General features: G+C 38.6%; 6 protein-coding genes and 2 long non-coding RNA genes across 8 annotated transcripts in view; 5 read left to right on the forward strand and 3 right to left on the reverse strand.

Annotated features, from left to right (window-relative positions):
* Positions 1 to 1,672, forward strand: part of LOC108116267 (sodium-independent sulfate anion transporter) — a 3,888-nt gene extending 2,216 nt beyond the window's left edge. The window contains exon 5 of the mRNA XM_017228057.2: positions 1 to 1,672. This exon is cut by the window's left edge and continues 131 nt beyond it. Within this exon, the coding sequence (XP_017083546.1) occupies positions 1 to 573 (573 nt within the window). The 3' untranslated portion in view covers positions 574 to 1,672.
* Positions 1,673 to 8,785: 7,113 nt separating this feature from the next.
* Positions 8,786 to 9,760, reverse strand: LOC108116306 (tetratricopeptide repeat protein 12). Its single transcript, XM_017228095.2, has 4 exons — positions 9,624 to 9,760; positions 9,334 to 9,564; positions 9,157 to 9,279; positions 8,786 to 9,102 (listed from the first exon to the last, which is right to left on the reverse strand). Exons 1-4 carry the CDS (start codon positions 9,713 to 9,715, stop codon positions 8,880 to 8,882), a joined length of 669 nt encoding a protein of 222 aa, XP_017083584.1. The 5' UTR covers positions 9,716 to 9,760; the 3' UTR covers positions 8,786 to 8,879.
* Positions 9,761 to 23,790: 14,030 nt separating this feature from the next.
* On the reverse strand, positions 23,791 to 26,696 carry LOC108116520. Its single transcript, XR_005993849.1, has 3 exons — positions 24,585 to 26,696; positions 24,478 to 24,523; positions 23,791 to 24,414 (listed from the first exon to the last, which is right to left on the reverse strand). It is a non-coding gene; the product is annotated as an uncharacterized LOC108116520 (long non-coding RNA).
* Positions 26,697 to 27,475: 779 nt separating this feature from the next.
* On the forward strand, positions 27,476 to 28,502 carry LOC108116289 (tetratricopeptide repeat protein 12). Its single transcript, XM_017228077.2, has 3 exons — positions 27,476 to 27,780; positions 27,837 to 28,181; positions 28,238 to 28,502. The coding sequence occupies exons 1-3, from the start codon at positions 27,590 to 27,592 to the stop codon at positions 28,452 to 28,454; spliced, it is 753 nt and encodes a 250-aa protein (XP_017083566.2). The 5' UTR covers positions 27,476 to 27,589; the 3' UTR covers positions 28,455 to 28,502.
* A 1,291-nt stretch (positions 28,503 to 29,793) lies between these two features.
* On the forward strand, positions 29,794 to 31,903 carry LOC108116297. Its single transcript, XR_001772828.2, has 5 exons — positions 29,794 to 30,061; positions 30,442 to 30,579; positions 30,679 to 30,779; positions 30,847 to 31,112; positions 31,180 to 31,903. It is a non-coding gene; the product is annotated as an uncharacterized LOC108116297 (long non-coding RNA).
* Positions 31,904 to 40,543: 8,640 nt separating this feature from the next.
* On the forward strand, positions 40,544 to 42,761 carry LOC108116284 (mitochondrial import receptor subunit TOM40 homolog 2). The gene is made up of 4 exons (XM_017228070.2): positions 40,544 to 41,080; positions 41,148 to 41,473; positions 41,533 to 41,757; positions 41,809 to 42,761. The coding sequence occupies exons 1-4, from the start codon at positions 40,787 to 40,789 to the stop codon at positions 41,927 to 41,929; spliced, it is 966 nt and encodes a 321-aa protein (XP_017083559.1). The 5' UTR covers positions 40,544 to 40,786; the 3' UTR covers positions 41,930 to 42,761.
* A 17,349-nt stretch (positions 42,762 to 60,110) lies between these two features.
* LOC108116296 lies at positions 60,111 to 60,602 on the forward strand. The gene has a single exon (XM_017228086.2). The coding sequence runs from the start codon at positions 60,213 to 60,215 to the stop codon at positions 60,519 to 60,521; it is 309 nt and encodes a 102-aa protein (XP_017083575.2). The 5' UTR covers positions 60,111 to 60,212; the 3' UTR covers positions 60,522 to 60,602.
* Positions 60,603 to 63,261: 2,659 nt separating this feature from the next.
* On the reverse strand, positions 63,262 to 64,649 carry LOC108116291. The gene is made up of 2 exons (XM_017228080.2): positions 64,501 to 64,649; positions 63,262 to 64,429 (listed from the first exon to the last, which is right to left on the reverse strand). The coding sequence occupies exons 1-2, from the start codon at positions 64,576 to 64,578 to the stop codon at positions 63,668 to 63,670; spliced, it is 840 nt and encodes a 279-aa protein (XP_017083569.1). The 5' UTR covers positions 64,579 to 64,649; the 3' UTR covers positions 63,262 to 63,667.
* Between the last annotated feature and the right edge of the window lie 2,984 nt (positions 64,650 to 67,633).

Genomic DNA, 67,633 nt, shown 5'->3' on the forward strand with positions numbered 1-67,633 from the left:
CGCGATTCGAAGCGCGACTTTGCCACCTGGCTGCTGTGCTTCTGCGTGTGCGTGCTTTTTGGGGTGGAGGTGGGCCTGTTTGTGAGCATTGTGGTGACCGCACTGCACCTGCTCTACCTGTGGGCACGTCCCGAGATCCGAGTAAAGATTGAGCAGCTAGAGGAGATGCAGTACATCCGAGTGACGCCGGGCAATGGCATCTACTTTCCGGCCATCAATTATCTGAGAGAACGAGTCCTGAAGGCCTGCACCCAGGCGGACTTTAAGATTACGGTCGTGATCGATGGCCAGCGAATTAATGGCATGGACTATACAGCTGCCCAGGGTATATCGAAGCTATCAAGTGATCTATGCCGTCAGGCAGATGCCTCTAGCTCAACCCTGCTGATCCTGTTCAGATTTCCCGAGCACTTGCAAAGGCTCGTTGATCACACGGATAACCTGGTGTTCTGTGAGAGTGAGAACAAGGTTAAGGAGTTCCTAACACAGGAATCCCTGCGCAATGGCTATATCAACCTGAAAGAGCACATAAGAGCCTCCATCGATTTGGGCTATAAAATCGACATCGATTAGGAGCACTCGCCGCCCCCTAGTTAGCTGCTTTATGTTATTTATTTAAGTTTAGTTTCGAGAAATTGTCGTTCGTCGCTGACTGCAAATGGAAATGGAAGTGAAGGAAAAGTGGAACAAATGCCTTGATGGCAGCAATTTATAAAATCCCCCCTCCAACCACACCCAACCCCAAACCCAAACCAAAACCCGAGAAGTGACCTCTGGAGGAGAATGGGGGGCAGAGGAATAGATGCGGTGCCGCTGGCGACGCCGTCAATGATTGCCAAGCTAATGGATTTCTGTTTACTTTTTCACTTAGAGCGGGCGCCAAGGAGGAGCAGGAGCAGCAGTAGAAGGAGCAGAAGGAGCCGGAGCAGCTGGAGCATAAGGAAAAAACAAGGTTTTGAAAAATAAAGCAAAAGAAATTAGAGAAAAGCGAAAGCGCACAGCTAACTTTTCTAACCAAAAAAAAGGAAACAAAAAAATAGAAAAAACAAGGTGCGCTAGAAAAAAAAAGGAGGAAAACACAGCTGAAAAGAAACTGCAAGAAATTAAACTAAAATCCTGGCGTAAAGTGGATCAAACGCAGTAAAAACAAGTCAGGGCATAAATTAAATTAGTCGAAAGCGAAAGGGGACTACTCTTTAGGGAATAAAAAACAAGTTTAAGTGGAAGAAGAACTAAAACTAAAACTTGAAATTAAATAAGAAATATTCCCAATATAAATTTTTAATATTTTATGTCGAATAAAAATATTAATTTAAAGATGACTCCAAAAAATGCTATGTTAAAAGTACAAATCGTTGCTTTTTTTTTTATTTATTTTAATTAATTTTTTATACTAATTTAGAGAGCTTAAAAAATAAAGCCCTAAAAAGTATGCTATATTAATGATTCTAAGTTAAATTATATAAAAAGACCTTTAACCTTATAAATACTATCAAATTAGTCAAATAACATAGGATTTACGATTAAAAATTAAAATAAAATCAAAGTAAAATATAAGATAAATCAATTTCAATCCTTAAATTGTAAAATAAGTTTAAAGAAGTCCCTTAAATCAATATAACTTATAGAGCATTAAAAGCAAAGCGATAAAAAGGACCCTAGAAAAGCGAGTTAATTACGTAAGGTTAAGAGGACGAGAAAGAGAAGGTCTTAGTGAATGCGAAAGAGAGAGCCAGAACAGTGGCTAGTTAGACAGAGCAACTAGGAAGGCTTCTAAGTAGATTTCCAGCACTTGAGGCGGTGTAAATGAAAGGCTGCGGTGCTTCCCCCCTGCAAAGAGCCAGCCGAGCATCTTAGCTGTTGTTGATTGCATTGGCAAACGAAGTGAGCAGATTTAATGAAATTTAAAACGCTGTCCGGAACTTGTCCAAATGGAAAAGAAGGGGCCAATGCGGTTGGCCAAATGCAGATTTGCAAAGGTGGCCAGTCCAGACCAGGCTCAAATCGAGGGCAATGCAAATTTCTAGCCAAACTGCTTTCCGACTGTTAATTATTTCAATGAAGGAGACGACCGACGACTCTGTTTGCCAAGCATTTCAGGGTTTTCCCTTTCTGCATTTTCTGCATTGTTAGGCTAATGAGAATTTCAGCTTTTGGGCATTGCAAGTAGAGCATAAGAAATTAGTTAGAATTATAATTAATATGCTAATCATCAGAGCAATTGATGGGGAAATCACTTAATGGCCAAAACCAATGACCATAACAGCGTCAATATCCTGCCAATATCAACATGCCAACATGCCACAAAAACCAAATATCATTCAAATTGCGGTCGTTGCAATCAAATTTTCACAGCAAAAACTAAAAACTAAAAAATAAAATAGCAACAAAAATTATTTTTGAGTTTCATTTGGGGGGGGGGTGTAGTAGGGGAGGGTAGATTAAACACAGAACTTGTTGACATAACCCAACCGATTTCAACAGATATTCCCCTGATAAACAAACATAAAGCCAAAACAAGCCAAACCGCATTTGTTCTCTGCCTGTTTATTGCTAAATGTGCAATCGCTTTTTCCCCCCTCCCCCTCCTTTTTTCTCCATATTTTCCCGTTGGAAAATGCCAATGTTGCCCATAGATCGTAGCCTGGTCTAATAATATTTATTTTCCCATGCGGTTAGCAGCATGAAAATCATTTGCTTTGTGCTCAGTCAGGTTAAACTTTAGGTCTTTGTTCAATTTACGAACAGAAACACATTAGAAAAAATGCAACCTTTGTCTGGACTAGTCAAATGAATTAAGTAATCAATATTTTGTGTACCTATATATAGAATATATATTTTTCTCGGTTGGCAATTCCAAAGAGGAAACAGACACCCGACAAAAAATACAAATTAAATTTTCATATGAATTATTTTGCTGGTCACGTAACATTCGAGGATGGAGGCTAGGAAGTTGGGTTGGTTTTTACGGACGAGACATGCGAAGTGGACTCCCAGTGGGGAATTGACCATTGATACGTATTATGTGACTGGCTGACCAAAGCACTGACGAAATTTCATTTCCTCAGCATCAGTCTCCTCCCCTCCTGTTCTTAGGGAAAACCCTGCCCGCCTCCACCGCAAGTTAATTGCTTCGCCTACGTCAATGCGACAAAACGGCAAAAGACATAATTAATAGCAATGCGGGGGGGGTGGGAAAAGTCTCTTTCGTTTATCGATTTTCATCACAAAAAGGAACTCCGCCAAAGGCAAAGAACTTCGACTCACTCAACGTGCTGGCCCAATTGGCCTTTGGCCATAAACCGTTTTAATATGCGCTAAAGTAGTCAAAGCTTAATGATGGAAACCGAAGGGAAAAGCAAGGAACTCAAGGGGAAGGAAATGCGAAGTAAACAGCAGTCTCTTGTGTTTGCCTCGTTTAAATTGTTTAAAATGTCAACTTGATTGCGCTTAATTAAATGCCCAAAATCCTCAAGGACAACAGACTTCTCGAACACAGAAAATTCCGTGGGCATAACGAGCCATGGCACAAAAACACAAAAACTTTCATAACAACCTACAAATGGGAAATAATTAACAATTTGTGCAAAAACTCAATGAGACAGCAGGAATTGCGCTGAGGGGAAAAACAATTGTTAAAAGGGAAAACCAAAATAGCTTAAAGGAGTTGTCTACTTAAGTGCCTTGGTTGGACATTTAATTCCATTTACAAGTTGATTTGTTTTCTAGGTAATCAAGGAATTTGCTTGATTGATTGTTTTTTTGGCCAAGCAAAGGCTCAAGTTAAGTAATAAATATGTAAATAAATTCATTTATTTGTTTATAAATTCAAAGATAAGTTTTCTGAAAGTGGGTCAAGTAGCTTAAGAATAAATATCCATAGACAAAGTTCTATTTCTTTGAAGAAAAAAACATTTTCCAAGAGTTTAAACTAAGCAAATAATATTTTAATTACTTCTTACCTTCTTCTTCACCAAATACCAATTTATTTTTACAATTTCTAAACTAGTTCACTCACTCATCATCAATCAGAAGGGCAATCAAATTGTTTGCTAAATATTAACAAGTTAGGCTGGCTGGCTGGCTGGCACTTTAACTTGGCAAACATCTGCAAGCTTTTCCAGATACCAACGAACTGCAACAGCTTGAGGCGATTGCACTTGAGTTGAAGACTCAGCTTGTTAGAATCACTCAAAAGAAAAGTGGGCCAATCAAAATGTGGCCTAAAATAAAAGTTAATGCCAGGCAACAGTTGCAGTAACACTAAGAAAAAACCCACTTGAATGTATAAACCTCTTAAAGATACCAAGCACAGCTGTGGAAAGCAGCTTTACGACCCACCCACATCCAGCTTCTTTATTCCCATTTCTTATGTATGCCTCACCAGGAGTTTGCCGGCTTAAAGCCACAGCCAAAGTTAAACGAACATCAAAAGCCAACTAATTTGGCTGTAAAAATAACATTAAATCACATTCAAGAGCGAACGAATATAGAAGGAATGGAATCTATATATATATCCCTTTATAGATAGAAGAAAATCGAACATACACACACATGCTAGGGCTGTGCTGAGGTAGTGTAACCGCTGAGGTAAGAGCCATTGGTACTCCCCCCTTTCGCTTTTTCGCCCCATCACGATTTGGTCTTTAAGCTTATGTTGCACTTGACTGAGTTTTATGCTTTGATGCTCAATGATTTTATTATTAAAAGCAACTTGTCCCGGTCCAAGGATTCTCCCCCATTGGCTTCTACCATCGTCTGTCTACTCTTTGGCTTTTTTTGTCTTCCTGTTTTTTTTGGGAGGGTTGTCTTTTAGCCACCCTTGGTCTAGACTCTAGACTCTAGACCCTGGAAATTGCCAACGGCTTTTCCGGCTGCTGCTGCTACTGCAGCACCTTCACCTTGGGAGTCGCTTAGCTGTCTAAATATGTCACTTGTATTTGATGACGGCGGCCACTTGCGTAGCTGGAAAAACTGTTGCCTGTTTTTCTCCACCACCCATCCACCCACACACACTCATACGATTAAGTTTCACCCCCTTTTTTTTGGCTGTGCTCTGTGTTTTCTTAAAATATTAGTTCCCTTCTTTGCTTTTGTTTGGTTCTGCGGCTATGGGGAAATTGTTTTGCTGCTTTTTATTGTCATCTTTGTTATTTGTTATGGCCCACCCTACACCCCCTCTTCATCCGCATTCTAACTTTTTCGCATCCGTATCTCTATCTATGTTATTTGCTCAGACTCAGTTACTGCCACCTCGGGCCATACTCGCACATATTCGCATTTGAGGGCCAACAGCCAAGAGCCAAGAGCCAGTTGTCATGAATAATGAAAAAGCAACGTGAATATATTTCCTTAGGTAGTTCTCGCCAGTGTCAGGGGAATGGTTTGAGGATTGGAGTTGGCTTTGTTAGGGGAGGTGAGTAGAGGAAAAATGAGGGAACAATGGATTGAGTTTCTCATAGGAGGAAGCACTGTAACTATCCCTCTTTTCTTACATAATTAAAAAGTGTTTGAAAAGGAAAGGTGAAAAGGAAATCAGCTTGCAGTTTGGGATTTCTTTTTACAAGATTTTTCTACTATCTGTGTGATGGCGTATAAGTAAACCTTAGTAAGCTTAATTCAAGTTCAAGAATAAATATTTTTACTTATTTTTATGTGAATATAAGTTTATATTAGATCTTATTCCTTTACCACACTCTTTTTCCTTCTGAAAACTCGAAAGATTTTGTCCAAGTTCTTCCACCAACCAAATTTCCCAAATAGATTTTCCCGATTAGACCCTCTTTCCTTTTCAATTTCTTGTTTGTTTTTCGTTTAAAACCCAAGAAAATGTCCTTTTTTCTGGTCCCTTACACTGACTGCGATGCTGTTTGCATTTCAAATTCCCTCCTTACCTCCTTACTCCTCAATAAAAATCGAAAAAAATCAAGCAAAGCAAATAAAGCCTCAATAAAGTAGACCAAGTCCAAAGTGTCAATCGTTGGTGATTCTATAACCGATGGCCAGAGGAGGAAGGAGGGACTAGGCTAAATCTCGATGCTAATTAAAAGCGAGCTGCGTAAACTTTAAATGAACTGCCAAATGGAAAGCCAGCCAAATGACAGTCAATGTCAGATGAATGCAAAATAAACACAAAAACCGACGAATATTTTTCGCTTAATGAAAAACTTGGCCCAACGCAACGCAAAAGTTCAATTCAGGCAAATGTCAGCGCAGACAGCAAAAACAACAACAATTTACGGGGACGGGGGACGTGGGCTAGAAATGGCTGCTCCAAAATGAAAAGTTTTCCCCCATCCCAAAAAAAGGCGATGATATTTTCAGGAGGGTTAGGGGGGTAGGGATGGTTTAGTCTTTCGACTGCAATTTTAGCCTCAAACCAAAGACAACCAAAATGAGTCCCGGATGTGGTGGCAAACAACAAGAAAAACAAAAATGCTAAACCAACAGAAAATATCACAACAAAAAAGGAAGCTAAAGATGCTGCTGCTGCTTCTGCTGTTGGCCCTCTGGTTCAAACCGCAATACAGATAAAGGCCAAATTACTTTCTGGCCAAGAAAAGCTGCCGCCATGAACCGCAACTTGAAAACCATCGGACAAACAAGAACCCAACCGAGGGTCATGTTGTACTTTTTCGATGAGTTTATGGACGGCGGTGATCCTTCGGGGAAAACTTCTCTCAGCCAGCTGAAAAGCCTGCCCTGGGGATCGGGCAAGTGGAAAAGTCTGAAGCAGATGGCTCTGGAGAGTGTGATTCATAAAGATCTTACTAGAAGTTGACAAGAAAGGCGTGAGGGAATCAAAGTAACTAACATGGCAGAGAGATGGAAGTTTTCTTACAAACTTAAAGGTGATCCGAAAGTTAAAGGCTAATAAAATTAGGTACAAACTATGAATTAGCGACTTTTTACCAATTAGGAAGAGTAATAAACTACTTAGAATGATTTTTCCATTGGGATTATCCCAACTTTCATGGCAATGTCATTACATTAAACAAATATTATAACAAGAAAAGCCAACAAACAAAAGGCATTACCTAACCCCTTACCTAATCACTTTCAGAAGCCCAAACCAAACTTCCTTCATCTGCTACTTCGATTAGAAAAGTTTTGCCTTCGAGCTTAGCCCCCGAGTTAAAAACTTCACCTGCAATAATCATTTGCTGTTGGCCATATAAACTAGACATTAAAGTCACCTTTTACAGTCCATGCTCGACCCGAATGTAACCACACAAAAAACTGGCACACACAGCCACGAAGAAGAAGATCCCAAAAATCCAGCACAAAACCTGTAACTAGACAATGTTCGCAGATTGGTAGAGAAAAGGGATGCCGCCCTCTGCCTCCACTATATCTGAGTGTGCCTTCGTGTTTCGGTCACAAATTGCAGTTGGAGCTCGGTGACAACCACAAAAATAAGTGTTTACAGCATTGATTACAAGAAATGGGCGGTAGTTGAGGCTGTGCCACATAACATCAGGAACAGGAGTGGCACCGTTTGATGTTGATTAGAGCCCCGGCAGCCAAAGCCACAAACATTTTTGCATTTCTCAAGATAGTCTACAGGAGTAGGCTGCACTTACAGAAATAAAGAATATTTTTTTATTGGAAATTTATTAATAAGAAACGAAAATTAGAAACATGAATGAATCACATAAAAAGCAGCTTGGTTAATCGATGATTACTTTTCTTTCGATTAGCTATCATCCATATTTATCCCTGGTTTTTACAAAGTTTTCCCTCAGTGCCCTCCCCGAGTCAGTTAGCGTGTCAGTAGTGCCAAGGGATTGACCAAGTCTGGTGTTAGGTAGGTTGGGGGAACCATGGCTACTAGGATGCTGGGCTGCTGGGCTGCTTTGGCTGGTTTTGCGGGAATTGGTTTAGGTGTCAACTCTGCGGCCGCACACAATTGACAAACAGTGAAACCCTTTTTGTGGCACTTCCGTTGCGTTTGTTTGCCAGTTTACAATCCACCCTTCTGGCACAAACTAAAACCCGTGCAGCAATACCCCCCACCCAACCATTGCATTTCCCTCGGCCATGTCCTTGTGCTCTGTTGCCTGTTGTGACAAAAGTTTATACCCCAAGCATTTGAACTGCATTTCATTACGGCGTGGACCCCAGAGTTACCCTGCTAGCTAGAACTGCTTCTGGAGGGGATGGGGGGGTGTACGATTCAGATGGGGGTTGGAGGATTTGGAATGCAAATGGTGTTGGCGCCATATTGAAAGCTCGGCAAAACTCGGCGGCCAACGCAGGCTTCCCTGTATTCCCTATTTTCTGTACTTTTTCCACCTCCTTCTCCCTTCAAATTTTCCATTGCCCGCATTTGCAGCCGCAGCGTCAGTCTTTTGTGGTTTTTCAGGGAGTGTGGAGGGGGGCCGCGTGTCCGTAGGGGCTGGAAGAACCCCCAACGAAGCGTATAAGTGGCCCTTATCCCAGCTTGAAGTTGAGGGGGTGGTGTATGTACCCCCCTCTGCTGTAGTATATTGTATTGGCAAATATTCTCATGACAATAGGAATTTTTATTGAATTTATGCAAAAAATTGCAAATTTCATTTGCCACTAACAAAAAGAGTTGTGTTCGCAGTTGTCTAGTGGAAAAATAATAAAAAAAAAAGTATGGAAAAACATTTTCCATATTTTCCTGCATGTTGTTTTTGTGTGTTTGTGTGGCTAAATTTTGTGTTTATGAAAAGTGAGCGGAACCTGAATGGAAAATGACACCAGACAGGAAATGCATTCGCTATTTGATTGAAATTTCAAATCAAATTTTCTTCATTGATTTCCCGTTTTTATTGCCTATCACAAATTACAGGAAACAAGATTTTGCCTTAAAAACACACAAATGTAGAAGAGTATAAGATTATTTTTGAAGTTTAGAATTCAGTTTTAAGTTTCTCCAGGAAAAGATTTATGTACTTCTGAGACTTCTTAGATCTATTAAAAAGCCGAGCATTGGCAATGGCCAAATTGGACTCAGCCTCATTGTTAAGACGGGCTAGAGCTCCGGCCCTATAAAGCCAGGCCCGCAAATGTATGGAATCTAGTTTGAAGATCACATAGTCCAGGTCTATGAGAGCCATTTTAAAGTCTCTTTTTCTAAGGTTTTGGGATTAAAACTTATATACTTTGAAAATCCTTTCTTAAACTTACTTGATTCTAGCCAAGGCCCTGTTGCAATAAAGAACTGGCGAATCGGCGACATACTGAATGGCTTTTGAATAATGAAAGATAGCTTTTTCGTAGTTAGCACGACGGTACTCCTCGTTGCCCAGTCTTTTTAGAAGGCAAAATTAATATCCTGCTCAGATAACCCTCCTTTTGACCTACCTTCGAAAACTATCAGCCACAATCTCACGATCCCTTCTAGCTTCTTCCCGATCCTTTGGCGTAACATCAATCTGACGCATGAAACAGATTTGATTGATATTTGAAGATTTTTGTACCCTTTTAAAGTAACGCGAAGACTTCTTACGAATTTCTCGATAAAAAACCACAAAACTTGTGTTCGTCACACCAACGGAAGGATCAATCTCTGGCTTTTTCTCCTCCTTGCCCTTTCTGCAGGATGGAAACTTTGAATTTTCTGATTTTTAATCAAATTTTACTATAATAAGTACTCCATTTTATTGGCATTCTGCATCTCATCTAGTTGCCTAACAACATCCATGACAAGCGATCGTTGAGTCAAGAAGCTTTCATCAGAATCCATATTTTATGTTTCTCGGAAAATATATTTTTATTTTTCAGAATTCAGTGTGAGAAAATCAAGCGGCTGCCTGACTGGACTAACAGTTTTCCAATGGCCAACTTGGCTAATCTTTTCAGAGAGAGAGCAATTATCATTATGTTCAGTCTAATGCCTTTTGACTTGACTCCACTGGCAACGTGCAACGTGCAACATGTGTATAGTGGTGGTGGTGGTGGTGGCAAATTAGACAGACAGAAGCCAACTGACATCTGGCTCGTTAGCCAAGGAGCAGCAGCAGTCTGTGGTTTTTCGGATTAGCTCAATTAAAATTTTGTGGCATTAAAATTGTCTTGCCAGACAGACTGCATCATGACTCCCCGTGTGGCATATGTATATAGATATAAAAAAAAAAAAAATCATGCAACGCTCAACTTCCGGTGCCACACATTTTCATCTTTATTTGTGCCTGAAATTATTTAATTGAGTTTGTTTGAAAATTTCTTTTAAATTAAGAAAGTTTTAGCACGTGACGTTTTTCCTTTTTTTTTTTGTATATTTTCACTCTTGTGGTGATTCACAACTTTATTTGGCGCCGTGCAGAAGGGTGAGTCAGGGGAGGCAGGCTGAGGTTTGGCCAGGACAGCACGTGCTACCCAGTTAGTAAACTTTGTGCCCTTTTTGGATTTTTTTTTTTGGGTTTTTTGGTGTTACTTTTAGGGTAATCTGAATGATAATAATCACATCAAATCGCGCATATGTTAGAGTCTATGGGGGTTAAAAACTGGTCTTGAGTTGGTGAAACTGCATTTGGTGCTTAGAAAATATGAAACTTATTAAAGCCATTCTTTGGTCGAATTTTTGCAAAAGAGAACTGCATTTCATACAAGGATTAAGTTTAAATTTCCCAAACTTAAAAACTAAAACTACAGCATAATCCTTTAACATCTTATTTGAAGTTTCAGATCATAATTTTGTTTAATCATTTTTTATGAACACATCACTTGGCTGCATATTATTTTCAATTTTCGGTTAAATGCTTTGCACGTCTCGCTGGATCTGCTCATTAATATTGGTTAGGGGTCGCAGCAGCTTTGAGCTTCTCACCCCAGTTGGTCAGTGCCACAGTAACCCACTGCCTTGCAACACATCTTAACCCACTAAAGAGCAAGTAAAAAACAACCCCTTCTTAAAATATATAAAAATTACTTCTTAAACCAAAAGCATTCCTTATTCCATTTCTTAATAAATATCTCTCTTTATTCTTCTAAACTTATCTTAGATTATGCCTCTTATTTTTAGTGGGTTAAACCAGAGGGTTAAACTGCCTGAACGAAATGTGCGAACATTGCAAAAGCTTGGCATAGTTACAGGCGATGCTGCGATGCTGTCACGCGGACATTGATGACTGCGTTGACAAGTTGTCCTGGCAGCAGGACGACAACGACGACAACAACATCGGGACAGGACAGGACAGAACAGGACGTCAAGAGAGGCACGGCAAGGACGTGCCAGCGTCCCTGGAGAAATGTGTCAAGCGCGGCGACTTGAGCTGCATAACCAAACAGGATGTGGCAAGTCGATGTCGAAAGGCAGAAAGGGGTGGCCAAAGGCAAGTATTTCTGGCTCAACGTTAAGCTCGCCATTGTTTTGAACTTTAAACTTTGCTTGTCCGCTTGCCAAGATTCATTTCTCCTAGCCTGCGAAACTATGTTAAAGTTCAGTTTAAAGTTAGATGGGCCGTCGGTTGTGCTATCAAAAACGCTGACCGCCTGCGGCAGTGCGACTTTTCAGCTCACCTTTTCACCTTTGAAGCGAGAGAAAAAGATACAAAAGAAGAAAAATTGTTGGTGAAAAGGCAACATTGTATAAAAGGGGAAAAGTGCAAGTTTGTATACCCTTTGAAAGTGATAATTTTTTAAGATTTTTTTATCAATTTTCCTTAAATGTTTATAAGAGAAAATCTATCATACTTGCCCTGCAACTTGTAACAATTTTTAAACTTATTTATTTGTAATTTAAAAAATATTTTAAATTATAAATAATAAAGATGAAATTCTATTAAAATCCTGCTTTTTTTTAAAGATTTTTCCAACCTTTTCTCAACCAAATTCCAAAATTTCATTACAAACGGATTGCCTATTGCCTTGTACCCTTTGGCCTCTCGGCTCTTGGGGTGTTCGCCGTGAAAGGGCCGACTGTGCCAGTCAGGAGTTCAACTCCAGCGACAGGCGGTATGAAACCAAAGACAAGCCAAGATTATACATTGCCCAGCCGGAGGGCATGCTTTGTAAGCGAGCTGGAAAAGCAAAAAAGTAACATTAAAAAAAAAACAAAACACACACAAAAAGCGGCAGCAGAAGGGCGCGAAGAACGTGCAGAAATAAATTGCATAAACGCTGAAGCGCGCGAGCGGCGTAAAAAAGCAAAAGGCAAACATGTTTAAAATGTTGTTATTCACACACACACCGAACAGGAGAACTCAGGGCAGAGAGGTTGAGAGGGGAAAGTACCTCCAACTTCGTCCTTGCCATCACCACAAAAAGGCCTTCCACCGAAACTCAACCAAACTGACACAAAGATTTGCCTGCGCCTGCTTTTGCAACATTGTTTGTGGGCCTTGCTGCCTTGTTCCTTGATTTTTACCCACTTTCGCCTTTGTACTTGCCTCTCCCTATTTTACGCTATCTACCTTTTGGCGTGTTTTATTTACCTTGTTAACCTTTTCATGTTGACAAACTGCGGAAATGTTGCTGTATAGCCTGGCAAGAGGCCGATATGAAGAGCGGAAATCTCTGCAAATTTGTTATAAGCGAAAAGTGTCTCACTAGAGCTTTGGCAAAGATATAACAAAAAATATTGAAAAATATCTCTCTTCTGCTGCAAAATCATTATGAAACTTGAATCTCCTCTTTTTTTTTTAGTAAATTTCATTTAATTTCAAACACAAGCAAAGCCGCAATATTTTTTTATTAAAAAACATAACTGGAAAGCAATTTAATATGCAACAAACAACAAAACACCACCAGCACATTCTCTACATATATATTTTTTAAAGTTTATCAAGCAAAATTGAGCAAGTCAAAGTCAGGCCTCGTATTATACTTATCAAGTATACGCCATGTGTTACCCGCAGCTAAGGCAGCCCAGCGAGGAGAAGAAACCAAATTAAATGCTAAATTAAAAAATAAGATCAAAAGGATTTGCCAGACCCTTGTGCGTAGGCAGAGTAACAGAGAAATAAGCATTTTTCATTTTATATTTTCCTCTTTTTTTTTTTTTTTTTTGTAACTTTTAATATTGCGCCGTAGAATTTGCATTTGATATTTGCATGTTGAGTGTACGTACGCTGGTGTCCTTTATTGTGTTTGTATGAGTGTGTGTGTGTGTGTGTGTTGGCCAGGACAGGATAAGCGTATTAACATGCAAGGCATATTAGGGATAACTGCAACACAGCAGACAAACGCAGGAGTCCGGGGACCCAACAGGACAAAACCAATAATGCGCATATTAGACTTGATGATGATGACAATGATGAGGCGAACATCCTTTGTAGAGGAGCTACCTTGAGGGGGTTACCTACTTTTTGTACCCTTTTGAAGGATATGGTAGATATTTTTTAAGATTTTACAAATTTTATTTCAAGCCAAAAGTTTGATTAAGGAAGACTCTAAATGATTCCAAAACCTTTTCTAGTAAAAAATGATTTTGGCTTTTTAAAATATATTTTTAGGAAAATTTTAAAAGAGAAGACCAAACTTTTTGTAACAAACTATTTAGAGAAGGATTTTTAAACTACTTTCTTCCTCTACTAATCTTCCAGGGTATTCCCAGCTTCGATCCCCAATCTAACACTAATTTTTAGCTTCCTTCTCATCCTTTGAAATTGATGTTACTGCTGGTATTGTTTCTTTCGAATTGACCACAGTGAGCTCATGTCGGTTGCATTTTGTTTGTGTGCAAGGCAAGGGAGAATGCATTCTGATGGGTTGGCGAATGGGTGTGGGAGTGGTCCCAGATGTTGGGACAGGATATGCCAGGCAGAGAGAGAGAGAGAGAGAGCAGCACAAGGGGAACCCTTTTCCGGACCAGGGCCGGCACTTCGTCTAAGCCAAAAACGTGCACAGTCTCTGGCAATCAACTTTAATAACATCACAGAATGTCAATAAATCCACAAAATGGTTGAGCCATCCTTGCAGTTACTCCCAGCTTCACTGCCTCACCTCTCATCTCTCCTTGCCATACATGGCATCTATGCTGCATCTGATGATGATGATGATGATGATGATGGTGATGGTGCGCTGCTCCTGCCGGGAGTTTTGCTGATGTCCAGCAAGAGTATCATTAACAAAAGGAACTGCGTGCTGCAGCTGACCGAAAAGAGATGCCACAATGCCGATCCATCTACCAAGGCCCCACTCTCCTCCCTCCTATTGCCATTCAGGCAACCTCTTCTAACCGGATGAAAGCAACTCGAGCTGCTTATTGGATAGTCTTCTCTCATGGCCAAAAGGTCTGCAGCAATTGATAGGCAACAAGAAAAACCTTAAAGTTCTCACACTCAACTTATTGCTAAAACAGAAGCTGATAAACCAGGCCAACCAAAGGTCCAGCCCTGGAAAATTATGTATGAGAAGGAACTCATTGAAAAGGGATTAGGGATTTTCATTGAATTTGGTTTTAATAGCGGTTTTTAGGATAATATCTAAGAGAAGTTTAGTGCAGCTTACAAACTACTTCCCAATAAGCAACTTTCTACATTCAATACCCAAAGTTAAAAGAACAATTTTATTGATTTTCCAGTTGAAAATCACAGACAACAAATCAAAAGCTTTTGCATTGATTTGACAACTTCAATTTACAATTAAATATTTAATGAATTATTTCAACTTATCAATGGTAGCAGCAACACTGCTATCGAAAATCTGTAAATGTGCGGGCATTTGCAGGACACACGCTGACCATAATATATGGTTAAATCTGTGTTTTATTTATCCACACACACAATTGACACTAGGCGCGACCCTAAGCACATTTATCATCCAACAATAATCCCCCCACCAATGGTGTGTGTATCACCTCCCAACCCCCCCACTGAAACTTCACTCCCCTCGTTGGCATTTCTCCTTCGCCATCAGCTTAAAGCGACAAAATTGTTTATGATTATCATTTAGCGAATATTTATGGAGAGCAACACAGGCGGCACAAAAAAATAATAATATCGGAATAAATAAATAAATAAAAGTGCAATATTATTTTCATATATATTACAGCATCGAGTATTTACTTTATCTGGCATTTATCGATAACAAAACAAGCGAAAAAACGTAACAAAGATAAATCAATGGAAAGGCAGAATAAGGAAGTTTGGGATATAAATCATAAAAGTTTTGTGTATTAGCTTAAAGTTAAAGTTAATTCATAACTTAAAATAGAGTATAATAGTTATGAATTTAAGGAAATTTCCTAATCAAGGTCAGCTAGTTAGTGTCATCTCTCTGAAACACCTCCAATCGCTGGGCGCTGGGCAATAAATTCCTCTCTGTCTTGGCATTTGTTTAGAATCCACAACTCATCCTTCTCACAAACCTTGCTCGAAAATGCCTGAAATGTCTGGGAAATATTTGCGCAATGCATGAATGCAACAAATTGCTGAATAGACTCTAAAACCCTCTGCCCCAGCCACATCTTATGGCCGCCTCTCACCTAATTGTCCAGGTGGAAGGTGTGCAATTTATCATTCTAGTAGGCCAATTTTGCATTGCAGATTGTCAGTTTTTGGGAAAGAAGAGAGGGGTTAGATGGTATTTCTATAGGAAAAATAATATTTAAGACCACAAGCAGCAAGTTCAATCTTGGCGCAATCCAATCGAAATTTATCATACGCCCCGTATGCTTTTACCAATATGTATTTAAACTGTAAAAACAGCAAAAAGAAGGGACTCCTTGCTGTTTGTTCAATGAATGTTTGGTCAATTCAATGCACCATTCCTGGCCAGCCTTCTCGAAAACGTGGCGATAATAAATTTATGGAAATGGGGACTAAATATTTTATTATTGCTAAATATGCAACAATGCAGTATCGCCGTATCGGTATCTGTGCAAACGCATAAAACAATCGCCTGTAACAACTGAATGCACTGCACTACTGGCCAAAAGGGGGAATGGGTAGTGGGTGATGGCTGGCGGGGGTGTTTGGTGTTGGGTGAAGCGGTAAGCCAAGTGCATGAGAGATGGCAACTGCCAACCTGCACTCGCTGACAATGCATATAAATTATAAATACACAGATACACCTCAGATACGCAATACGCATGCCAACAGCGAAATGGTGCGAGTTTGTGAGAGGGAAATGAAGGGAAATGTTGGGAAAAGGGAGAGAGGATGGTGGAAACGTGGCATGGCAAAATTTAAATTCTGATTACTTAAAAAAGAAGTCTGGAAAAGGTTTTAACTTAATATCTGAATGATAAAATATTTGAAAATTAAATATTTAAATATTTTTCTTTCTTTTCTTTCATATTTTCATATTAAATCAACATTTTCCCCATTTTCCATAATAAACTCCCAAACATTTCAAATAAAAATCTTTTTTTACAGCCTTTCTAATTCCTACAATAATAATTACTAATTCCATATTTGTAAATAAATTGTAAAAACCATTTAATTTAGACCAAAATCTAAACAAAAAGAAGAAAGAATCGGCAAATATTTGCATTTTAGAGCCAACGAGTTTGTAAATATTTGCAAACAGTTATTAAATTTTAATCAGAATGCATTTAAATGCGAAATTATATTTTACTTTAGTGGTTGAAAAGTTTCCGGCTTACTGTGGTCATTAATGTTATATATTTTTAGGCAGTAAAATATATATATTTTAGCCCAAAAATTACCAGTAATTAACCATATAAAGCCCCAGCCAAAAAGCTTTAAATTCCTGGAACCCCGCTGGCTAGTCTTTATCTTCCGACAATGGCTATATATATACATGACTATATCTATATCTGCATACAATTTCAATGCCATTGTTGTGTTTTCGCTGCGGTTGCGTTTTTGAGTGCGTGCAGAGAAACGATTAAAATTTTAAATTTACACGCAATCCTGCATTTGGGTTACCAAGAGGAAGGAGGGAAGGGAAATGGATGATGGGAGGGCGCCACCATGTTGACCAGCCGGAAGTGGCGTTTATGATTTGGAACTAATTGCAGTATTGCACGACCAATAAGCACAGATCGCAGAGTGGACCAGAAAAATGGCATGACGCAGTGATGGGAGGGAAATCCAATAGAGGAGGCGGAGTAGGTGGACATTCTGGTGCGGAAGCCATTCGGGGTAATTACAATTGCATTGCGGTTAACGGGCAAGGCACACGCTAAATCACTCAGTGGGTAAGTGGGTGGGATTTTCCAATTTTGAATAATGCAACGGCACAGCCGCCCGAAGCTAAAACCATTCGAAGAAGGGAGGGAGGAAGGGAGTCAGGGAGTTAGGTAAGGTAAGGTAAGGTAAGGGTGCCAGCAGCCAGTGCCTCTTCTGCAGGTGGGACCCAAGAAGCCCCTGTCGCTGCATAAATCAACAAATACACAAATAGCCTGGCGGGCAAATTGGCGACTCGGACGGAGACTTTGACCACAATTCCCCCCCCTCTATCCCCTATCCACTATTCCCAATCTGAAACCAAAAGGCTACTGGGGTTAACAGAAGTCCCCCACCCCAAGCCAATGGCCAAAAGGAATCAGAATCAGAGGCAGCTGCTTCCAAAAGCCATTCCCTTTCCACAAATCTCTCCCCGAGAGCATTATGGAAATCTCTTGTTGACTTCCGCAAATGAGCAAATGCCGAAAACGTTGTTCCCAGTCTCAGACATATGCAATTTGCGTATAAATATTTACGCGGCTTTGGCGAAATTAATGGCCACCCCCTATCCCCTTCTTCTCCCCTCTTCTTCCTTGTGTGATTCAATCTCCATAAATATTGTTTTAAGCTCAATTTTCAAGCAGAATGTAGTTCTTATTTAATGCACTGTTAAATAGTTGGCTAATAGAAATTAAGCCCAATGAAAGATAGTTAATGGATGTTAAATAAAGTAGATTGCGGGGAAAACAATGCTTAGTCAAAGTCATATTAAGGCAGGCCAATAAAGTTAGAAAATATGTTAGTAAAAAGCATCTTCCTTTTTTACAAGGAATTAAATTTAAATAACTATTTTTAATAACATAACTAAGTTAAATATAAATCTAAAAAAAAATGTACTAAAATTCCAACCATAAAGCAAACAATTAAAAGATTATTTTTAATACAAATTTGCAATAAAATAACATAAATTTAATCTTAAAATCTATGCCAGTGTTTAAAGCCGATTTTCTCTAATTTTACACATTTTTATCTCATTACAAATTAATGAACTCCATGCAAATATTTCATTATTATTTTCGCCTTGTCATCGTTATGTTTCACAAAAACAAACAACAAAAAACAAACAGCAACAAAAACAACATTCGTAAACAAGATGAAATATTTACAAATCAACAGAGAGGAAATGAGAAAAATTGCTTGTTAAAGATTTAGTATAAATTATTCAAAATGCACAATGGATTTTCTATTAATTTATGCATGCCCGAAAATAATTAATAAATGCATGCAGAACAACAAATATTTTACTACACTAACAACAAATTAAATAATTAAATGCGATTAAACATTTTTGCCTGCTAAAGGGGGGATAGGTAAGTAGGTTGAGCAGAGTTGGGCGTAGTAGATAGAATGAAAATCGAATTAACAAATTGTGCACTCAATCAAAGTGAGAGTGTGGCAGCCTTCGTCGTGGAAGCGTCGGTGGAAAATTCAATCAAAAATCTGCAAATTGCATGCCGTATGAAAATAAGTTAATGAAAAGTGCACGTAGCTCGGCAGCTTCATTAAATTTATTTAATAAAGGTTTAAAGTTTGGGGCTAGAGGAGAGTTAAGGGGTGTTTTCAGGGAAGGTTAGGCTATTTTATAAGCTTACTTTAAGCTGCCAACTCAAAACCCTTTCCCACTATCATTCCACTGACTTTAAGCCACCAAAATAACCCCAATTGTTATGAAAATTTCCCACATCAAAAGGCTCTTTATCAGATCATCTTCATTTTGATTTCAAATAAAATTTGGTGAGGATTTCCCCAAAAAAAAAAAAAGAAAGCGAAGGCGATTTCAAGTTGACAGCAATTTGCTGCCGGTTAAGTTGAATTGAATTTTCTGCGGGTCTCCTGATTTCGAACAATACAAAAGGATTTCACAGATTCACAGATTTGTTTTGCTGTTGTTTCAACGGATTTGGTCCTGTCTGTCTGCCTCCCCCTCACTACCCCACTACCCCACTTTCCCCCCTTATGTCCTTTTATCAGGCTCATATGCATATATAGATTTTTCTTTAATTTTATTGTTGCCACTGCCCAGACGGCCAAATCCAAACACAGACGGCCACAGACGGGCCATTCGCATAGACAAATAAACAAATCTCGTCAAGTGCCTGCAACGCACACAGCGGCACGTGGATGCAGATACAGATACATCTACATATACAGATACAGAGTATCTGGCGGATGTCGGATCTGGCCTGGCAAATGTGTTTGCGTTTGTCACTTTTGGGGCTCTGCGGTTCGAGATTCAATGTGGAGGGGGGCAGGGGACTTTTCACGAGTGGAGGACGGCCAAGCAGGGGGTACCTAGCTGGCTTAGCGAGCGTCAACATTTTGGTAACACACACTTACTCTCACCCATTCATCTCAGTGGGCCACTCGATCCACGCAATTAATTTCTGTATCAGAGAGAGAAAGAGACCCCAGTTGAAGTGGCCATTCGGGGGAGGAGTTAGAAAAAAAAAAAATAAAAAGAGAGGGTGGGGGGACATGTCCAGGTGTGAGTTAAAAATTCCACACACAAGGGTTGCGAACGGGTATTAAAAATGAAACCAAAACAAACAGCCAACATCAAAAGCTGGCCGAGTGGCGCGACAAAAGGCAGCTGGGCAATATCCGTCCACCGTGACCACCTTTTCGGCCCACATCCCGCTCCAAACCCCCCTCCATTTCTCACCATTTTGTGCGGGCGGGACGGCAGGCCGGCATGGCTGTCTGATTTTTAAGCTGGTCTCGGTTTCCGGTTAAGTATATGACAGTTGCAAGGTCCGTTTTGTAACCAAAGACCATGTCACACCGGCAATAGCCCCGAGTTTGAGCTAGTCCATGAGTGGTCTGGCCACATTTCAAAGGCTTTAACAGGTAGGTGCGGAAAAGTGGGAAAAATGCAACTGGACTATGGTAAAGGGTTGGAATCAAAACACTTTATACTAACGAAGTTTAATTGCTTGATGGGATATTAGTTAATTAAGTGATTTTTAGGGTTTTATTTTGGTTTTTTTATCGGGGAAAATAAATCAGAAATTAAAATTTTTCTGGTCTTTATCAAGATTTTTAGGGGTAAACCACATTTTTTAGCTGCTTTTCCATTATGTTATTATTAAGTAAGTTCATGAAAACTTCAACACAATCTACTATTATTAAAGATTACTCTAACTTGTTTTACTTAGTTAAAGTTTCTAAATCTGACCAAGGATTTAAAGCTCTATATATATGCATTAGAGAGGCAGACACGCGGAGCTCAGACCGCCAAACAAACCTCAAACCCCTCAAAAAGAAAAAAGAAAAAAAAATGGGAAAAGCCTCGCCCAGAGCCACGCCTCTTTCTCTGTAGAATTAACCCTTTTTGCCGGCAGCCTCAGACTTCTGGCCAACAGCGAAAACTGATGTTTTTCACGCGCGAGATTTACGAGCGACGTGCATTTTGGGCTACAACGTAAACGCACTTGACGCTCTGCCTCCAAACCACCCAACCCTGCCCTGTTGTTTCTTCCTCAACCCATCTCTGATTCTACTCTATGAGGGCACTCGAAAAAAAAAAAATTATATTATGATATACAGCATACTTTCAGGGATAAACATAAATTCAAAGCATTTTTTTAAGAATTTTATTTTTTTATATATTTTGAAGCAAAAACAAATTATGCAAATATAATAACTGTCTAAAAATATAAATACCTAAGAAAATTAAATTCAAATACCTTTAAAAATAGTTTATATATCCTATATTAAGTCATAAAATACAGCACTAAAAACTAACTTTAACTAACACTTTAATCTGACAGAAAAACTTTGACATCCACAAATCAGAAAGAATATATTACAAATATTTTTATTAAACATAAAAAACCCTAAAATAACACCTTTTCTCTCAGTGTTTTAGTGCTGTTTGAGTATGTTTATCTTGGACTGTGGCCCCTGCTCTGCGGATAGGCCTTTTACCATATGAGGGAACAACAAAAATGCGGGCAGCCGCTTGTACCAAACTTTTCCCCCAAAAAAAAATAAAAAACACATTGCAATGCGCTTTTGTTGGCTGCTCACAGTATGGCAGCATGGCCTTTAAAGCATTCATTGAAGTACATATCTGGCAAAAGGGAAAAACATTTAATTTTAAGCGAAAACAATGAATGGCAAGCAAACGTTTGAGAACGATCCACGCAAACTTACGGCCAATGGGCAACATTAAAAACTTCCGTTTCCGCTGGCAAACAAACATAAAAGAAATGCACCGGAAATGCCACAAAGTTCAAACGAGAAGGCCAACAAACAAGCAGGAAAACCACAAGCAGCCAAACACTAACAGCATTAAGGAAGAAGCTAAGGTTTTTTCTTCCTTCATTTTCTTCTACATTTTACTCTCCACCAACTCGCAACTCGCCAGCACACTCATTACCAAAATTGCAATAAATTTTTGTGCACTGAAATTATTTGAAGTGCCCGCTGCCGCTGCTGCTGCTGCCATACACACATAAAAACGTCCATTCCCAAATTTACGAGAGTGTCCAAGAAGAATGTGCTAAACTTTTATACGCGACCAGGAGACAGCAGACAGCAGACAGGAGACAGGAGTACCTAACCCGCAGTTGTAGTGTCAAGTGTTTGGTCGATGGTGCAGTGAATCCTCCCGAAAAACAAACCACTGAAAGGAATCTCTTTTAATTGCTTTTTGTTTTAAGGGGGGGAGAACCAGTAAAACTGCTTGCGAGGGTTAAGTCTATACAGAACCAAAGTCAACTGTCGTGATCGATGAGTTATGGGTTTTTGGGGGAAAATTGAAATATCGACAGGCAAGTGAAAAGCGAAGTTTCTAGAAGTCTTGCAGAAAAGTAAGTGCTTAGGTACTAAAAATACAGAAAATGCATATAGATTTCTATATTTTAAGTTTTCCTAGTAACAGTATTGATGTTCATAATTGCTATTATGAAGAAGTTTCTTAATGCAAACAAGTTCCTTTCTTTCCTCCTTTTTCTTCTTTACCGCTTATATTTTTGTGACGACTAATCCAGCTGCGCATTTCGCTCTGCATCACTATCGTCATCCCATTCACTCTCATTCACTAAACAACTCAACGGAACACGTACAGCAACAGACAGCTATCTCACTTACACTTACACTTAACATCTCGTTAGCGTTATCTCTTCTCACTCGTACGAGAATAACATACGAAAGTACCGAACTAAGAACCAACTAGAACAGAGACAGCAGACAAGAAACGAGACAATCAACTAGAAACGAGACAACTTACCAGAAACGAGAGAATCACCTAGGAACGAGACATTTAAATAGAAATGAGATGAACACAAAGGCCGTTATATTTAAACATAAAAGCCTAGCATTTGGATTTAAATCAAAAATAAATTTAAACATAAATTGCAAGGCCTACAAAAGCTGATTTGGTTTTTAAATTCTCACAACAGCTGATAGATATATTTGCTTAAAACCATTAGAGGCTTAAACTACCATAAAATGGTTATTAAATTACTCAATTTCAGCAACCAATTCAAAACAAATGGTTAAAAGGTCTTAAAGGAAACCCTTTTTCCTACTTCAACATTCCTTCAACATTCATGAAAATATTTTTACTTTAATCAAAAAAAAAGTTATTAAAACCAGAACTTAAAGTAAAATTTCAAAGATTTAAGTGCGAATTTTCTGTTAATTGCACATCTCAGTGGCAAAGCACAAAGGCAGAGGAGGCGGCTCACACATGAGTTCACCACCAACTGTCAATGGTTCTCAATGGTCAATGGACGGCTCTCTTGCCACTTTAACAACCCTTTGTGGGCAGCACACCCCCCATGCCCCATTCAATTTATTCATATATATAAATTTCACATTTTTTGTGTGTACTGGTTGCACTTGCAATGATTTATTAATGATGCTTATTATTATTGCTTAATTGCGGATATTTGCATTTCCATACATAGATAGAGACAAGGGGAGGCGCCCTTCAGGGCGTTACTGCAACGGATTTAATTGGTGGCAAGCGAAAACATTCAACCAGTTTTCTGGCTGCGATTACCGAAACGATTTCACTCTGCTCTCAGCGCCGATTATATTCAATAATGAAATTTAAATAAATTTGCATTTAATGACAACCATCCAACATATATACTTGATATATATATATATATATATATATATATATATAGGAGAACACCCACCTAGATGCATATTTGATGTGCGGTCGGCTTTTGTGCGCTCAACTTGAAATTGTTTCGGTCTTTTTGTAGACTTTCATTTCACGATTTGGGCTTTCAGCGTGATATGAAATTTTAATTAATTCGATTAAGTAGCGAATTTTTCACTAACAAATTGCATGCGAAATGCCATAATGGATTAATCAGAGTATAAATAAACCATTCTACTTCTTTTTTTTCTTTTTTTTTTTTAAATACAATCATTGGGAATTCAATTTTAATTGTCTGAAAGAAGTTCGGGGTTGATGACTTTCCAGCAAACCATTTTTAATTTGAACTTAATTTAATTTGAAGTTCTTTTTAAGTAGAAATTAATTGCAGGCAGCTTATTAAATTTTATTTTGATTTTTATTAGCTTTAAGGAAATATAAATAGAAATTCCAAAAAAACTCATTCACACTTGTAAAGAAAACCAAATCTGATTACCACTTCTTATCAAGAAAGAAAAAAAAACCCAAAAAAAGTTTGCTCCAAAAATATTTCTTGGAAATTGTGAATCATTTTATTGAATTTTTTTTTATTATTATTTTTTAAAAAATATTTCCTAAACTATAATATCAACTTCTAACGCAACACCCATTATCCAATCGCGTATACTCGTAATATCATTGTACAAGCAAGTTCCCAAAACGCCATAACTCTGAATTCCAAATAAAGTTTGTCTGGAAGTGTGCTTTGAGCCTGGATATGTAATTTTGGCACTTAAAGGACTTCCACTCTCCGCACATTTCAATTCATTTTTAAAGCCAGCACAAATTTGAGATTTTTTGGGAATTATTTTAAAGGTGCGATGGCATTCTCTAGATGTAAAATGGAAAATGGGTTGCGCCAAAGGGCTTGAAAAAATTCGTTTTTCGTTCAAACCCCAGCGAGTGGCCATAAAGGTCTTAAAACTCTTAGCATAGTCAACCGAATTACTGTTCAGCGAAATGCACATTGGTCGTATGTGATCTTTATAGATCACAGTCCTCGATAACTTGACCAGCGCAATATCATTTATATATGTGCTTCGGTTGAAATTCTTATTAATATAACATGTCTCAATGCCAAATTTTTGTGGTTTATATTTATTGCTGTAAGATGTCAGCTTTGATCTGTCAAACAATCCCAAATGAACGAAGCTGAAGTCGGGGAAGATCGTGTCAGTCGATGATTTAATAAGAAAGATAACGCTTGCTACTCACTTTAGATTTTGATTACGTAGGCAACTAGCTGCTGTTATAACATATTCTGGAATACAAATACTTAGATTATAATAGATATATATATGCTATATAATCGCAGTACAAACTTCTATTAATCAGAGTGCCAGTGCAGTTTTTTTTAGGCGATTCAATCAATGCCATCCATGGACTTGATGAAACCGAATATAATGAACCTTTTTGTTTAATAACTACTCCGCAATTCGAATCCAATAATTGAGCAGATCCCTCTTTCCAAATCACCAATCCGAACAAAGCAAGCCAAGCTACAGAATTCATCTTAACAGGCAGAGAGTTCACCAACAACTGATTCTTTCAAGATTTTTATAAATTTAATTCAAGCACAAGTCCTCAAGTCAGCTGATTGCTTATCAGCAAAATGTAAAATATGAAATTTACTCGTATATAGTACAAATGAGTAACCATAAAACCAGCGTATTAAAAATCAATCTATCAATCTTTATGCTGCCCCTTCTGACGGTCCTGTCATCATAAAGCTCAGATTGCCAGTGCTGGTTTTTAAGTGATTTTCCGTTAAAGCACATTTAATTAGTGCATTCAAATGAGGCAGACTTAAACCATCAGCGATGATTTTCCTCTTTCATTTGCATAGTCCGATAAATACCATAATCGGATGTGTGGATCAAGCGGCAGTATTGAAAAATGCACTCAAAGAAATGGAATATATTTGAAAATATAAAAGAAAAATGAAATATAATGTTAAGTTTTGCCTTTTTGGCAGCGCTTAACAAGACAGTTAGTCGTTAATCAACGCACTCAGACCTCCAAAGAGTTGGTCAGACTTTATGTGCATTGTCTGGCTTGATTATACGTCGCATCTCTCACCCACCCACTCATTCAATGAAAAGCCCAGTGAATCTGATTCTTATGCAGGTTTTTTACGCGTCCGCGACATGCAGACACATAAATTTAACCAGGCGTAGTACTCATACTACACGCAGTTCTACACTGAAAAACATTCTGACTATATCTTTATATAGAAATTTGAGTCTCGAAGAGCTGACTTAAAGGTGGCATCTACATGAAGGGCCCAACGAAACCAAAAAACAAATGAAGAGCATAAAAGTAAATGCGAATCCGAATCGGAAAAACGAAAATGGAGCGTGTTAAGCAACCCCAATAATTTAAGCAGAATTTATGGCATTAAGCGCAGCGAGCGAGAGATACGCATAATAGTCGCAGACGAGGACGTGGATGAGGACGAGGACGAGGACGAGGCCGAGGACCTTGGTCAATGGCCCATTGGTGTGTTACGAAAATGTTTTCTTTTTTTTTTTTGTGGGTCCTTTTGGTCTGCCCTGTTATTCTTTTCCATTCTAATCCTTACAGGACACACGCACAAAAGCAGAGAGATGCTCCCTCCTCAGACATAAATCAAATGCCAACACACTGGCCTGGCCTGTGTTTGTGTGGTTGGGTGTTAATTAGTATTTAATCTATGAACCATAAATAAATCCCTTCTGCAAGGACACTCAATTTCCGTTTGCTTGAGCACAGAAGTGGGAACCTTTCCAGGGGGGTGGTGGCTGCTGCTTCTATGTCATAGAAGTTAAGTCAACTAATTGCGCAGTTTACTTTTTTTTGTATGAGATGTTTAAGTGTTCAGAGGGCGGAGGGTGTGTTTAAGTATGGGGGAAAATGGTGTCATGAGTTTAATGTGAGAAAAATTAGAAAGAATATAGGGTATTTTGAGGTATATACAATGAGTATGAGGTATCAGGATCTGTCACATTAATAATAATAATTTTCCCTTTGCAAAGTCTTACTCAAACCTCATAACCTCAGATAGCAGGGTATACAAAAGCCCGTCACAACCTTTTCCCTTATCTTCTTCTTATACGATTTCCCCTCTTCTGTGTGTTAGTGTCAAGTTTGTAAGTGTGTCTGTGTCAGAGGAAAAGTGTCAATAAACCAGTTTAATTGATTGTGCGCTAAGCTGTTGCCAAACATTGCCAGCTTGATCTGCCATCGCACATCGCCCCGCGTCCCGCCCTGTACGTACACATACACTGCGGGCCATAAAAGTATTTTCATTGCGCGGTGGCGCCATCTGTTGACAACGGGCGTTAGCTGAGCTAAACTAATGCTTGACATTTGCATTGCAAATTGAGCATTTTGAAAAGCGCGACAATTACAGCTCATCCCCGTCGGGCTTTTTACAATTTCCCACCCCTCCTGTCACTCTCCCTCTCTCTCTCTCTGTCTTTAAAAGCAATTAGCGATTAGCAGGCGAAACTTTTCAGCTTTTCCTCGGGAAAAACGGAAAGGGGAGGAGGAAGGAATGTGCGTATGTTGTCAACTCTACATTAGTTTGATTTGCATTCAGTTCATTTAATTTCAATGCTTGGTTTTTCTCCCATCTTGTTTTGCTTTTCGATTTCACTCCCGCGCGCTTCGAATTTTTCCAATTTGCATTCACAATTGCTCATTGATTTTCGCATTTGGATTTTCTCATGGCTTTTAAATGCATTTGGCAATTTCCTGACTTGCCGTTTTAATTGTGTGTGCATTAAAATCAACGCAATGATGCATTTTTAATTCAAATTAAAAATTGCTCGCAGCTTGCAGTGAGAGAGAGAGGATTTTATGCAAAAATATCCTATGGGCGGGGGCCGGGCCCCGAGTAAAATGAAAAGGAAAATCACAGAAGAAAACTGACGGGAAATTTGGGTTTTTAGCTGGTTTGGTTTCGGTTTTTGTGGCAGTGGTGGTGGAAAAGCGCAAAAGATTCTGGGTCGCGACAATTTAATTTGCTGATGCAAAAGTCAATTAATTTGAGAGGAATATATAATCAGATGATGGCAGGAAATGGATGTGCGGGGAAGGAAAAGCCATGAGATAACGAAGACAAAAGGAAATAAGCAAGGAGATGAAATTCGAATTAAAAATCATATTCCCTTTAGAATATTTAATTATGTGATTAAAAACCGCATAAAACTATTGATTTAAAAGTAGAATTTAGTTTGGTTTTAATGTCAAATTTTGTATAAAGTAAAATCACACATCGAACAAAACTACACAAGCAGACATACCTAAATAAACAAAAAAATATATAAAATATATATAGAACATAATGCCATTACCCGCCTTTACACTGGGCAAAAAAGATGAAAATGAAAATGGTTCTATCTTAGAAGAGGCGAAGCCAGAACATTCCATATACCAATATCCCGAGGCCAATGAATCCTTCCTCGAAGGAAAACCATCTAAGGTAGAGGAAGTGATCGAGTGCCTAGAGGGTATTGAAAATGCCAACAAGACGGAGTAAGTTAACTAAATAGCTTCTAAAAAAACTCAATCTAAAAGTAGATTCTTCGAAGTTCTTCCAAAAAGCGAGCCAAATCGGTGCTCACCATAGACGATATTAACTTTTTGGTAACAAAGCGAAATCCTTCGCAATCTAGTATATTTCGTCGTCCTAGAATAAGAAAAGTTCCAATTAATACAAATCAGTTTACATTTATGCGTCAAATTGAGTTTGAGCCTGGCGATCGCCTTTTGGCCAGAGAACAGCGAGAAGATGTGGCTGAAACCTTTCGACGGTTTGGAAATTTCGAGTATCGCAAATTGAATTTTCTTTTGGCCAAAGACTACTATACAAAGGGTCTGCAATATATTAAAGACAGCCCAGTCTTGTATGTAAATCGTGCCATGTGCTTTATCAAGTAAGTTTTTTTTTTTAGAAATATTTTTTAATTCTTATTAATTATTTTTCCTTTAGGATGCGCGAATTTAAGCTAGGTATTTTGGACTGTGACTATGTCTTAACGAAATTAGATGAATGCTATCTCCGTGCTTGGCTTTATCGGGGAGCTGCCTATAAACGCCTGAACGATGAGGCCAACTACGAATATAGTATTGAACAGGCAAGGCAATCGAACAGGCCAGAAGCTGCCTTCATAGATGAGTTTTTGGAGAAAATGCGTTCGCTATTGTAATTAGCGTTTAGTGAGAAATATTACAATATAAAGAAAGTTTTGGTTAAATATTATTCTTTGATTTTATGGGAATAAGTATATAATATATATATATAATAATAAGTATGGGAATAAATATAAGGTATTTCAAGGGCACTTATCTTATTTTTTCATTATTGAGCCACTTCTGTTCCATTTTATCAAGCAGATTGCTAATCTTCACTTTTCTGCAAAGCTTTGTGTTAATTTTTCATGAAAAGTAAGCAAAATGCAATATTTTAAAATTGAATGAAATGAAAATAATTTTAACTCACCTGCTTTTTCCATATTTCTGCACATTCCTATTGGAATATTTGCTGAAAACTGAAAAAGAGAGTTGCCCTTAAAACAGCTCAACCGAAATTTCTTTCCTTCTTACACTCCACTCATTTTGTCTCTTTCTTCAATGACATAGCATTTAATTCGTTTTCAATGCAAGTTAATATAAAATACTAACATTGCTTCATAAATATATACATACATAGAGATAAATATCAATGAAAAAATAAATTTGATGACCACTTACCTTCAATTTCCATATTAATCAAGGGGCTTATTGGGATTTTTCCTATTTGAAGATCTTCTACATGTTCTTCAGACAATACATGGTACAAATTTCCGAATCGTTTACTATTTCTCTGCGTATATTTACTTATTATTACATTATATTCCATACATATTATTACATACTTACATACATACATGCATATATGTACATACATATGCATTTGCGTTTGCCAAACTTCTTTTTGCATACTCATGCACACATACATGTACATTTTTACGTGCCCAGCGGAGCACCACTTACACTTTCGCAAAAACTAAAAAAAAAACTTAAAAAAAGCCAAGTTTACCACTAGAAAACCACAAATGAAATTAAATTTAAAGCACAGCACAGCAATCACTTTTACTCTATGAACTTAATACTTTTTCTAAGCAAAACGTTCTGATTAACTTGCGACTAAAACTTAGAGGTGTTGCTCGCCTACTTTTAGAATGACAACTGAAAAACTGGTCAGAGAAGGTGATGTGCAGCCGGAAAGTAAAGGTAGGCTTCTTCTTCTCCTTCTCACCTTAAGTTTTACTTCTTCCTTTCTTTTTTGTCAACGAATTTGAATGATCTAAAATGTAAACAAAAGAGACGGCTATAGTCGAAAGCCGCAATTATTACTCCGCCATGTTGATTTATCAATTTATCGAATATATATTTTATATATGTATTTATAAATTCTTTTTGCACTTTAAAATTTAAAAAGTTATTTTATTATTTAAGATTATATTAAAAAATGTTTTTTTTAAGAATAGTTTTAATTAAAATTGATATAAACGTTCGATAGCTAGCCTGTCCACTAACTATCGATTGCGTGTTAATATCGCCGTCGAAAGCACATTCTCGTTGATCAACACTGTATGTCAATTCGGCCATTCAGAGTTTATTCTCAGGAAGTGAAAACTCTGCTCCAGTTCAGCTCAGCTTGTTAAACTTGTCGGAAGTGAATAAAAAATATAATCTTTCTTTGAATAAATGTTTCCAATTGTTAAAAGAATCAAGAAATATTAACTAAATCTGCGGTTAACAAATCTTAAAGGTAAGAAAGACGTTGCAGTTTAAAGATTTTCTATTTTTTCCTCTTAAAACTTTTAATTTAAGAAGTGTAAGATTATGTCTTATTAGCAATACAATTTGGTTACTTTTGTGTAACTTTTTCATTTCCTATCAGTATATTTAACCAGCCCCATGACGATCGGTGCGAGGTCTCACGTGGGCTGTGATACGTCATGGCCAAAGTAGGTTATGTTTCATCCTCTTCTTACAGCCTGTAATTTTAAAAGTTCAAAGTTTTAATATTAGCTTATTAGAGATTGTAGATTAACAAATTTCCTCTTAAGGCTTGTATTTTGAAAACATTTTTACATTATTAGTAATACAAATTGGTTGCTTATTTCTAACTTTTTCATTTTCTATCAGTATAATTAACCAGCCAGTGAAGTTTTGTGCGAGGTGTTACCCCACGTGGTACTGAAGTCCCGCGTGGCCTGTGACGCCTCATGGGGAAAGTAGGTTAGGTGTATCCCAATACCGAAATTTCACAGATATCTCAAATTGGTAAGTGGTTTTAAATTTTTGCGCAGCCCTAAAATTGTGTAAAATATCAAATTAAACCTGCTAACCTGAAACATCGAAAAATGACTTGCTATAACTCAGGTGCCGCCGAGTGGACAGTACGACCGAAAAATCGCAACTCTAAATTATCAGAATTGGCTCTGCCATTCAGTTCTCGAAAATTTTATAGACATCTCAAACTGGTAAGAGGCTTTGAGTACATCTTTGCGCAGCCCTAAAATTGTTTAAAATATCAAATTTAACCTGCAGAGCAAAAAAACTTCCAACTATGACTTGCTGTAACTCATGTGCCACCGAGTGGACAGTCCGACTGAAAACAGGCAACGTTGGATTCTCAGAACTGGCTCTGATGCCTAACCTCCAGAACAAGAATTCTTGCAACAATGGCTAGCTATAACGCATGTGCCGCCGAGTGGACAGTCGGACTGAAAAATAGCAACCTTGGATTGGCGCTGCTATTAAAGCAATCTGAAACCCCATGCAGCTCTCGAAAATTTTACAAATATCTCAAATTGGTAAGAGGCTTTCAGTACATCTTTCAGCAGCCCTAAAATTGTTTAAAATATCAAATTTAATCTGCAGAACAAAAAACTCCCAATAATGACTTGCTATAACCCGTTTGCCACCGAGTGGACAGTCCTGTTGAAAAATGGCAGCACTGTCAGCAGCGCAGAGAAGTGTGCCACCTGGCCTCTAAAAATGATCAAAAGTGGACGATTCTCAAAATATTGTCTATATCATAATCGTTAAACCAAATCTGAATCAAATTATTACTTACTAAGCTGTTAGGAAAACCTAATCCACTATCCACCATGGACCTATGGCTTTTTAAGGACATCGCTAAGAAGATCGTTTCGAAGTTAACATTGTCCCACCTTCATATTATGCATCACGGGAGGTAAAATGATTTGATTGGCGACAGTCTCGTTCGTTAGATGTGACTAATAAATGCGAAGCGAATGATCGGTGGGCTCCAGTTTTTGCACAATTTTCTGCTCATTGAGGCAATGACCGGGCAAAAGTGCAAAAACTTGAGACCTTCCATCATTAGCTACGCTTCTCTTGGTCATATCTAACCAATGAGGATGTCGTTAATCCGATCGTTTAACCTCCGAGTTTCAAATTTTGAAGGTGGGCCAATGTTGTCTTCTAAACGATCTGCTTGCCAAGGTCCTCAAGCAGCCATGGGCTCATGGAGGTAATGGGTTAAGAATTTCAACGGATTGGAAATTAAAATTTGATTTTAAAATGTATTTTTAAACATTTATATGTTCGATTTAAGTTCAAGGGATTTACACAACCAAAGTCAAAGAAATAAAAAATCAAATTAAAAAGTAAGAATGAAAAATTAATAATTTAATTTCCAAAACTGAACGAATGAATAAACGTAACACTTTAAGAAAATTCTTAAATTTAAGTTGGTAAATTCAATCATTTTGCTCAAACCCCATCTCATTTTCAAGCCAATTAAGGTGAAAACCATTTAGTATTTTGCTAGCTGAGTTCAGCTCCCTTCCTGGATTACCTCATTTCCGCTTGGAACACCTTTCACCTGGCTGTTTCCACAACATTCAGCTGATTAGCCGCCCAGATTTTTCTTACCTTTCGCTCTCTTATTTCCTAATTAACTGGCAGCTCATAAAAGAAAAACTCCAATTGATTGATAAAGGATGAAGAGCAGCCAGGGAAAAAGCCATTGAAAAAATAAATTGAAAACACAAACTTTTGTCTAACTTTTGCTCTGTCTTAACTTTCGACTCTCTCAAGGTGAGCTGGAGGGACACTTAATTTTTATTTTTTTTTTGTCTTTTGGTATTTTTGCCATTCATTTTGCCTTTAGGCCTTCCATAAACTGCACTTCAGATGTCCGAAAGCAATTTTGTAAATTCTGATAAGTCCAACTGACTGGCCAGTCCTTGCTTTTTGGAGCCTTCTGCAGGCCATTAAGGCGAATGTCGACCGGCAGAAGTTGACCCAAATATTACTCAGCACATTCGTAGGCAACAAATTGCGATTCTGGGGCTAATGTTCAAGTGAATGCTGGCTGGGCTGGTATGGTACTTGGTCTCTTAGTCCGACTTTCTTTCTCTCTCAGTCAATTTGATTTTTTAATTAAATTTATTATGGCAAACAGCATAAAATTTTATGTGGTTAGTCCATTTCTGGGTCACATTGCTAATGACTCTTTGGGCCAGAGTCGGATTTCGAGATGCAAGCTGCAAGTTGCCGGAGCAGGATGTGTCCTCCAATCCGCCTACTCCGCCCCATAGTAATCTGCTGCTAATGCCTTTGGTTTTTGGTCTCTGCTTCTCTCTCTCTCGCTCTCTCTGTATCCTTGTTTATTTAATTATTTTTTATGAAAATTGTGTTTACCATTCGGCTGCCTTTTGGATTTATGGAATTTCTTTGCTGCAAATAGAAAGCTACCATATGCTTGCAACAACAAATAGTCTTTTCCTACCGCAAGTGGAAATTTATATGTCTGGCTTTTGGGAGAAGTCAAATCTCAATTGGAAGGTTGGCAATATTTCAATTAAAAATATTTGTCAAGTTCTAAAGTATTTTTGAAAAATATTTTTTTGTATTTTACAAATTTTTATGAAAATATTTATTGATTAAGATTGAAAGGAAAGTTAGAATAAGTTTTTATTTTCAAATTGAAATATGGCTTTAATAAACTATTGCTTAAAATTTGTTTGAGGATAACTTTACTCTGCTGAAAATGAAGGAATTTGCTAGGGATTAATTTGCCTTTTAATAAATTTCCCAATATTAGCAGTACACCTGAGCCCAGGTCTCTACTGGCTGGACATAAAATAAAACGAAATTTAATTGAATGCCAAAGTGAAAGCTAAGGCCAAATTGTTATGCTCTGGTCGTATCTTTAAAAAGAAATATGTACGCCCGAATGGGCCACGCACCGTTTACGAGTCTGTGGTGTCCTGACCGGCGTACACTGCGTATACGCCACATGCAAGGAGCAGAGCAAATACATTGCGTATACGCATCATGCAGGCAGACATAAACATTGGCAAATAAAATGTGTTTAATTGTAGTAAACAGAGGGCAAAAAAATAACAAAAAATATATATATATAAAAGAAAACGAGACACTGGCTAAACAAAGTGGAAAGTCCTGGGAGCAAAAGGTAATTAAAGCTGCCAGTGAAAGTTTTCACAGTCCGACATTGTTAGTTCAATCGCTTGGAATAATTTATTAATTAACTACAATTCCAATGAATGAATGAACGAACGAACGAACGATTACTGGCATTGGGATGAGTAGGAAGTAGGAGGAGCAGTTGGTCTTCTTTCCTAGCAGCCAGAAGCGACAATTCCAATTCTGCCATCGCACGTAACAGGAAAATCAATTAAAAGCGCTTTATGTGCGCGACAGTCTTCGCTTTTTCGTTTGTCGACTCTCGACTGTCGCCTTCGATTCGTTTCGGTTCGCTTGGGTCTCTTTCGCTTCTAGAGTTTGGTTCTGGGACACAAGTTTAGCGCCTGCCAAGTGGAACTTTGTTAGTTTCTAATTAATTGTTACATTTACAGACGAACGCTGAAATTGACTGCAGCAGCAGCTGCTTAACCAACTTACTCTCCTCTCTTACTGCTGCCAAATTTTAGCATCCACGGTTATTTATGTCGGATGCTTGGCATTATTTATGTTGCATATTGGGAGCATTGTAGTAAATTAACCATGGAACCATAGAACATTCCCTGGCAGACAGGAGTGTTTTAGTCCCCACGAAGACACCAGCTGGCGTTTTCCCTCTTTTCCGTTTATTGGAAATGTCACAATAACTTTACAGTTATGACAATTTTATGGCCAAGATTTGTGCTCGAACGCCGTCGATTCCCCAACGATATTGGTTGGTAATCAAAATGCTGGGGCGGTAATTGAATTTTTGACTTGGATATAAATTTGGATAATGAAATGTGTTTTGATTAAAGTTAGGGGAAAAGGGAATTAATGGATTTTTATTAAGTTAGTTTGGCTGAAGTAATGGAAGTTCTTCTCTCATTGCTTTTTAATCAAGGGTCAAAAGGTAATTTTTTGATTTTATAAACTAACTTTCTCTACTTTTCTAATGGTTTTTGTTTTATATTTTCAGCAGTTCATTCAATCACTTTCCTTTTCCTTTCCTTTCTTTTTTCCGTATGAAAAGCCAAGGACCATAATCTCCTCTAACATCTTTTTTTCCTCATATATTGAGTTCCTAACCCTCTGGCTCTGGCTCTTTATCTTTAATCTTTCATTCACTCTTCTGACACTCTATTTTTTCCCCAATGGATATTCAATCATCGGCCATCTCCGCACCAGGTCTAACATTTTCGATAATTACCCGTAAAATGTCTATCGCTAGCAACAATTGCCCGTGGAATATACACACACACACACACATAGGATCCTTGAAAAGCCAATTGAATGGAATCCCCCATCTTCATTTCCGTTTTGATGGCCATAACCAGGAAGCCCCCACAATCCGCTGTCGATGGTATCCAATACTATCAATACTTAGCTAGGCGCCAAAGTCAAGTCATGAACTAGAAAAAGAAGCGGCAAAGGAAAAAAAAAAGAAAATAAACGACAACGGAAACGGAAAAGGCTTAACAGCTGCGCTCAACCGGACACTGAGAGAGATGGCGAGATGATGATGAGAATGAGGGGAGAAGGGGTAGAAGGAAGCCGGACAGATCCTGGGGCTGGACACTCTCAAAATCGGTAAGCGCATAATCATGAAAATTGTCAGTACATAATGCCTCAAAAGGGCCGATAGCAGAGCTGGAAAGGCGGAAAAGGTTTTTACTCGCATCTTTACTTACTTTACACGCTTGACTTTGTGGATGGCCCCGATTGCTGATGCTTCGATGTGGCACAGTGGGTTGAAGTTAATTGGAAAGGTGAGTGAAATAAGATATTAGATATTTATTTATGAAAAGGTAGAAAAGAAGGAAAAAATCTTGATGGAAGATCAATAAAAGGAAACTCTTTAAGAAAACTACTAAATGGAAACCTTTTCAGCTAAGATAATTTATATAGATTTTTATATCGACTGTTTTTTTATATTCATATATCTTAAAATATATATATTTATATAGATTTAAATAAAAAAATTAAGTTCATACCACTGCTTGTGTGTCTCTTTTTCCCCCTGCAAAAATTTGTAGAGCGGAAAGTAATTTTCTTGCGCTTTTTATTCGCTCTCGTTTTTTATGGGTCGATTCTGGCAGTCCACTCCGCTCTGGTGTCCACTTTGGTCTTCAATCTCTCTCCTTCCAATACTCCTTGTGTCCTTTGCTGTCCTCGTATTAGCTTCCCATCCTTTGCAGAAAATCGGCAACAGCAACACAAAGTAGTTGGGAGAAGGAGAACAAGATCAGAAGTGTCTAGACTCTCAGATATCCATTGTTTTTGATCTAAAAATATTTATTAAATACCTACGCTATATCTTACTTAGTAAAAGGTTAAAAATATTGATAGATAACTTTCTCCAGAACTCTTTTTAAAACCATTTCCCTAAAACCAAGCAGATTCAGAAATCCGTTCCGTACCCTCTTTTCCAAATATTTTCCACACATAAAATATACTTTCTCTTCCAAGGGTATAAAAAGTAAGTTTACTTTCACATGCCGGCCGCACTTTGATTTTGTTGTCTGGCTTTTCTTTTTATTTTTCCCTCGATTCCATTTGTTGTTGCCATCGATGGGCGAATTCCTCAGCTTTGGCTGCTGGCGTTGGCAAAAATCAACTTTTGCACGTTTCGATTGTGTAAAGTTTTTATGGCTTTTTGATTTTTTTCACTTATTGCCTGCCTGAGCCGCTTCAGGCGAGTGTGAAAACGGATGGTTGAATGGGTTTGACTAGGGTTGGGTGGGGTGGCCAGGAACCCCGCTGTCATCATCAATAAGGTTCCTCATTGAAGGCACTTAAATAATTACAAAATAATGGATGCCAATGGCAAAGTGTCGAAGACACTTTTTAGCTTTTTCAATGGGACAGTAAGGATGGAAAGGAAATCCTTCTTCTACTTGATGCAAATCGTGCCCAAGTGCCAGGGACTTGGTTTTAAAAGAGAACTCTTTCACGGCAAAGTCAAAGGGGGATATATAGTATATAGGAGAAGAAGAAGCTGTCTGGAGGAAAAGCGAGCGAGGTATGCAAATATTTGGAAAAGCGAAAATCAGTAAAAGTGCCGAGGGGTTGAAAGGCCTCTGTTTGTTGTCACTTTGATTTGTTTGCCTCATTGTAAATATTTAATGGAGCTGAAATAAGTGTGAAGGAGTTGAGAGGTGGGATAGGGTTATACGATTTTGATTTGATTTTCCAAAGAAAAGGGGAAATGTGACAAAGAAAATGTAAGTTATGATAGAAGACTCTTATTTCCAAACTTAAAACTACTTTTTTTTAGAAAAACAATTTAATATTCATTGCCAACTTTGGCAGCTAAAAGTTCATAATATTTTGTTTACATTTTCTGTATTTTAGTTTCAAATGTTTGCTTAAAAAAAACTCCACTTACTAACAAAGAGTGTGTGTGTGTGCTTTTAGCATTTTCCAGTTGGTTGTTGTTTTTTGTTACAATCCCATTTCAATTTCCCTGAGGTGGCCAACGTTCACACACAAAAGTTGAAATGAACACAAATAACATTTATTGATAACGAATTTACAGAAGTGCTGCCACCCCCAACCAACCAACCCCAACCCATCAAAAATGGAAATTGCTTAAAATATTAAAAATTTATTGCCCACTTTAACTCCTTTTTGCTGTTATTTTAGTTTATATATTTTATTTGGTTGCATTTTTTAAGGCGTAATAAATAAAATTAAATTATATGCAAAATGTATAAAAACCATCAGCAATTAAAAAAATAAACACGATAGTAGGAATTTTACACACAAGCAAATAAATACAAAAAATAAATACAAAAATTGTTGCAATAAAAAACTGCATGCAACACAAGATAAATAAAGGCAACGAAATGCGATTGAATTGCAATTTTTTTCCACATTCGTCCTTCGATGTTTTACAATTTTCACAATGTCGAACAGTAAATATTTTAAATGTTGTTTCATTTTTTTGTTTTATTTTTCACTTACTGTGTTTATTTTTTATTCCATTTTTAGCGTATCATTTATATTTCAATTTTAATTTATATTCATTTCATCATTTACTTGGTAGGTGGGGGAAAAACACAGTTTTTTTGGTCGGCTTATCGGAAAAAGCTCATAAGTTAATAGAGGCCGAGGCAAAGATATAGAGGGAATGGGTTAAACATTGTAAATTCGATTGCCCTTAACGGCGAACATCTCTTGAAAGTGCATTTTGTTTGTTTATTTCGTCGAATGGAAATCCGATTGCTGATTCAACATTTCATTTTGAACTTTAAAACTTTTTCGCAATTGGGTCAATTCTGTTTACCTTGCGGCGGGGAAAAAAGAGGCAAGTACTTGTGGCAGTGCAACAGTTTGTTTTTTGGTCATAAATAATAATTGATTTTACAAATGTTTTTCAAAAAGTAGGTTAAACTTGATGGCAATTAAGGGTTAAGAGACTCTGTTGAAAAATAACTTGAAAATGCGTGATTATTATTTTTATTTTGGGGTGATTAAAAGGATAATAATACAGGATTAGTTATAGGCTTTGTTTTGGCTGAATTATGAAATAAAAATCAGGAAAAATAAGCAAAAATTGATTACCTCTGATAAAATTAATCGTAATGAGAATCATCTTTTAACAGCAGCTAGCAAATCAAATTACTATTTACAACAGAGGTGCTCAAAAACGTCTTACGGCAGAGCATTTACTAAGACAAATACCAGAAAGCGTGCACATATTTAGTGACGATTTTGTGTAGGTTTGCAGCTGTGCACTGAAAGAAACAAAAACTTATTTCTTTGCTAACCAATTTGCCATTCATTTTACTGACTCGCCAAATGCGAAAGAAACTTCAAAGTGCAAACAGAAGTTATAAGGAAGGAATTTCAGTGTAAGTGTTCGAGGATGATCCAGGAAGAAACAAGAAAAGTTAGCGACGGAATGAGGGGGAAAGCAGAAAACGAAATGTTGTTGGTGGGGAATAGCAAGGAGTTCGAGGATGATCCATGAAGAAAAGAGAGCAAGTTATATTACAGTTAGTGACGGAATGAGGCGGAAAGTGAAAAACGAAAAATTGTTAGTGTAATAGCAAGGAGTTCCAGGATTATCGAGGAAGAAACAAGAACAAAATATATTGCAGTTGGCGACGGAACGAAGCAGAAAAAAAGAACACAAAAAATTGTTAGTGGAAAGAGCGGCAAACGCTCAAAGCTTATGGGTGAGCAAGCCCATATGCACGGTGGATTTACAAAAGCAAATGATCAGTCAAAGCATAGGCGTTGAGCATCCCTGATTTAAAATATAAAAAGTTAAAGTCAGTTTAATATAATCCCTAACCACACCCACCAATTAGGCGGCAACAAGTTCGGTTCGTGGAAATAGTGCTATTTACTTATGATTACCATGTTGAATCTCCCATTCCAAACAGACTTTTCCAATTCGCTTTTCCCTTTGAGCATTTGCGGTTTTCCGGGCAAAAGTTCTGCGGCCGCGTTGAGCTTTGATTTGCAAAACTGAGAATGCGGGCGGTCGCTGCTTCTCTCTTCTATATATATTTTAGCATATTAAATTAAAGCAAATGGCTAAAACAGCCAGCCAGACTGGCAGTGAGCCCGCCATCTGCTGGCTGAGTGATAAATTTAAGTGCTGCCGTCTAAATAAGTGATGTCTTCACCACACCGGCAAGGATATAGACAAGGACTTGGCTTATGTTTGGGTGGGTGGGGGTATGGTGTAGTAGCTGTTGGTAGCGAATGGGCGGAAAAGTACAAAAGCCCGAGCCGCGACTGAGCTGCTGAATAAACAACTTTTGCATTTTGCTTTCATGAACTCCGACTGGAAATCGGCTTAGACGACATCTGGCAAACGTCATTGCCATTGTTATTTATGCTCTTTCTAAAAAGGTTTATTAGCTATGTTTTTAGGCTTTGATTAGGTTTCATAAAAACCGGAAAGGCTTTGGAAATTTAGAACTCTCAGTACTTAGTTGTGGGCTTCCGGATTTCTGAAAATCTACAAATTGTAATATAAAATTTTTAGACCTTGAAAAACCTTTAGATATTTTTTTTACAATCTACAAATGTTTTCCATTATCCTTTGCTTATATTGATATGAATCAAAGGCTCTTCTCATTCATAATTTAATCAGTAAATAGATTAATAGTAAGATTATACAAAAAAATCTCAAATCAATCTTTTTCACATATTTCCCATCTAAACTATTCGATTTCCTATACTACTTGCTACCCATACATCCCCTTAATCCACTTTATCTACCAATTTCACTCAACTTCTCCTCGAAAACCTTCGAATTTAATCAAGAAATTACCAAACTAGATTCATTGATTTGTCACACGAGATTATCCCATTCATAATTCAGCTTCCCAGTGAGTCAGCAATGAGGAGAAACCCTAACCCTGGACAGTCACACGCCAATCGTGGCTACATACATCATCATCATCAGCATCCGCATCTTGGTCGCTGCGACCATTATCCTTTAAGAGCTGGCTTGGACTCAATGTTTAAATATTTCATGTCCTGCCGAATGGGCAATGAAGGAGGAGCAAAGGGGGAAAAGCGGAAAAGGACCAAGAAGGCGTCGACGACAGACAAGCTGAGAATAAAAACCAAAAGGCACAAGACGACGGGCATATAAATAATGTAAAAAGTGTGAAATGCGCCTAATGGTGTGCCAAGCCCAAAAGTAAAAGCCTGTGGAAGAAAAAAAAGAAAGTATGAAGCCCATGAAATGGCGCATAAAATGACAATTGACAGCTGATGATAATATTTTTGCTTGAATGCCCCCGTATCCCTGCACAGCCCATACTCCTATATCATAAATATTTAATCGAACATCAGGTCTATGTAACATTTTCGTTTCTTGTTTTCAGCCAGGTAAAAAGGCCTGAGTAAAAAAAAGAAAGAGCAACAATTTCAGTTTAAAGTTTCGAACTCGCCAACAAACTCACAGAGACACACACATTCCTTCGATAGGATCAAAACCCGAATTCCACATTACACTGCCGTTGTCCATTTCCATTTATTGTTTTTCTTTTTTTGCCATTCTGAAACATCTTTCACCTCCATCAATATGACCTGCAAGACCTGTCCACCCTACAAGAACTCTGACTATGGCGTCTTCTTTCCCGGCTGCTTCGAACGCGTCAGTGGTCATTGCAACAAGAAGAATCCCGGCAATGTCCAGAATCTGCACATACTGGCTCATCGTGTGATGCCCAAGTTCTTCGATGGCATCGAACTGGACTACCTGCATCGTCTGGCCCCCAATAAGTACATCACAGCCGCCTGGGTTCTCAGCCATATCAGGGCTTCGGGTTTTCGCTTCGGCGGTCTTTACACTTTTCGGGTCCAAGATGATACTATGGTGAGTGGTTTTTAGGTTTTAATAACTTTTATATTATAAATATTTTTATATAAATTTTTGATTTTAGTACACCCCAACCATAATGGGCGATATACATCCCACATCGCTGGCAGCCAATCTGAATATCCTGTACTATCCCTTCCAATGCCTACGCATGGAGGCCGTGATGCAGAAGGCCAGGGAAGCTGCTCCGGTGGAGAGTCAGTATACGATCGAATGGACGAGACCATGCGACACTTGGACAGCTAACTTCTACAATGTTCGCAATGAAAATGGAAGATGTACTTTGTCTGTGATGAGATCGGTGTCTGCCCACTGGGCTCTGGGGGGAGAACTTCTCCTGGAGTGGAATGAGCCACAGAAACTGACTCCAGACTTGGCCATAGCAGGACGGTAAGGTGTTCCCCTAAATGACATTCAACTCCTTACAATTTTCTTTGGTAATCTTCCAGTTACTCGCATTATAACTACTCCTTGGCTGCCACCTTTTCGAGGCAAGGTCTAGATGTAAGTTATTGGCAGCGGATTCATCCCCAAATCCAGATGGCCAATCTCCTGGCCTGGAACCGCTCCACCCGAAAGACCATAGCCACAATATGCTATCAGTGGAACTTCTGGAACTCGGCAGTTCATGGAATGTTCGACTCCGATGCCTCTGTGGGATTCATGTGGACAAAGTTGGTATCGAATCTGGTTAGAAAGATTAAACTTAAGTTTATATTTCGCAGATATCTAAACTATTTGCCACTGCAAATGGGTTTCAGTGTGGTGATGAATCTTCCCACAGATCGTTTTGCCTTTGGCATGCGTTTTGTCTTGGACCCAAGTGGACTGAGACGTGGCCAATAATGATGTTTTACTGTATTGTTTTACTGTATTTATATGTACTACCAAATTATCCATTGCAAGTCCAAGTCCAGAGTTCAGAGAATTACAAATTTGCCGTTTGCTAAACTTTTATTTCATCAAAAAGATTTTTATAAACTTTTCTCAATTTACATTTTTCTTTTTCCTAAATCTTAACTGAGAAATATTTTATATTTAAGCAGTTTTAGCCACACGTTGCACATTAAAAGCCAACACACACACACACCGAGAGAGAGTCGTAAAGTTTTTCCGCTTTTGTGCAGCAAAAGCGAAGGAAACTCGCATGCATTTGATTTATGGGCTGGGAAGTCTAGACACTGTAAATATTTTTTAATGCCAGCTAGAAGAGAGCAGAAATCTCGGCTCAAGAGGGTGCTAAGAAATTTATATGTACTTATACATGGACATATGTATCTATAAATCTAAAAATAAATACAATTTACACAATAAATCTGAAGACCACACTCGCTCTCTCAGCTGAGTTCAGTATAATTTAGACCGACAAAAAGATAATGGCTCTTAATCCGATATACAGCTCAAAGATATAACCCCCAGATGGTCTTCAGCTTGACCCATAAACTGGGGGGAAAAAAATATGGACAAAAAGGAGTTGCCAAGGCTTAAGGCGAAACTTTGAATTGATTTTTGGTCTTCAGACTGGAATGAGAGAAACTTTTTAGCCAACTGAATTTTCTTGGGCAAACATGGTTTGCCTTTAATTTGCCGTTTGGTTGTGTGTTTCTGTATGGGTAATACTATGAAAAGTTTTTCACACACACACACATGGACATTCACTTATATGTGCAAATATTAATATTTCAATAAATGCTGAAAATCCTTTTCCCAGCCTACCCAAAAAGCAAACCCCATCTTTATCAAGGGGGTAAACCAGTGTAAACTTTTCCCAAAAAAGAGCCCAGGGCGGCGAGTCTGCTATCCCTTTTACACTTTTCCCGCTTATCGAAGCCTTTACAAATCATTAGATTTTCATATCCGATGAATTTTACAACAATTTAAACAACAACAAAAATAACCCAGACCGAGACCAAAACACAAATTTTCCGTCTCCTACTTTTTCGCCATTTCGTCGGCCTCGATATGTCAATTTGTTGTTTTTCCACGCTCATATATATTGTGGCCAAGGTGGCAGGAGGAAAAAAAGGACACTTTTCCACGGCAGTGTCGACGATTTTATGTTTATTTAAACTTTCCTCGTAGGCGGGCAAAATGAAGAAAAGTGTAAAAAGAAAGAAAAGCCATAACAATGGCTGCATGGAGAGATATGAAATGCAGAAAATCATTACAAATAAATTTTCTGAGAATGCGCTGCTGAGTGGTGCTTTTCCTTTCTCCTTTTTCCTTTCCATAATGAAATAAATTTATAAAGATTACACACATGTGATATATTGATTTTGATTCCGAGAAGGCAGCTCTTTTCTCAGGGTTTCTCAGGGGAAATAATAATGTCAGTTGGCTACTTGAGAAGCTTTTTAATTAAGAAAAACGATGAAGAATTGCTTGTATGTTAAAGGATATTTTAATATATTAAAGTTGTGCTTTCTCATAATAAATATATAACCTCTTTTATGTTAAGTTTAATGTTAAAAAAAATAAACATAAAAACAGAGATTTTAATATATAACTTTAACATTTATAAACCCCACTAAATGGAAACCCAAAACTAAGTCAACTTCAAATTTAAAACCAACTCTCATTAAATATCAGCTTAAAAACTGCATACAAATTTATCACGAACCAAAAAGTTTTTTCGCATAAATAGGGAAAAAAGAAAAATGTATGTAAAAAAACAACAAAAAAGCAACAAAAAAATAGAAAAACAAGCAAAGAAAAGCGAAGGGAAATGCTTGTTTTGCCTGCCACACCGACCAACATTTATGTTTATGTTTCGAGTGAGGAAAAAAACACCAAAAAAAAACAAAACAAACACAAACACACACACACACACACATTATGTTTTTCTTGTTTTTGTTTTCCTTGGCGTTTTGGGTTCGCCAAGTGGAAAACATATTTAATTAAAGCTATCCGCATATTAAAAACTTTTCCTTCTCCTTGTTTCGCATCTTTTTTTTTTTTTTGGTGCTTATATATTTTACACTCGGCTTGAGCTTTTCCGCTGCATACTTACTTTACTCGGCTAGCTAACTTAAGCTTGCCACATTACGAGGCATAAACAAGGAAATTTCTGAAAGGGCAACGGTTTAAAAAAAAAAAAATCAAAAGTGCCCCAAGGCGGTGGGGGGCTTTCCAGTTTTATAAATATGCAAAATTTTAATGAATTTTTGTTTGCTGCCCGCCCGCAAATTGCCTCCCATTTGCCTTTCTCACCCCTCAACACTCCCCACGGAAAAACACAACCCCTCCAGCATAATATTCATTCATTTCAATGGCTCGCTCTTTGGCCAAACATTTAAGCAGCTTTAAAATGCGGGTCAGCTTGGTGAACCTGAAGCTTTTGGTTCTCGATAAGAAGGCCAAAAGTGGAAATTAAAGCAAACAAAGGCAAGGGTAAGGTGAAAACAGAGAAATTGGAAAGCGAAAGGAGGAAAGTTAAATGTAGGTTAAAACGAAAACTAGATGCTCTTTTAAAAGGGGATTTGTAAATAGTATTTCTTAAAAAATATCATTAAATATGATTTTAACTCATTTATAAAAAGATAAGAAAGTTTTCCTATTCTATTTCTTCCAAAACCCCCAAATAAAGGCATTTGAAAATATGTTAGTAGTAAGAATTATCTTACCTTAAGTACACTTCCCAATCTAAGACAGCTAAGCATATCCTTTTAATATAATAACCCAGCTAGCTCAGAAAGAAAAGGTTGAGTTTTGAGTTTTTTCTTCAACCCTATTAACACGCAGCAGGAAAAGCTTAAAAGGAAAGTGCCGTAAAATGAGTTCACACACACACACTCGCCCACCCGCTTGACCTGTTGGTAATTTCAGCTCTCAAGTGAAAGTCATAAAATCGTAATAAAATTGGCCAACTTTTAATTTAATTGCCAGCGCAGTTTTAACTCTGAACTTTGAGCTTGTTTATATATATTTTTGTTGTTCCTTAATTCAATTTCCAGGTACCACAAATGCTGTTTGACTTGGCAACGGATTAAACGGGTCCGCGCATTAACATAATCAGCTCACATGTGTGGGTGAGTGGGGGTGAGTGGTGAGCCATCAACAAGTGGGTGGTTGTTTGAGGCGAAGGCCACAAGGCATTCCACTGAATGCCAAGTAAGTAGCTCTTGCAGAGGGCAAAGTAAATGCGCTTAAACGCATTAAAAGGCAGCAAAGCGTTTTGAGCCTTGCCAACACACGGGGCAAAGGGCTGAGCACAGACTAATGTCCTGGCTAAGTGGCCAGGCTAATGTCCTGCTTAGCCTCGACTTTGCTCCGATGATATGTGCTTAGGTAAAGAAGGTAAGTCTGGGAGTTACAATCTAGTAAGTACTCAAGGTTGATGGGCAAGGACTACAGATGGTTGTTTTGGGGAAATTCAAAAAGAAAAAGGCAAACCTAGAAAGGAAAACTTACTTACAAAAGATAAATTTTCCAGCTAGTCTAGGCTTTTCGATACATTACTTACTGTTTGCTGTTATTTAAATATCTTTTTAAGCTAATTCAAGGCAATATTGAAAACCAATTTCATTTCCATTTTCTAGTTTTTCACCTTTTCTTCCCTAACACAAGAACTTCAAGTGCTGGAGCCTAGAGGTCCGCACTTTCACCGCAATTGGCGGCCATTTTTATTGGCCCTATTACCCCGACATCTTGGTAACAATAAAAGCGGCAAAAAGAATGAAAAAACTGGTTGGGAGGCAAGCAAGAGCAGAATCGCCATTGGGGCAGCTGTTCATCTTACAACAGGAAGCGGAAATTGTCTATGGGTTCCGCCTGCCTTTGGTTTCCTGCCTATGTGTGTGTGTGTTTAGGTGTGTCAGTATGGGTTCTGGCCAAAGTTTTCCTTTCCATGAGGTGGACTTCACTGCCTTTCTTTTCGCTGTTTTCCAATACGAGTACAGATGGTGTTCGAAAGGAAAGCAACACTTGAGGGAACTCGAATGGTGGACCCTAAGCGCCTAGCAGTTGGACAGTTTAAGTGACGTCTATGAAGGTTGTTAGCACTTGTTATTGGTTATGACTGGAGGGTAAACAGATATTGGAAAGTATTAAAGGAAAGTGGAGAGTTGAGTATTTACTTAAACGGACTTTCTAATTTGTTTTTCATTCTTTCAGAAAGGTTTTGGTATTACATGAGGAGGAGAAACCTAATAAATTGGAAGATAAAAACATTTTTTATCGAATTTTTTGGATTTTTAAGTCGCAGAAGTTGGTAGTAAACCCACACATATTAAACACCCACACAAAGGCATATTTTTAATTGCCTTTGAAAACTTATTAAAAGCCAAGTTGAGCTGCATTTCCATCGCATGTTAATATGATATATGCTAAGAGTAAAAAACTGAATTTCAATTAAGTTTTTGAGCAACCGCAGGAGAGTGTTTGACGGTGGGTAAAAAATAATTAAACTGTCAGAGGTTCTGGTACTGTCAATTACAAGCAGCGTTTCCCCGTGCGTTTTCAAGCCGAAAGGCGTAGCATGCGAAAAAAATATAAACTTGGCGGGGCAAAATGCCAACTGCAGTGCAAATGCAAATTTTTTTTCTTCTCATATTTAAATGGAAAATCAAACAGCGCTTCAGCTGTCGAATTTGTTGATGTCGAGGGAGCCGTCATAGTGTAGTGTCTGCGGTGCAATTGAAGTGCTAGATGCATAGAAATCGTTATTTATATATAGAATTTCAATTAAATTCCATCAACTCTGCCCGATGTGTGCCTGCCAAAAGCATTAACCCAGAAGCTGATTGCGTATACGCCATATGGGTTGGAGGAAAAAAAAAAAACTATTTTAAGTACCTCGGCAACTTTTCAATTGCCAAATTAAAATGCTGATGGAAGGATACGCTTGGCATTCGGTTGAAGGATTCTCGAGAGAGAGAGGAAGGTGGCAAACTGATACGCCCAGTCGACTTTTTGCGCACTTTGCCACTTGTTTATTTACCGCTCCGCCTCGTTGCCGCCCAACAACAGCAGCAACAACAACTTCGGGCAACTCATCAGCTGCGGTTGCAGCTCATAAACGTTTCGCACTACATTAAATTTTATTTAGCACTCACCCAGAGTCGTCCCCAGTCTGCCAACCATCCTTCCCATGCCCGCATTCATATTCATTTGTGTTAAACGCAGCGTGGCAGAGAGACTCACATTCAAACCGAAGGATACTCCCGGGTATAGAGAGAGAGAGATACTCCAGTTCCCGCTCTAGCTCTCTAGTTCCAACTCCATCGCCTCCATAGTTTTCCTCTACTTTTTTAAGAGCCTTTCAAAGTTTGTTTGGGATTTAGAAAGTCAAGAAGCAAAGAACTTTAAGTTGAAACTTATTTTCAAGTTGCGTGCTCATCAAATTTGACTTTGATTGCAGTTCCATTCTCAAGCTGCATTAATCTGAAGGTTCTTACAAGTTCCCAAAAAAACATTACAGATCAGCTAGAAGTAAATAAAGTTAATAAATAATATAGATTTAATTCAAGGGAACTTTAGTTTGTTTACTCTTTAGAAAACTCTCTCCTAAGTTTATATAAATAAAATATTCAACGGCGAGTGGCAAAATGGCCAGTGTAAGCCCAATAAACGCCTCATCAGTTTGCCTTCAGCTCAGAGCACGCACATCAAATGAACATTACGCATACGCCATGCTGTCATGCCCGTGGACAATACAGGCGGACAACAAAGGCTGTCATTTAAGTCAATTGCCAGAAGTCAACAAACCCGAACGGCACACACATGTCTCTCTGCCATATACCTATATACCCATACATATACACATACAGAGGTATGTTGGGCAGCTTCCTACGTACAGCCCCCTTTCCCCCTACTCACTCGTCCTATAGATATGGTCAACAACTCATGCAATTGCGTGCAAATTACCGAATTAGCCAACGTTCACCTCAACGCTTTTCCCCGTGATGTTTTCCTTTCAATTAAATCGAGCCAAATGGATCGGAGTTGGGGGACGGCGATTCAAATGGTGGGTGGTACGTGGACTCGAATGTCCAATAAAAGCGCTGAATGACAACAAAGTGCTATAGAAAATTAACTTGGTTCGGTCCAGACTGGACCAGACCAAAAACCAGATCAGACCAGACCGGAAACTCTGCATCAGGCTTCTATTTCTTTTTTTTTTCGTCACGTTTATGCCAAAACTGTTTTATGGGAATATATAAGGGGTGTTCTAGAACTGCGAAAAGATAAATAAAAACAAGTTTTATAACACCGAAATGGTATATGTAGAGCCGTAAAGTTGGTAATAAGGAAGCATTAAACTTTGGGAAATGGTAAATAAAATATTTAAGTTTTTTAGCTTGATTTTTAATAGCTGGGAAATTCTTTTTATTTATCAAAATAATTCTGCTTTATTTGCAAAAGAAATATGTAAGATAAAGTAATGTTAACATTCAGGAAAATTAAACATTTTCTCAGATGGAAAATATCAAAAATGTAGATAAAGTTTTCCAGAATCTTCAAAATTTCAAAAATTCAATAAATCCCAAAATAAATACAAGAATATTCTTTATAAAATCTATAAATCGTCAATGTTTTACAGATAACCAAACTGAGAACGTACACCTTCACCCCTTTCCATTTACCACATGTGAAAAATCAGCGAAGCAACTCGCCTTTCACCTGCCATCATCAAGCGTTTGCAACACGCGTGCGTGACACTCACGTAAGCAATCAAAAAAGCAAGAAAAATACTACAAAAAAATATAAGAAATAAACTTTGATGCTTCTATTAAAATTGTCTGGCACGTTTCGAGTGAAAATATCATTAAATGAAGTTTTTTTTTGTTGTAGCTTTTCCCTTGGTTGGCATTAAGTTGTCCGGTTTCGGTTTCGGTTTGGCCTTTTAAGAGAAAATCAATTTTCATAAATTTTAGAGCCATGCGGCACAGTTGCATATGACTGCCACGCCCTGAAACAAGCTGTGCTCTTTTCACCTTTGTCACGAACTTCTCGGCCGGCTTTCGGCCTTTTCACATTTTTTCGGTGGCAAAGTTCGAGGCATTGGCAAAGTTTTTGCAGCTCCTGGTTTTTCGAACTTCTTCTTGTTTTGTTTGGCAAACGTGGCGCATTTTTAAATGGTCACGTTTTGCAGTTTAAGCGCCACGGCGGGGCAACGAAAATACATCAAAGCGGCGCGAAAAGTGTAAACAGGCGCGTGTTTGGTGAAATGGGCGTGGCCCTGTGGCCCCTTTTTCCACAACCCCCCATCCGATCGACTTTACTGGTGGCCACAAAGTTGCAGGCGGTGTGAAAAAAATGAATTTGCAGTAGCAGTCTGGTCGGAGGCAAGGAAAAGACGGAAAAGTACGCCAAGAACTTGGCGAAAAGTTTGTAAACTTTTTAAACGCGCATTACACGGGCTGAGCATGTTCGAGACTCTTGGATTTGGCCATGGAATGCGGCAGGCGATGTTGCTGGGAAATTGTAACTGAAATTTTGGCAGAATACGTTGGCGAAATACGACCAGACGCATCGGTATGTTTGATGTATTGGACTGCACGGCGAACCCTTTTCGATTAAGCCAACAATAAACATTCGATTTTGATTGGATCTCAAGCTCGGCGAGCGAGCTCGTGAGTTTCTCTTTGGGAGCTGCCAGTAAACGAGTTTCTGGTAATTGAACTTGCAGAGAAATGCGTAAAAATCCCAAGAAATTTCGCTGGTACTTGAAGGCTATTGGAAATGGGAAATGCAATACCTTAAAAGTATATATTTTTAGAAAATGCCTCGGAATCTCCATATCTACCTGATACAACAAGGTGTCATCCAATTTTAAGCCAACTCAAACAGCCAGTTAACAGACCAGCCACGAAAGTTGGCCAACCTTCACCTTTTCCAGTAATTTTCCCACCTGAACTGCCACCAAAAAAAAAAAAAGAGGGGTAAAAAAATAATATGCCGCCATTTTGGTGCAACCACTTAAATGGCAACTGTAATTAGCATCATGGCCGCATGGCAGCTGCTATTAAATAGTCCACACTCAAAGGAGTGGCGAGGGGGAAATTTGGTTGGCCAACAGAAACTGAGCTGTGCTGAGGCCGACGTGGCGTATACGCAACGTTTTTGGATAGCGACAAGCGCGAAGAGCTGGCTCTGTGTTGTCGTAAACTCTGCTAAACTGTTTGCCACTTTGTCGCGCAAAATGCTAAACTTTGTCGGGGCGGCCATGGTGGCGATGAACTCCTCCATGAAAGGGGTTGTGCTGTGGGAAAAACCCAGCAGAAGGCGGAGGAGGAGCCATCATCAAAAGGCTTAAGCAGCATCAGTCGCAGTCGCAGTTTGGCCCCCCCCCATCAGAAAAATGGGCGATGGCGCAACGCAAACTTTACGAAATAATTTTGCATAAATTTTCGGTACGAAAATTTGCTTTTGGCTTTGCCATGGTTTTTCCAGCCATCCAAAGTCCGTGGCCTGGACCTGCTCGTCGTTGCTCCCAGCCAGCTGCGGCTTATTTACAAGTTGCCATAATATTTTGCGTGCCGAGACAAGGTCCGCTCTGCCGCCAAACGTTGTTCCCCTACCTCCTAACCATACTCTGTCTGTTGTCGACAGCCATTTTCACGCTTGAACAAATCACAAGCTGCTTAGTTTCATAATTAGAAGCGTCACATTTTCGGGGCGCGCGCACTCTCGCACTCTTGGGCTAAAAACTCGTTGTGCATTATGGCCCAAAATGGCAACGGCAGCGGGGACCAGATGAACCTGGCCAAGTTGCTTCAGCAACAGCGTTATTTTGGCCAACAGCACCAGTTAAAGTTGAGTCGTCTGGGTGCCCTTCATATGGAGTGCATCAACTTGGGCTTGGGTAAACTTTGACCAGAGTCGTAGTACTTGATGAAGGGGGGTGTACTAGCCTTAGAACTATGCATATAAATGAATATTTTTAAATGGTTAATCAAATCTGAACATCTTAATAATGTGTTTATACATTATATATTATAAATATGCCTAAAAGTAGGCAGAAAAAACCTATTAATTGACTTAAGCGTACTTATAGACCCTTTTATGAACAATTCTAAATTCCTTCTGATTTCTATAACTAACACTGTTCATTATAATATAAAATCCTCTAGTAATACGCTCCTTTTCCTGTAAACACAATGTCAGGTACAGATCACCTAGCCGAACCCGAGCCCCAGCCAGGACAAAAGCAACCCAAAAACCGACCGAGCATCCTTCCTACAGGATCCCAGAGTGAGGGACTGTTTGTGTGCGGCGTCAAGGGAAGGGATGGCAGACACCGCTGGCTTGTCATTATTTTAATAAAGTTATTTACCTGAAAGTATGCAGCAACATTTGTTTGCCAGCCAAAGTACAGCATGAAATTAGGCGCAATTGTAACAGAGTTGCCAACTTGCCATAAACACAACGGCATTGACTCACAAATACACATGCCATGGGCCCCAAATACAGTGACAAAAAAGGCAAACTTCGCCCTTAGAGTGGGTTGAGTTGAGAGTGGCGAGAGGGTGAGGAGGGGGGAATTAAGAGGAGGCCTGAACAACTTTTGCTTATTTATGTTGATTTTGGCAGCCAGACTTGGACCTGGACTTCGGTCGGAAATGGCAAGCATAAATTAAAAGAGTTTTTTGACAACCCTTGGAAAATTATGATACTTATTATTTTGAGCAAAAGTTTTCATTACCTACAACTTCGTCTCGAGGAGCAGGTGCCACGGCAGCCGTAGAAAGCCAACCAGAGCCAGAGCTACAAAGTTGGCCAAACATTTTTGGCAATTGAGTTAAGCATGGTAGAAGGGGTAGGGGGAGGGGAGATGTTGGTCTTCAGTGCATAAATTGCAAAAGTCCCTTGGCCCACTTTTTGGGCTTTATGCGCCACTGATAATAGTAGCCGGGATGCCCGCCCCCATTTGCAACTCAATTCCAACATACATTTGCATGTCAGGACACCTAATCACAAACGGATAATGTCCCATTCGGCCCATCCTTCGTCGTGGAGAATGCATTCCCCCAACCTCCCTATCCAGCCAAGGACTTCGACTTACCCTCGCCTGGAGGACAAGAAATCTTAAAGGAAAATTAGCTTTTGGCTTTAAGGCTTAAGCTTTTTGGCAACGCCAAGCGAAAATCCTTTTTGGCTGTCAGCACGCCACTTGGCAAACAAGGAGGAGCCAGAAGATCCTTGCCAGGCGAACGCTTTCGGAGGACAGTGGTAAGTAAAAGTGGTTCTGCTGGGATGGTTGGTTGCCTGGCTGCCTTGGTTGGTGTGAATCCCAGCATCTAAGTCAGCATAATGCGCTAACAAACACTTTACTTGCCAGTCTCTCTCACTGAGTTTGAGACACGACACTGGGCGAAAATGTCCGGAGGTCCGGAAAATGGGGGGATGAAATGGAATGGCCAGAGATGAGATGAAGTTGAAGGCGAATCCCTTACCCAGATGGGGACTTAACGGATTCAGTTGTTTTCTATTCACCTCACTCTCCCACAAACCCATGGAAAATATCAAGCTAAATGATTATAGAAGACATGCAAAAGTATGCTATGATAATTTATGTTTTTGTATAAAATCTGAAGGATTAGGAGGAAAGGTAAATGAAATGGCTAAATAGTTTATGGGTTCTAGGGTTTAATATCAGACTCAAACCATCCTTAATTAAAATAAAACAAAAAAAAACAACCAAAAATGCCTAAACTAATTTAATTTAATCTAAATCATCAACGCTCCAAATTTGTAACTAAACGAAGACACAGATTTTCCTGGGCTGTGTTTAGCAGATTTCTCCTCTTTCTTCTAGTGCCTTTTTGCAGCTTAGAAAATGTAGAAATTTCCTTTTTCCTTGGCCTGTAGCCAAAGGTGTCGCGAATTTCCTTGTGTGTCTGCCAGGCAAATTGCCATCTGTTAAGCCCAAATTGTAATTGGGTCAATTCTATTTTACCCACGTTTATTTAAATATTTGCCAAAAATGTATGTTTTTGTCTGACAACCGCAAGGCGTACACAATTATTTTGCCAGCAATTTGGCAAGATGGGAAACTGCCAATGCCACACACACACTAGCCTACATATGAGACTAAGATTTTCTTCGTTTGCCTTCGTGGGCTGAAAGTTTTGCATCAGTTTGCATTCGGAAGTTTTGTGGGAAAGACTTTCGGCAGCTGAGTTCTGCGCCCAAGCACAGGAACAGCCACTTCGATAAGGCATTGGAGATCTGTGGAAAGTTTGTTTTGCCTGGCGGATAGTGTGGAAGCTTGGGTGATGAGAAACTAGCAGGCTAAACAAACCAGACTCTGACTAGGCGTTTAGATGTTCTCTCAATAGAGATGAGCAGCTTTAAAATGAAATTTTGAAATGAAATCAGCACTAAATATTCAATCATTAAGAAAGTATTTTAACATTACTCTTTCTATCGCATTTTCTAAAATTTTCCCTGAACAAATCAGCTCTAATCTATAACCACCTTGCCATCTCTAACTCCCCAAATACCTATATCTTCTTGCTGGAGAAACTTTGACTGGCGTTGACACTGACTAAGAGACACAGAGGAAAGCAGAGATAGAGTTGCCCCAAGTTGCAAGTGCTTGTTGCTCGCCGAGATCCCAGTTTCTAGCTGCTGCTGCTTCTGCTGCTGTTTGCTGATTAGTTTCGGGCTTATGGCTATTTGAGTTTGGCATTTATTGATAGTTGCCGACTGCTGGCAGCTCTATAATTAAATAATTGATTGGCATCGGGCATTGGTTTATCAATAAATTAGGTGCTAAGTGATGACTAGACAACTCTTTCAACTCCACCAGCCTAGCTTTTAGTCTTTAAATAAGTTAAAATAAGATGTGAGTTTCGTAAATCTCTTTTATTTGCAAACTAACAATTTGATTAGTAAGGCTAAAAATTGTTGCCAACAAACAAATCTCACACATGAATAAGTTCTGGTGGAAAAAAAATATTTGATAAATTCCATAAAACCGTTTCGGGGGAAAGGCAAAATTTGTTAGAGCCATGCGGTTAAAAATGAAATGAAAAATGCAGCAGCATTCAAAAGGCCCAAAAATCAGGAATGAATGTTTAAAAATGTATAACTCAATGAACAGGCAATGCAAAACAACAGCAGCAATATGAAATGTTTCCACGCAGTGGAAAATCTTTCCCTTTTTTTCACAACTTTTATTTGAATCTCTTCTGCTGTTAAGTCGCTGGCGAAAAAACAACAAACGGAAACGAAAATGTGTTCAAGTGAAATAAATTACTTTATGTGCTGCCAACACAGAGCAATGCAGAGCTGATAAAAAAAGAGCTGGAAAAATATATATGTATAGAAACGAGTATATATAAAAAAAATAAAAAGCCATGCCCACAAAGCGAAATCACAAACAAAATGAAATAAGAAATAAGAAACAATAAGGGAAAATAAGATAGAGCCAAAGTGAGTTTTGGTCCGCGAATGGCAAATGAAAAGCGCGTAAAATAAATAAATAAAAATTCAAACTGATTATGCATGGCGGAAAAATCGGATTCTTCTATAAGAGGGAAAAAAAAGGTTGCATTCTACCCGATTTCCCCGCGATTTTCCTGGTCACGCCCACAACTAAACTGCGAAACGGCAGACAGCAATCCACACAAATCACAACAGAAAGTAAAAAGCAGCAAAAAAGCACAAATTTGCATTTTAATGCGCTTCACTTGTTTTGGCAACGCCAACGAGCAACAACAAAGAGAAGAAAAGCGGACTTTTCTTTTTTCGGGAAAAAGGGTGATGAAAAAGTTCCAACAATTGCAAAAGGCAGTTCCCAGATTTTTCTTTATCTTAAGTGAAAGATATTTCTGCTACTTTTTGGATTATGGAAAACTGATAAGTAAATATATTTCTTAATTAATTTTTTGTATAATTAAAAGTAGAAATTCTTTTAATTAAGTAGAAATAAGTATAGTTAGCTACAAAGTAGTTCTTAGTTACCAATTTCCCTCTCACATTTAACCCATTATTTCCAAAAACAAATTTCCAGGTAAATATAAAGTTAAACCTACAACTTTCCTTGCCAAAAACTGATTTGGAATAATGCCCAGATTTTCCTTCTTGTAAATTACCAACAATTTGTGTAATATTATGTCCAAAGTTGGTACTCGAAAATAAAAACTTTTCATATAATATCAAAAATAAATGGCAATGGAGAAAAAAAAAGCAACTGGCAAGAAGAAAAACTTTTTGGGCGAATGGGTAAAAGTGCCTTTACGAACGCCCACCTTTTCTGGCCATATCACTTTTGACCACTGACAGACAGAGACAGAGTCTATGCTGATAAAAATGCGAACACAATAATCAAAAATCATGGCAACAGACAGTGAAATGACACCTGTCTGTCAGTTGTATAGTGCATAGTGCTCTCTCGGTCCCTTCGGCTACGCTTGATTTGGCCTGAAAACTTTTGAATTTGCATATTTTAGTAGCCGGAAAAGTTGCTTTCATATTTTTTAACCCTCTCCACAAAACTTATTGCCCGACAGTTGGCCACAGTCCTTTAACAATTCCTATTGTTCGAGAAAGTGAGAGAGAGTGGGAGCAGTGGTAGTGACTTTTCCGTTTCCTTATTGGTGTGGCAGTCGGAATAAGGTGTTGTTGCTGCAACTACCTCAGTTATGCATCTAAATGTATTTTACAATATTCTTTTCATTCATTCCCCCAGTACAGCCCCACCCCCAAAACGGTGTCCAGAACTCCCCCCTGAGTTACTGAGTGTCTATAAAATTATTCTGCAGTATTTCTATGCATTTATTGATTGTGGTTGGCAAAGTGAAAATAAGCAAAAGAGCACAGCATCGAATATGATAACTGAAAACATGACAAAATCATAAATATTGAATGGGAAAAACACTGGAAAATAAGGATTTAATGAAAATTATTTAATATTTTAATAATTAATAAGAAAATGAAAAATGATAAATAAGAAAACAGCTATTAAATGAAGAAATCAAAGTTTAGCCTTCCAAATTTCATGGTAAAATCATCTTAAAAGAGTTAAAAATATTTTTAAAAGTTATAAAAAATCAGCAATGACTTTTTTTTATATTAAAATATTTTTTATTTAAACTTCTTCCGCTTTTATAAAATATTATCAAATTTTTCCACCTGTCCTAAGACCCTTGTTGAGGCCAACAAAAACCACAATTGTTTGGCAAGTTCCAAATGCCAATGGGCAAAGCTTATTGAATCATTTCACAGGGAAATTCTGGAAAAACAAGAGCTACAACAATGGCAATAATAATCAGCATATGCAGCATCGAACAGCAATTGACGTTTGACAGGGGGGGGTGGGAAGGTCGGAGAGAGGGGATTTTTCCGAATAAAACAAAGCAATACGAATGCATTGGTGAAAAAGTTTAACATCTATCTTTTATGTCCCTCACTTTTGAGTTTTTCCCTCTGAGCTTTACTCGCTCCTCACTTCTTATCGTTTGGCTGTCATAAAAGTGTGGAGCATTTTCAGCTACGTCATCATCAGCAACAATGATGTGGAAATTTCTACCCAACCAACCAACCCAACTGGCAACCCTGCACATGCTCACCCTCATATCTTGTCAAGTTTTTCAAAAGAGTGGGAGGGAGTGGGGGGAGTTGAATGTTTAGAGTCTATAATCTTCAAATAATGGAAAAACTTTTGCTGTTAAGCAAGAGGAATGCCAAAGCTTAGATTTGTCTTTTATTTTTGGGTTCTTTATTTTTTTTTTTGGTCTTTGTTTTTTCTGCTTTTTCTCCCTCCCAGCAGCAACCGCATTGCCAAGAGTTTTTTTGATATTTTTTTGTTATTTTCCTCCATGCAGTTGACAACCCTGGAAAGTGTTTTTCTTGCTGTTGTTGTTGTTATTGTTGCTGTTCCTGCTGCTCACTCGATTTTCAATTTATTTCGTTTGGTGGCTGTGTGTGGTAGTTTCAATTTTTTCTCTGAATTTTCTTTAGTTCAGTTTTATTTTTTCCTTTCAGCTGCTGCTGCTGCTTCTACTGCTGCTTCTTTGAGCGAAAACTTCATCAACTGTTTTGCTTCTACCTGTGGCTTAAAGTCTCCAAGCCAACACCACAATCGTCCACCCACCACCCCAAAAAACCTCTCCATCCAGAACCCATCAACCCATTTGAGCAATCAGCCAACATTTTTTTGCAAGCATTTTTTCTCCTCATTTTTTTTCTCTCTACCAATTTTTTCTTCCTTTTTTTTTAAGTATTTTTGCTGGAAATTAAGTTTGTGTCAAACGAGTGGGCAGAGGGGTGGAGTAGAGGGGAAATGGAAGCCAAAGCATTTATGCCTTTGTGGCAAGTTAATTTCAATTTTATTGCCAATTGATTGAGATTTGAATGGAAAGACCGCTTTTGGCAACGTGTCGCCATTAAGCCAGTTTGGCTATTGGCTATTGGCAAGTGGCATTGGCCCTAAGCCATGGCTGATTAATTTCTCACATTTCGTCGAATGAATCAATTGAAAATTCGCCCATTCAAATGTCAACAGCAAAATGTGAAATGTTCTTGATTTTTATATTTTACACTTCAGATTTTGTATAAAAGTCAAGCAGAGTTTGGTATTGGGGATGGCAGGTTAATGGCCATAAATCAGAAAAATAAGTTAACTAGAATTGAGGAAATAAGGAATTGAAAAAAGAAAAATGTTTTTCATTTTTGAACTTTATTTATCAGAAACAAATATTAAGTTTTAAGCCGTAACTATGGGTTGTTTTTATATCAAAAATTAAAATTTCCGTTCCCAACCTCTAAGAAAATATTTCCTAAAAATATATTTCCATCTCTAAAATCCATAAAAAGCTGGAAATAAAAAACTGCTCAATAAAAATGCCCTGAAGCTTTCTCTCTCTTGATTTTTCCCAAGGAAAAGCCAACCACCTTTCCTCATAGAATAATAAAAATCAAGAATTTTCCTTTCTCGATTGCCAAAAATAAAATGTTAACGAAGCCAGCTTACAAACGGAGGTCAATTGCATCAAATGCAAAGTGTCAAAAAAAGAAAAGCAAGTAAGGGGATTTCAGGTCATGGCATAGAAAACAGAAATTATTCCTAAGGTCGAAGGTCAACGAGCAAAGTCACTTAACGCTTGAGCTAATTTCGAGAAAGTGAAAACACTTTAAGCTGACTGCTAAGACAAACCAATTTTCTACAACATTAACTAACCTTTCTTTCCCCTTACCGAGTGCAGTTATAATTAAATTTGACTCAAAATATGGTAAAACAAAAGCATCAAAAATCCGGTTAAAGCAATTTCCAGCTTGGCTTATCTTGTCAGCCGCAAAAATGACAGAAAGCCAACAAACAATTTGGCAAATTTGCACATTTGTGCCGGCATTAATTTCGCATTGCGAGTGTCAATAAGCCAACAATCAATTGCAACTCGATGGCATTTTCAGCATTCAGCATATTGTTGCTGCTGGCCATGGTGTCCAAAAACCAAATTTAATTTCCACGAAACGGTCTCAGCTGAGGAGGAGGCTGGTAAAAACAAAAAATCTGAAAATGCAATTTGTGTTGGCGTTTGGATGCCGCGAGTCAGAGTCACCAAATCGTTGCATCAGCTGCACTTGGCTGCAATTTTATTGGCCTTGGCTGCCATCCGTTTTCTGGTTACGTTGACATGTCTTCTCGCCCAATTCCCGAAAACCGAACCCAAAAACCACCTCATCCCCGCCCCTGTTTCTGTGGTAAGTTCTGTTTGAGATTGCACCTGCATATCCGTTGCAGGCCAGTCTGATACTCCTCCACCTCCTTCTGCTGCTGCTGCTGTTGCTGCTCCTGTCCCAAACCATTTTCCCATTTTCCCAACCTACCTCGTGGTCATCATCGGCGACGGCAGCACCATCGTTGCATATTCATACGCCCCATTGTTGCCATGCAGTTGATGCGGGCGAGCTGATTTTTATGTGGCTGACCAGGCAGCAGGTTTGGTCCGTTTGGCCATTTTCTGTTTGGTTTTTATGGTCTCAGCGAGCGAGACGAAAAAAGGGATTTCAAGCCGGTCAATTAGGTGGGATAAGAAGACTTTTGGATGCTCTTTTTGGGGTTTCAAGTTGTAAGGTTGTTAGAGATTAAAAATCAGAAAAAAAGAACCTTACAATGGTAATAAAAAAAGGAATTTGATGAGCTTTCTAAACATGAAAAGTTGACTGGTTTACAGTTTAAGATCTCTCTCACCAAGAACACCTCAAGTACCCAACAAACATCAATCATACCTTGGCCAAAATAGAGCATTCGAATGGCTCTCGCTCCGTTAGCGAGATATCATGGCTTGTCTGAATGGGATGATGGCTGTATGGTTGGATTGTTGGATGGCTGATGTGGCCTGGTGGCCTGAAGGGAGGAGGAGGAGGAGGAGAAGGAGGTGCGGAGCCTGCGTGTGTCACGTTTAAAATATGCGCATTTTTGCAAATGACATTTCAGTCGCACCGCACTATCACTAATTGATATCATATGATGGAATTTATGCACAGACACCAACCAACTGAACGGGCAAGCTATGGCAAAGGACTTTCAACCAGTTCCAGGTCCAGGTCCAGGTCCAGGAACTTCACCCGATCGGTAATCGGTGCTTGGTGCTTTTCATGATTGCTGGAATGGCGGTTGTATACTGGCGGCTGATGTGAAATTGTCGGGTTCATTTTTGCCCTTTTATTGTTGCTGTTGTTGGCCGATTGCCGTTTCACTTTTTGCGGTTTGTCGTCGCGTCAGTACCGTCATGTGCCGCGGCTCTGTCCTATGTCCAATGTCCAGGGTCCGTTGTCCTGTTGGAAATGTCCTTTGGCCGTTGTACGCTGCCTGAGGTTGGCCGCTCTGCGGTGCCCAGACTGCGGCCCGATCATTCATTTGTCAAGTTGTCAGGACACGGTTCGGCAGTCAGCATTCGGCATTCGGCGAGATATCCTGCCGTTGACATCAAGTGCGCCATTTAGATTTCACAGCTGCCCAAAGTCGCTAAAAGTCGGCGGTTATTTTCTTAACTGCACTGAAAGAAAGGAATTCTCAATTGAAAAATGGTAGATGAGGTGCAGCAAATTAAAAACCTAACTTTATCTTTGAAAAAAACTTCAAACATTTTGGATATAACACGAGTCTAGCTCACAGAAATTCAGAAGTTCAGAAATTCTAAGTAAAATTAAAAAACAAATTAAAAATTCATCCAAAATGGACTTGGGAGAAGGCATCTTTGACCGTTTGGATGATTGGACCAAGACGAATCAAGTTAAGTCCGGCGAAATGGGTCGCATCTTGGCCATTCTTCTGGCCATGGTAGTGATCTGCTATGTCGTTGTGATTGTGTCTCGGATTGTGGTGGCTCTGGCCTTACCAGCCTTGGTGATTGTGGTCCTTCTGTTGGCCTATCGCTTCGTCAGTCCTTCAGAAATGGAAGAGGGTCTCAAGGAGGTGCCTGACATTCTAACATCCTTAACGAACATTGTATCCCGATATTTTCACAATGTGATAGCCAACTAGAGGAGGTTAAAGGGATGTTGAAATTTTGTAATTTAATCTTTATAAAATATTTTAAAATAAAACTTAAATTATGTAACTGTAAGCCTTCAACATAACTTTACCATTATGAACTTGAAACTGTCAGCCATTCTTATGTCTACTCTTTACTATCCCAACATCATTTCAGTCCTTAGCACTGGGCCATTATTTATTTATGACCAGAAACGTTGTTCACATATCGATAACCAAGTTTGCCATCAACATTCCTGTCAGGACATTTAAAGGCCTAACGGCCAGACAATGAGTAGGGCACAGCGACAGGACAGAAGTTGCAGTCCCAGACACACAGGATCCATGTTTATGTCCTGGATTCATGCAACAAAAATGGCAAAATGCAAACTCTTCCCCCATCTCGATTTTCACACCCCCAAAATGGAATAGTTTGCTTTCCGTTTTTGGCCCGAGAGTGTTCGTCGTCTGTCTGCCTGTGTGTGTGTGTTTGGGCCAAGTTTTGTCTCGTTGTCTAGTTTCACCATTGACCGTGACGCTCGTTTCGCCGGCGCGGATGCAAACTTTGTTGCTATTTTACCAACTAACCGAGCTCAACCACCCCCCTTTTCCACCCTTTCACCAGGTCCATCTATGAAAACGTGCGTTGTCTGCTACCTGACGGTTGACTTTCTTCCTCTAATGAAATGCGGTTACAAATGCAATTTTACATTTTTCACAAAAAAGCATTTTATCTGTCGACGCCAGGCTCGGTCCGAAAACGCAGACTCCAAAAACTCCGGGATGCGACTCTGGAGTTGTTTTGCACTCTAAGAAAAAACTAGTAACTTGAAGTTATAGAGTTTTAGGAGAAGAATAATGATCATCATTACACCTTTCATTGGTTTTTCTTTTTATATTAAACTTCTTGTAACCTTAAAAATATTTATAAATATTTTCTTAACAATGATGTAAGCGTAAAGTTAGCTATTGAGCTGCAAAGCAGAATCATTGGCTGTTCTTTTCCCAAGAGCTGATTTTCAAAATAGAGAATCTTAAACAAGCTTAAAATATTTAAAATATAACTCCATAAATTTGAAAAATATATTTCTTTTAATGTACTCCCTGGAAAAGCGCACGAAAGCCCGGCAGAGTAGTCAGTGCACGTGACATCCATGTGTCGGTGTACCTTTTTGCTGGAAAGAGCGGGAAGGTGAGAATTTCCTCCATTGTGTTTGTGTTTCTGTTTCGAGCGTGTTCCTGTTCGGGCCAGTGTCCCCAAGCTCGGCCTTTGGTTGGCACTCCTCCAGTTCCTCCTCTACGATACGACAATCTCCCTTCGAGCACCTCTCCCACCTGCCGACCAGTCGTCAGCTTGTTTGCACCTTGTCGAAATTAGTGTTTGTACCGAAATGAACACGATTTGTTTGACCAGCAGGTGTTGAAAATACACTGCGCTCTATGGTTGAGTTGGTTGTCGGTTGTACCTACATACATATATAGTTCCACCCAGGATCTTTCTGCCCTTTTTATCGCCCATCTGGTCCGCTTTGCCGTGTCATACGCGGCGTATGGGTAATGTTTTTCAAATTGTTGCGGTCAGTTTGAGAGACATTTGGTCGGAATTGCTCTGTTTTGTTACGGATTCTATGCTGGCAGCGGTTTCAGTTGGTTGTTGTCGTTGTCGGTTGCTGTGTTTTCCCATTTTATAAACATCATGAACACTTTGTCATTTGGCATGTACAATTTGTATGAGCCATGTATGAGTTGTGTCTGTTCTCGCCACAAGTTAGCAGCCTCAAGTTATTTTTACAATATTTCTCGCATCATTAAGCAAGTTTAGAACTAATTTGCTTAGTTTATTCAATATTCGCAAAGCAATACTATCAAATGATTAACTTTTATGGCATATTTACTGAACATAAGAGACATATTTTCCCTGAAAAGAAAACCAAAGCTAAAATAATAATCTACAACATCATTTTTCCATTGCCATTTTTCATGGCCAACGAATGCTGAAGTGCGGCCAAAATATGTCAGAGACTGCAAATCAAAATGGCAGACAGAACTGACAAATAAACCAGACGAATTGCAGCAGATGGAGAGACATTCCAGACAGAAAGGACATCAAACCAAAGGACTGCCAGAGAGTTACAGATGCCGGTGATTGCTGCAACGACTGCGTTTCAATGCCAAAAAAGTAGTGGAAGGTAAGTAAGTGCAGCCTAGGCCGACTGTCATGTATAGATGGATGATGAGATCTCCTTGGGATGGGTAACCCCTGGCATCCTAGCATCCTGGCAAACTCATTAACAAGTTGGCACATAAAAGCCCAACAACTACTACTACTCATTCGGCGGTAAACGAAAGAAGTCAATGCCTTGGCGACAAGCTGCCGCATCAGCAGCCGCAACTAATGGCTGCCAGACTTGCCAGTCGGTTTTGGTAGTTTCTCCGTTCTCAGTCCTCAATCTTTAGTCCTTGGTCCTATGACTTCCCAAACTTCTCAAAGTTATTTTTTTTTTGGAGGAGGGGAGAGGTGATGGGCTAAAGGAAAGGCAAGGCCAAGGCAAATACTTGGCGGCTGTGTGCAAGTTTTATTAAAAGCCAACAGTCGGCGACATCCTGCAAGCGGTTGGCCAAAGTTGAAGGTTCTGGGCGGAGGGTTACGGTTTGATAAATACAGCCAAAATTATTGCGACTCAAGGTACAGGGGAGATCCTCAAATGGAAAAGGGATTAGAAAAAGACAATTTAATTAAATAATTTTATTAATTAATCCATTTTTAAGCTATCCTAACAGCTAGTTTTTAGTTATTAGTATTAAGAAACCATCCTTGTTAGAAATTTTAAGACATTTTCGTATAAAAATTACTTCAAATTTAGTTTTTCTGTTTAAGGAAACAAATTTTTTATTAAAATCTTTAAATTCCCATTTACCAGTCAATTTAATAACAATCCCCTATAGCCAATTAACACTTTACTGGCAATCCAAGAGTCAAGTACCGCGAAAATTATGGCTCACATGTGTTGCCAGTCGCAAACTACTCATTGGAACTGCGGATTTCTGGAGCGATGCCGGCAGTCGAAGTACAGACGGAGGAAGTTCTGATTTCCTTTGCCAAGATAGAGTTGCATCTCCAAATTATCAGCCTTAGATTCTGGAAAGGAATCACCACATTAGTGTGTGTGCAAATGTTCTTCACAGCAGGCCGAATGTGTGGCATAGCAGCGACATTGGCCAGTGGGGCAGCAACATTGCCGCAAGATGGAAGTGCTGTAGGGAAAGACGATGATCTTCCACTGTGAACCAAGTTCAAGGGTCTCATAGTGATAGCCCCTCTTGTAGATCACCATCGGAGTATGATCCATATAATAAGGCATAATCTCCAGCAGACACGCATCCATGCAGTTAACGTAAAACTGGACACACTGTATCAACTTGGCCAGAATATAGACACCCGCAATAGACTCATCAAAATAATAGACAGCATCGAATTTCGGGGTCTCCGAAGTAAAGATTTCCGATACATTCCTCATCGTGTTGAAGACATGCAAAGTTGTACAACCCGATGGCCCACTCGGGAAGAACAAATGGGTAATATCCATTACCAAAATGGGACTGGCACAGGCCGGTGCATCTTCCTTATTGCCCACAATGTAGTTAACAGGTCTTAGTCCGTGTTTTAACTCCTCAACGGCTCTCGCATAATTCGGATGGTTGGCCACATGCGGTTTCAGCTGCCGGAAGCGACTTCTCACCCTCTCGATGAACTCATCCCGGATCGAATGATGCACCGCCACGGTGGCCATGGGAAAAGGCTGGAATGGCTCCTGCATCAACTCTGCCAAACAATAGGCAGCCGTATTCAAGTCTCCATTCCGGCAAACGCACATAAATCGAGCTCCTGGCCAAGACCTAATCTTTCGCATTTCGTGTCTCTAATCGGGTTTAGATATTGTTTATAAAACATAAAAATCTGACTTTGTTGGCTTAAGATTTAAGAGCTTACTATCCTGGGACCACGTTTTTGGCATCGCAGATTATGCACCAGGTCGTGGGTAACGAAATTTTGCTTTATTTCACACATTTTTGGGGGGTTTAATCACAAGTTTTATACAAGAAATTTATTATTTACAAATTATTGTTATGAAATAAAGAAAATTTGACGTTGAAATATGGGAAAACTTAAAAAAATTAAATGGGAAAAGTTCAAGTTTAACATTTTTCTCGCAAACTAGAACCAAAAGTTAACTAAGAAAAGTTAATTTTTTGATCTGTTCCATAAATAAACTTTAGATTTTTTCTTTAATATCAAAGCTCTTCAACCTATCATCAAATCTACTAAAATTACCAATCAAACTAAGCTTTAAGCTTTGAATTTAATATGCAAAATCTTCGAAGCCTCCCAAATTGAGCAATCAAAAGTTCTGGGAAATTAACTCCCAAAGCTGGGAGCCAGCACACTTTGTCTCGACTGCCTCCCAGGCGAAGTCAAGTCCCTATCCTCATATATATATATACTATATGCATATATATCACATACTCACTTATGCCGAAAAGTTAATGGAACCCGGGAAAGGCGAGATTTCCATGGAATAAAGCTGAATTTTCGCAAACACACACAGAGAGAGGCACAAACAACTACCAAAAACAAATCAAGCGCAAAGTAAACCCAGCAGAGAAAAAATAACATTTTGCCGCGATAAGAAACTTGCTCAGGATTTTTCGACAAGAAGTTCAGAGGAGCAGAAAATTCTGGGAAAATAGTATGAGGATGGCAGGCAAAGTCTTTATGGAAAATAAGACAATGCCGTGGGCTCAAGTGCCATTATTGCAGGCCAACTTGTGTCATATAAAGTCTAAACAAAGGTAATAAACCAGTTAGACTTGGTTTATGTAGGCTTGTGGGAAGTATTTTATATTGGGTAAAATTTTTAAGAGGTAAATTTAATTTTTACGATATAAAAATGAGAAATTAAAAAGGATTTGTTTATATTTTAGATACCTTTTTGAAGGAAATCTTTCTTTTAACTTCAAATTATATTTTTATATTCCACAAATTTACTATTTTTAATTTGAAAGTATTCAATAAGGTTCAAATTTTAAGCTTAATAATATTTTTTATAAATTTTGTTTAAGAAAAAGTGAAAGCTTAACAGAACTTTCTAAAAACAAAACTTCCTTCAAAGTTGTTTTTAAATCCCAATTAATATTCCTTTTAATATATCCTCTTCCAGAGTATTTTTAAGTCTTATTAATCTAACAAATTTTTAAAGACTCTTCTTCTTATTTATAGGCTACATGTAGGGGCCTGGCTAAGACAGTTAGTAAAGCTGTAAAGCTGTTAAGCACATAAAGTTAAAAACCCCATCCCTGGGACATTGGCCACCAGTCGTCGAGGAGATTTATAAAATAACAACAAATAAATTTGTACAAAAACATCACAACATCCATTTATTTTTGGGATTTTATTATTTTAGCAAAAGCTAAACAAAAAAGGAAAACGGAAAACGAACAAACAAATAAAGCTTTAAAATTCAAGTGAATGCAATGAAAATTAAATTACTAATTTGTTTTGCGGTTGATTTGTTTACTGACTAGAAAATGAACAGTAACAGGCTATAGATACAGTGGAGTATAAGTATAAATAACTTTACTAACCAAAGAAAATGAATTCCTTTTGAATTTAAAGGTAAGCACAAGTTAAGCATTCAAAAATGATAATGTCAAGGTTGTTTTCGAGTTTTTTAATATTTTTTCATCTTATTCATACCCCTAACTCTTAGAAATCGATGTCTTTAGCGACACTTCCCTGTCAACCACTGTGTTTGCCAACCGAATTGAGGTGTGTCTGTCTGAAAAAGAGTGCGGCGTTGACAGAAATTAACTAAAACTTCCGTCGCTGCAGCTAGTCAACTGCCATGGCCCATTCAATTATTCATTTTGCATGCAATTCCGAATTTGAATTTCATTTATGCAGCGTTTTAATTAAATTTTTTTTTGCTTCTTTTCCAGCTCTAACCGCACTCACACCCTCACACAGCAACAGCTGCCGCTTAAAGCCACAAAAATTACGCATACGCACTGTATTTATTAAATTAAAAAAGTTGTCACGGGGGCAGCCAGCAGGAGAAGAGAGCACAGCTGGGTAAAAAGTTGTATGACTTTTTGGATTTTGGTTTCAACATTTTGAAATTGAATTTTTGGCTTTCACTTAGTTGGTGTTGTTGTTGTTGTTGTTTTTGTTTTTCTGCCACTGCATATGCTGACAGAGCGTGTGAGATGAGGTGTAATTTGAAAAATGTTTGACAAAATGACAGCGGCAGTGATTTCGAAATGCTATCTGTTTTTGCCTAAATGCGATTCACATTTTGCCAGCGAAGGTCAAACGCAATCAGCCTGCCACAGCACCAAAAACATTAAGTTGCCATGGAAAGAAATTAAAGAGTTTGTTAGTGTGAAATAAAAACAAATAATATTATGAAAAAAACTAGCAAATAACACAGAAACTAACAATAAAGTTCGTATACTTAATTTTTCTTACCAATTTAAGGTCAAAAATCCCTTTCACCTTAACCCCTTTTCCATATTAAACTCCACTTTTTAATCATTTTCCATACAAATTTTCTTCCAGTGTCGGCACTTATCGAATGTGCCCTCGGTTTTTGGCTGCGAATCCAGCCAAAATAAAATATGAAAATGCTTGTGCCAGGCATTAAACGCTATGAAAATCGTATGTCCTGGTCCAGCCGCCCCATTTCCAGCACCAAAAAGCGGGCATGGCTAGATGGTAGAATCGGGAATCGGGAAGTGCAAATAACTGTTGCCAAACATTTTCAACGAAAATGTTCGCATTGCATACATTTTGGTCGGGAGTAGGGTAGAAGGAGTGACGCTGCAGTAGTGGCTGCTTGTAGCAATGCATGCAAACAAGATTTAACGATAAAATTTTAATTAGTGCATAAATGGGCGCTTGATTGTGTGGGCGTGGTCGCATAGAGGAGCAAGACATGTTGCCCATATATACATATACATATACATAGGAGTACTGGCAGGAACACGGGCCAGAGACCCAGAGCCAGACACATTGCGGCTTTGGCACTTTTGTGCTTCTATTTGCCAACGCACAGGCATCGAATTCT

The sequence above is a fragment of the Drosophila eugracilis genome, unplaced genomic scaffold (genome assembly GCF_018153835.1).
Source record: "Drosophila eugracilis isolate 14026-0451.02 unplaced genomic scaffold, ASM1815383v1 contig_367, whole genome shotgun sequence".
Taxonomy (NCBI): domain Eukaryota; kingdom Metazoa; phylum Arthropoda; class Insecta; order Diptera; family Drosophilidae; genus Drosophila; species Drosophila eugracilis.

What these genes read in the sequence shown, in the direction of transcription:
- LOC108116306 (XM_017228095.2), bottom strand. Translation starts at nt 9,715, where the DNA reads ATGGATTCTGATGAAAGCTTCTTGACTCAACGATCGCTTGTCATGGAT. An exon ending in GTGGCTGATAGTTTTCGAAG is followed by an intron (nt 9,280 to 9,333) that starts GTAGGTCAAAAG and finishes CCTTCTAAAAAG; the next exon opens with ACTGGGCAACGAGGAGTACC. An exon ending in AGGGCCTTGGCTAGAATCAA is followed by an intron (nt 9,103 to 9,156) that starts GTAAGTTTAAGA and finishes CCAAAACCTTAG; the next exon opens with AAAAAGAGACTTTAAAATGG.
- LOC108116289 (XM_017228077.2), top strand. Translation starts at nt 27,590, where the DNA reads ATGCCATTACCCGCCTTTACACTGGGCAAAAAAGATGAAAATGAAAAT. An exon ending in GAAAATGCCAACAAGACGGA is followed by an intron (nt 27,781 to 27,836) that starts GTAAGTTAACTA and finishes GATTCTTCGAAG; the next exon opens with TTCTTCCAAAAAGCGAGCCA. An exon ending in CGTGCCATGTGCTTTATCAA is followed by an intron (nt 28,182 to 28,237) that starts GTAAGTTTTTTT and finishes TTTTTCCTTTAG; the next exon opens with GATGCGCGAATTTAAGCTAG.
- LOC108116284 (XM_017228070.2), top strand. Translation starts at nt 40,787, where the DNA reads ATGACCTGCAAGACCTGTCCACCCTACAAGAACTCTGACTATGGCGTC. An exon ending in GGGTCCAAGATGATACTATG is followed by an intron (nt 41,081 to 41,147) that starts GTGAGTGGTTTT and finishes TTTTGATTTTAG; the next exon opens with TACACCCCAACCATAATGGG. An exon ending in GTGGGATTCATGTGGACAAA is followed by an intron (nt 41,758 to 41,808) that starts GTTGGTATCGAA and finishes TATATTTCGCAG; the next exon opens with ATATCTAAACTATTTGCCAC.
- LOC108116296 (XM_017228086.2), top strand. Translation starts at nt 60,213, where the DNA reads ATGGACTTGGGAGAAGGCATCTTTGACCGTTTGGATGATTGGACCAAG.
- LOC108116291 (XM_017228080.2), bottom strand. Translation starts at nt 64,578, where the DNA reads ATGTGTGAAATAAAGCAAAATTTCGTTACCCACGACCTGGTGCATAAT. An exon ending in AAAAACGTGGTCCCAGGATA is followed by an intron (nt 64,430 to 64,500) that starts GTAAGCTCTTAA and finishes AAACCCGATTAG; the next exon opens with AGACACGAAATGCGAAAGAT.